A 72,089-nucleotide genomic window follows, 5' to 3' on the forward strand; every position below is an offset into this window, starting at 1 on the left:
CCCCGGGCCTCACAATAAGTGCGGAACATAAGATAATCAGTCTGATATAAATATCAGCAGTAAAGTACAAGTCTTGTACAAAGTACATTCATCTCAAACTAAGGTTCAACAACTACATCAAGTGCTTGTGAGTTGAATAAGATGAGACCTATTTTGTTATAGAACTTTGTATACTAGTTTATAAGGTATGCAAGATTTAAAAAAAAAATTTATGATCCAGTTTACTTAATTGTTAAATTTGATCCTAATAATGATTAAGAAGATAAATTAGCGTCCGGGTCCCCACACCGGGACTTGGGAATGGTCGAGGTGTCGTTCACCGAGCCAGGGTGTAGTGCCCTGGGCTTTTTAAGAACCAAGGTATAGAGCCTTGGGCTGGGGAACATGTCCCGGGACTTGGGAATGGTCGAGGTGTGGTTCCCCGAGCCAGGGTATAGTTCCCTGGGCTTTTTAAGAACTAAGGTGCGGAGCCTTGGGCCGGAGAACATGTCCCGAGACTTGAGAATGGTCGAGGTGTGGTTCCCCGAGCCAGGGTGTAGTGCCCTAAGCTTTTTAAGAACCAAGGTGCGGAGCCTTGGGCCGGGGAACATGTCCCGAGACTTGGGGATGGTCGAGATGTGGTTCCCCGAGCCAGGGTGTAGTGTCCTGGGCTTTTTAAGAACCAAGGTGCGGATCCATGGGCCGTGAAACATGTCCCGGGAGTTGGGAATGGTCGAGGTGTGGTTCCCCCAGCCAGGGTGTAGTGCCCTGGGATTTTTAAGAACCAAGTACGGAGCCTTGGGCCGGGGAACATGTCCCGGGACTAGGGAATCGTCGAGGTGTGGTTCCCCGAGCCAGGATGTAGTGCTTTGGGCTTTTTAAGAACCAAGATGCGGAGCCTTGGGCCAGGGAACATGTCCCGGGACTTGGGAATGGTCGAGGTGTGGTTCCTCGAGCCAGGGTGTAGTGCCCTGGCTTTTTAAGAACAAGGTGTGGAGCCTTGGGCCGGGGAACATGTCCCGAGACATACATATCTCCTTGAGAAAACAAATCTTTCATTATCTTTTCTATCAAATAATTACATCTGTCATGCCTAATATTTATTTAAATTAAATACATTCCAAGGCCCTTTGAGAAGACGGCCCTGGGCATCTTCTAGATAAAAAAATCCCGAACTGACCCTTCGGGTGATCTTATAGGGTCCTTCCCATCGAGCTTCCAACTTCCCAACATCTCCGGCAGGATTGAATTTCTTCATGACTAAATCTCCTACTTGGAAGTCTCGGATCCGGACCTTCCTGTTATATGATTTCATAACCCGGCTCCGATATGCTTCTATTCGAATGAATGCTCGGTCTATTTTTTCTTCTACCAAATCCAACTCCATGGCCCGACTTTGATATTGTCATCCGGGAAGGATTCTACTCAGGAAGAAGTTTTCCCGATCTCCACTGGAAAGACTACTTCAGAAACGCAAACCAAATTGACAGGAGTTTCTTGAGTAGGTGCCCGGGGAGTGGTTCTGTATGCCCAGAGAACATTGGGTAATTCTTCAACCCAGTCTTTTCCTTTAACTTGAAGCCTGGTTCTCAGTGCTTGCACAATAATTCTATTCACAACTTCTGTTTGGCCATTAGCTTGAGGGTAGGCAACAGAGGTGAAAGACTGAGTGATCTTCATTTTCCGGCACCAGGATGTAATTTCTTTTCCCTGAAACTGTCTTCCATTATTTGAGATCAGTCTTCTGGGTACTCCAAACCGGCATACTATGTTTTTCTACAGAAATTTCAAAACTTCCTGCTCAGTGATCTTGGCCAAGGGCTCAGCTTCCACTCACTTAGAAAAATAATCTACAGCCACCAGCAAGAATATAACAATTAAGAAAAGTGGGACTAAATTTTTTCTTTTTAAATTATACATGCGGAAACGTAACAGTCATCTATCTGATATACATGTCAAAGTCAAAGTACAATCATGTACTACATGTCTCTATCTCAACTAGGTTCAACGACTATATATCCAGTGCTGAATCCTATTCTGGTTCTGGGCCCGGATCTCCACGCGAACTAACATCTCTCATCCTCTTCCTGATCTTGATCTTGTCCCACCTGTTGTCATGCATACATACAAACAAGACAACAGCCGGATAACTCCGGTGAGAATTACATTCCCAGTATAAATCATGTATACATGCATTTCATATAAACAGATATAACATCATGAAACAAATATTCATAACATGTATCAAAATCAGAAACATGAATCAATACAAACTTTGAATCACACTCTGTGACTCTTAAACTCTGACTCAACTCATTCCTAATCTAGGGATCCCGATCTGAATAAGAACATACACCCACCTACACTCCCGATCGGGGTGGTGGCACGTTCTTATTTACGGACTTTGGCTCTTTCCATATCGAACATCATTAATAGAAGAAACTCGAATTCTATCCACTTTGATATAACCAAACGTCCGGTGTCTTGGCGAATCAGCCATAGACTAGGCACATCAGCCCTGGCATATCGGCCAAACATCTATGACAATGTGCAATGGTCCAGTGACAATTCCATCACTATCGGGTACCTCTGTCAAGAGATCAATCGTCTACGACTAGGCGTATCAGCCCATGACTCAATGCATAAATCGATATACCAAAAATGACAATCACATCAATTGCAAATAATCAATGCAATAAGATGAAGTATGTGATTTTGGGAAACTCAAGTCGAATCAAACCCGAGTTGTGCAATCCCACATCAACATCAATTTATACCTTTCGTTTCGTTCTGTCGATCTGACTCTGTCGAAGTCTCGAACTCCCTGCCTATCAAATCAATCTGTCAATAACAATATCGAATACACTATATCAATGTATAACTCAATTCAAGACCTGTTCTGATCAATACTCAAATTAAACATAATCTAATCCATATCAATGATATCATGATACAATCTCAATCAATACTGAATCTGATCAAAATCAATCTACTGATGTTTCGACGGCATAACAATACAGTCTCGGTAACCCTGTCAATCTCAACATCACAGATACAATATCACAACTTGTAATCGATATTAATACGAATCAAAATCTTCAATAATCATAGATAACAATCGCAAATCTATATAATCTTAATCATATTCAACTCTAAAAATCATAACAATTATATAATCAGTCCGTTCTTCGATCTGACTTCAATTATATACTGATCAGTATACCCAGAACACATATTATCAGTCAAATCACAATTCCCCCAATATCATAATCTCAAACGCTATCAGAATTCAATAAAACTTACGTCATGTTGTAGCTGTCGTCGCTAGGAACTCAGTACTGAAATCAGATTACAAATCAGACGGACGGATTTCTCGTAAATCACAATCAAAATTAGAACTTGAACTTCCTTCGTCCCTTCCTTCCTTTTGTTTCTGAGAAGGATAATGCTTGTTCTTTATATATATATATATATATACATGTGTTGCATACAAGAGACCAAGTGTCAAGTTCTTGTTTTGCATGCCCCGCGCATATGCGCGCCTCAGTCCCGCGCATATGCGCGAGACCTACTGCCTCCGTGCATTACAATTCGCGCATGTGTGCGCCTCCACGCCGCGCATGTGCGCCCAACTCTCTGGACTCGCCTTCCCGGAAATCACCCTCTCGCGCATATGCGCGCCCTCAAGCTGCGCATATGCGCGTTAGGTTCTGTCCGCGCATCTTGGTTTCTCTCACAACTCGCGCATGTGCGCGCCACTCTCCGGCGCACATGCGCCACCGGTTCTGGTCTCATACTCCACTTGCTCACAACATGACATCACATGCTACTCAATTCAAGACTCGGAGCGATCCTTCATAATCATATTAATTTATCCCCAAATCATTTCAGATTACGATAATCAAATTCTCGGGCTTTACAATAAGAATGGCCGGGCTATGTTGAAAATTTGAATGATGTTGACATCCTCACAAGCCTGGACCACTCACGCAGAATCTTGGCTAAGAGTTGGCCACAAGAACCCGGCAAACATTGTCTTCCGGGCCAAAGAGATTCCTCCTAGATGCTCAGCTCAGCACCTTTCATGGATCTCTCGGAGGACGTAATCCACTTCTCCCTCAGATAAGCATTTTAATAATGCTCCCTGGAATGATCTCCTGTACAAGACATTATTTAAGAGAACAAACCTGGGAGCTTGTCTCTTAATCTTTTGAGCTCGGGCTTTATCTTCGGGCAGTTCATTATTCATAATGAAATTGATCAGTGGTATAATCCAAGAGTCCTTGGGAAATGTTGGTATTTCTTCCTCGGTTGTAAGGACCAACCGAGCAACATGTAAGACTTCCTGGGTGCTAACTTCTGTCAAAGAAACAGCCATTTTCGCCAGAGTATCTGCCTCTCCGTTTTCCTCCTGGGGTATTTGTTCAACACTCCAATCCACAAAAATTTCCGCCTGGTCTTGGATGAGTTGTAAATATTTGAGCATCCTATCATCCTCAGCTTCATAAACGCCCTTTATCTGTTGAGTGATTAGCTGCGAATCAGAGTACAGAATATTCCGGGAGGCTCCATCCTCCCGAGCAGCTCGGATACCAGCAAAGACAGCTTCATACTCGGCCTTATTATTGGTTACCCGGGAATCAATCCTTAGTGCCAATTTAATCTTTTCTCTCGGGGGAGATTTGATTACAACCCCTACTCCACACCCAGCAAGGCTAGACGCCTCATCCACAAAAACTCTCCATACTTCCTCTTTGTCAGGCTGAACCATTTCAGATAGAAAATCTGACAGGGCTTGTGCTTGGATGGCAACCAGGGGCTTATATTCAATGTCATACTCGCACAATTCCACTGTCCACTTGATCATGCGTCCGGACATTTCTGAGTGAGTCATAATCCTCCCAAGAGGACTATTGGTGAGAACAATAATTTGATGCGACAGAAAGTAAGGTCGCAGCTTCCGGGCAGTCATGATCAAGGCCAAATCAATCTTCTCTACTTCACTGTATTTAAGCTCGCGGCCTCTTAGAGCATTGCTGACATAATAGACAGGCTTTTAATCAGAGCTTTCCTCTTTTATTAGAACTGAGCTGACAGCATACTCCGTAGTAGATAGATAAACGAATAGCTTCTCCCTTGGCTCCGGCTTCACCAATACAGGGAGCTCTGCAAGATGAATCTTCAAGTCTTGGAAGGCCTGTTCACATTTCTCATCCCACCCGAATTGTTGGACCTTCCTTAGGACCTGAAATAAAGGATAACTCCTGTGTGCTGACAGGGATATAAATCGAGAAAGGGAAGCAATACTCCCGGTCAGCTTCTATGCTTCTTTGACAGATCGGGGAGATGGCATGCATAACACAGATTTGACCTTCTCCTGATTCACCTCAATCCCCCGGTCTGTCACTATGAATCCAAAGAACTTGCCACTCTTGACGCCAAAAATACACTTGACAGGGTTAATCTTGATCTTGTAATGCATTAGAGTGGCAAAGTTTTCCTCCAAATCAGCAATGAAGTCCGCAACCTCTTTAGACTTGCCCAAAATATCGTCTACATACACCTCCACATTCCGGCTCAATTGCTTCTCAAAGAATTTATTCATGAGACGCTGGTAAGTTGCCCCTGCATTCTTCAACCCGAAAGGCATTACAACATAGAAAAATGTACCTCCCGAGGTGATGAAGTTGGCTTTATCTTGATCACTATTGGCCAGGGGGATTTGATGATACCCCTGGAAAGCATCCATACAACTCAGCAGTTCAAAGCTCGAGGTGGAATCAACCAGTTGGTCAATCTTGGGCAGGGGTTAATGGTCTTTGGGGAAAGCTTTGTTGAGGTCGCGGAAATCCACGCACATTCTGCATTTCCCGGTGGACTTAGGTACCAGCACCACATTTGAAAGTCACGTAGCAAATCGAATTTCCCGAATGTGGCCGGCCTTCAGCAGATCTTTCACCTGTTCATTAATAACTTTGTTCTTTTCAGGATCAAATTGCCTCTTCTTCTGCTTCACCGGGTGAGATCCATGGAGAATATTCAGTTGATGCTCCGATATAATGGGCGATATCCCTGTCAACTCCTATTGGGACCAGGCAAACACATGAATATTAGCTTTTAAACAATTAATCAAACTAACCCGGGTGGATGCACTGAGGTCCCGAGCCACCCGGATTTGCTGCCCTGGTCCGACTTCTATCATCTCCTGTTCTTCCTCTACCACAAAATGTACTTCCCCCTTCTCCACTACTCATTCTCCCATTTCATCAATCCTTGCTTTTTTTCCCTCCCTCCTTGTTTTGCTTTGATCTGTTTAGACTGCTTCCACATAGCATTTCCGAGAAGAAGGCTGGTCTCCCCAGACTTCTCCTACCCGGGCTCCCACAGAAAATTTGATCTTCTGGTGGTAGGTGGATGCCACGGCCTTTAATTCGTTCATAGCCGGCCTCCCCAAAATGATGTTGTATGATGATGGGGAGTCCACCATAGTGAAATAGGTCATCACCGTCTTTTTAAGATCTGTGAAGCCCAAGGTTAGTGACAGGACAATCTCCGCTTCAAGGTAAACCACATGACCAGCAAAGCCAAAAAAGGCAGTGTCTATAACTTCCATAACCCTTTCTGATTAGTAAATGGGTATCGAAGAGTTTATAGCTTTTTTTAAAAAAAATTATTTGTGAAGTTTTTTATTTGTGAAGTTTTTTTTGTCCGAAATTCGAAAATTTCTCGAAATTTAACGAATATATTATGATTTTTTTAACAAAAACAGCTGAAAAATATGTTTAAAACACAATAATTTGCTTATTATTGAATAGATTAGCATCTCTTTAAAATATAATAGATTACTATAATTGGAATAACAAATTGTAAAAATTATTTCTCGATTTTTCAAATGAGAATAAAAATTTGTTGTACTCTCGTATTTTTTGTCATGCACATGTACACACACATATATATATAAATTTTGATATGTTTTCTATCAACCGTACTCACGTCTATGTTAACAACTGATTTAATCAATGATGAACATAGAGATAAACAACATATCGAAATTATATATATAAATATATTCAGATACATACAAATATATGTATATAATCAGCACATGATAATATGATACACATAATGGATTTGAATATATCATATTGTCATTTGATGATTAATATATATTCAAATCCATTATGTGTATCATATTATCATGTGATGATTAACAAACAAATATGGAAATACATTTCGATTATGTATAATATCTACTTACATGAAAATGAAAATTTAATTACAGTATTTTCATATATCTTTGCATAACAAGAAATGATATAAAAAATTGAGCAGATGATTTGATTCCATACAAAATGTTAAACATCTTTGAGCTCGAGCTCATTTGAGTGAAAAAATTTTGTATGATAAAATATATAATCTGATAAGAATAAAAATTATTCTAAAATCATATCCAAGTTTTCATCTTAGGGATCACTTCATATGTCAGAATTATATATTAAAGGCTCTCCACTGCCTTTTTTTTAGTTCTAGCTCCCCAATGCACTTAAATCCATTTTTTTTTACGTATTATGTGTGTTATAAAACTGTGTGTCATAAAACATTAATTATGCTTCTCTAATTAAATCGAGAGCATACATTTTTCTTGAAAAATAATTCCAACGCCTAGAGTAGAAGAATACGTCAATCTTCTTTTTTTCAATTTCTTTTTCGACGGTAATGTAGTATTTTTTTTCTCTTTAATTAAGATCAATTATTTGCATATTTGAGCTTGTCTGTTCTTTTTTTTTTTTTTTTTTTTGCAGATTAGAGATTTTGTTTGAAGCTCCCGCTCCCGTCCGTCGCTTTTCTTCTTCTAACTGTCGCCCGTCTATTTTTTTATTCCGACCTTCTTTGTCGTCCAACGACATTCCTCCCTTGTCGACCTCTCTACGGTGCAGTCAGTATTCATCTTCCGGCTCCATTTTTTTTTTTTTGTTATTAAAGATGTGCATATTTGAGTTTTATTTTTCAAATTTGAGGTAATTTGAGGTCGATTCTTTCAATTATATATAGGTTTATTTTTGTGTATATTATATATCGTTGAGTATGCTTTGTTGTTTATTTGAGCTCCATTGTATGATTTTTCTTATTTATTTACATGATTTTGTATGTTTCATCGTCTGATTTTGCATTGTATTGAATTTAGGGGATGGATGAAGCATGATTAACAGAAACATGTTAATTAATCCAATGTATAATTTTATATTATCTATTAACACAAACATGTTCATGAATCCAATATCTTATTTTTTTTTTTATCATCTATTGTTATTTACACAAACATGTTTAGTGATCCAATGTGTAATTTTGTATCATTTATTGTGATTGACACAAGCATCTTTATGGAACAAATGTCTAATTTTGTATAATCTATTGTGATTAATAGAAATACGAGAATGGATCCACACATGCTTACCTTGATGATGTTGGTGTGCTCTATAACTTAGTACCAGTTATATTGAATTGTAATACATTCTGTCAAATATAGTATAATTAATGCTAAGTGTGGTATCATTTCATGTAAAATTTAGTATCAACTCCACATATGTTTACTCTGATGGTGTTATCGCATGGTTTATTACTTAATATCAGTTGTATTGAGTCGTAATACATTATCAGTCAGATGTAGTATAATTAATGATAAGTGCGATATCATTTCATGTCAAATTTTGTATCAACAAACCACAATTCAAAGTAATCATTTGGTCTCTACATTTTGGGAATCCAACGTCGCAATTTCTAAGGTAAACTTCCTTCACATTTCTCGAGTATCCTAACAAAAACATAACTTGTATACAAATGGAATGATTGTAACAGTAAAATAATTACTGCACACAAATGGAATGATTATAATTCAATACTTACAAACTGTCTGACACTCTTGTTGTCTTATGGATTGCGTATTGATTTCCTCACTACAAAATCATTTTTTTTTTCACTCCTTCAATCAAGAAAAAATCAATGGATCTTACTGTTGGATCTCGGTTTTCTACGTGCCCAAACGCAACGGAAGTTTTAAAAATTTTTAGCTCTTGACTTTCAAGATCCTTTTGGACACTCATATGGTTTTTTACAATTAAACATTCATAGGAAGTAAATCATTATACCTTTAGTGAATAGTTCACTAGGCTCCAACTATTCCCCGGTTAGCGGAGATAGCTCTTGATGAATTCTCTACGAACTTTCTTCAGATCTCCTTTGTGTATTCTCCTAATCAGGTCCACGACCAGATGATTTGTTCCTCTTCCAAATTGCACTAGAAAATTTGGAAGAAGTTGTAACGTTGGAGAGAAAAATAAGAGAGACGGCTCAAACCCTAAACTTGATTTAGGGTAGCTGAAAATTTGTGGAGAAGGGAGGCCAAGTTTTCGAAAATGGTGAGGTTGGAGACTTGGGTTATGGCTTGATTACTCCTATTTATAATTAAGTCATGACCTTGATACAAATAATTAACATTAATAGGCTTGATTAATTAATTGGGCTAGTCCAACTAGTTTAGTTAATTAATCAAAGTCCATAAAGAACTTTAATTATTTAGTATGTTGGACTTGTACTCCTACAAGCCCATTAAATATACTTCCCACTAATTTTAATTTAATATTTAATAAACTCAAATTTTGATTTTACTAAATTAAATCCATTTAATAAACTCAACTTTTGAGTTTACTAAATTAAATCCATTATAAATTCAACTCCTTGAATTTTATCACCTCCAAAATTTAATAAATTAAATTCTCAAATTTTATAAATTCAACTCCTTTGATGAGATCGATTAGGAGGTAATCGTTGAGCTACAATAGCTCGGTTCTTGAAATAATGAACTCCGACGAATTAAATCGAATTTGGTTTAAAACCAATCGGAAGACATTCGAAATAATCTTTCGTAGAAACCGATTACAAATTTTGTAAAGCATTTAAAATATATTCAAGTTGAATGAGTAAAAATATTTTTTGTTGAAGCATTTTATCAAACACTTGGTATTCAATAATTTTGTATTTGAAGAACACAAAAAATGCTTCAACAATACATATTTAAAAATATGAAAATGATAAGTAAATGCAATAAACAAATAGATACAAATTTGTTTATAGATGTTCGGAGACTTCAAATGCTCCTACGTCACCCATTCTTTCCCTTGGGAAGGATTCACTAGAAGACTTTGATTTATACAACTCTTTGTACAAACCCACTCAGCTAGGACTTACCCACTGCCTAAATTGAATTCCTAGCACTCAAGATTGTAGGCAGCACCTCAAAATCTGCATATTGTTTAATGTCTCATATGCAAAGACTACAAACAAATTGTTTTACGTCTTTGTGTGAAGACTTACTCAACTAAATTTTGAAGTTCAACTCTCTTGTATATGTGTGAGTGATTGTGTATGAGGAATTTATCCTGTACAGTGTAAATCTCAAATGTATCCTCACACAAGGGCTTGTGCTCTCAACTAGCTGATATCTTCATGCTAATTGCCCATGCTTTGAATCCACTTCAAAAGCTCTTGTTTGATCTTCTAGATGTTGTATTTATAGGCCCCAACAATGTTATATACGTTAGACACAAGAATATGACCGTTTGAGAAGTTTCTGTACTATTTCTGAGATTGCAACAATCAAATTCGCCTTGCTGGATATTTTTCCGACTGGTCAACTCTGGTCATGTAACGTCCCGAAAATTTTAAATTTCACGCGAACCACATGCATACAAGTTATTAAACTCTCTTGTATTTAATTAAAAGTTTTAATTGCATGAATTAATTATGTGGTGCATATTGACATGTTTAAAATATATTTTCTACATGGTTGCATTAAAATGTATTTTTAAAGGGTTATTCGAGTTGCGATCGAGGAACGCAGACCGAGGGATGAAAAATAAAAATTTTTTTATTAAATAATTGTTTTTAATTATTTTAATTAAGGGTGATGCTTTTTCTTATTTTTGAAAATATGGAGTTTTGAGGTGATTTTATACGCCGGGACGTAAATTTTATCGGTGTTAGTTTTTCAACAAAAATACGAACTTTTTAGTAACCCGGCTATTAAATTCACAAACTTATTTTATCAAAACCATTTTAATAATTTAATTAAATCCAAATTAAGACTAATGGGCCTAATTGTTGGCTTAATAGGCCTAAGCCTAGTTAGTAATTTAATTAGTATTTAATTTGTTAATCACCTAAAACCCTACACACATATTGCACGCCACTTTTCAAAATTGACACCCCAATATTTTGCAAACCTCACGGCACACACACATCACAATGGGTGGAGAGATTTCGAAGGGTCAAGGGTGTGTTCAAGCCAAGGTTTTGCTCCGTTCTTCGTCGTCAACGATTTTTCGTACGTTTAAAACGCAAAACCACGCCATATTCTTTCCTTCAAACATCTATGATACCATTGTATTAGTTTAAAAACGTTTTTGCATTAAAAAACAAGTGCACCATGTTATATTTTCGTTTGGACATCTTAGGTGATTATTAAAGCTTGTATTTTCCTTCAAAAATCATGTTTAATATGTTAAAATGGGGCTGCCATGATTTAGGCTATGATCACACATTTTTTTACATGGGTTTGAAGGCCTAGAACACACACACACAATCACAACAAGTAAGAAACATGAAAGTTGGAAACAATTTTCTGTCCTAGAGTTAAGGGGGCTCGGTTTTATGGGATGGAAGGCTAGGCTTGGGGTTGGTTGGGACCAGGGCCTGGCTAGGGACGTGGTTGGGTCAAGGGAAGAGTCCTAGTCATGCTAGGACTCGAGACCAGGGGCTGGGAGGAGTCCTTGCCAAGAAGAACTCCACCCGAGAGCATCAATGAGGCAGCGCAGGGGTGCTGTTGCGCAGGGAAGAACGGGATTTGCCTGGGGGTTCTGGGCTAGGCTAGGTCGACTCTTTAGGGTCCTAGGAGGGTGCTTAAGTGCTGGGTCAAGGGCTGTGCGGCTGGGTCGCTGCAGGCGTGAGAAAAAAAAAAGATGGAGCCGTGAGTGGGCAGGGAAGACGCGCAGGTTGTTCCTTGGTATCAGAAGCTTCGCTGCTGGGTTCCAGGCTTTGGGATGGTCTGGGCATGGTCTGGACGTGGTCCATGGGAGGTTAGGGTCATGGGTGGTCGGTGGTTAAGGGCTGGTAGAGTCCTAATGCAACTAGGAGTCCTAGATAAGCTAGAAAGCACTCACGCACATGCACATGCAATCTGGTCTGTAGTTCAGCAGGCTTTTTGAGCGGGTTAGGGTGATGTTTTTGGGCTGGGTTTGGTCAGTAGGGTCCCTAGTGGGTTGGATAGGTTTTGGCTCAAAGTGGCTCGGGCGTGGCTCGAGTAAATTAGGAGATGGTTCGGTGTGTTCGATAAGGTGTCAAAAACTAAAATTTAAGGAGAAAAAAATGAATCCATGGGTCCACGGGGGTGGCTCATGACTTGGAAGGGCAGAATAAATCTTAAAAATGTTAAGTTTAAAAATTGGGATCAAAATAACGAGTTTTGGATTTATTCGGGATTTAATCGCCGCACGAAACGCTAATTAACGAGTTAATTAAAACACCTAGTTTTAAACTTTATAAAATTATGAAAAATTATATTTAATCTTAAATAATTATTATAAGTCTAAGTTTTTGATTTGGGAATTTTAATTTAATGTTTGGTTTAATTCGGGATTAAAACGTATTAATACGTCACATTTAAATATTTATTTAAAAGTCATCGAATTATGCTAAATAAAAATATGAGAAAATTCATTTAAGCTTAAATAATTATTTGGGACATGTTAGAGTCAATGGAATTAAGAAAAAGTCAAAATCGTGAAATTTTACGTCTAGGGATAAAACGGTCATTTTAGACCTAGAAATTAATAAACGTCATGGCAGTACCCTATTTGCTGTTTTATATGCTAATATGTTTATGTAACATGTTTATGAATTTTTACATGTTGAAATATGATTTTTAAATGTCATGGATTATTAAGGGTTAAATTGGAAATTTAAAAGATATGTTGCATGCTTGGTTTCAAAATAAAAATGACATTATGCATATTTTTATTAATTGATGATAACATGTTGAAGGACGTGAAGGGATTGTGACCACTACATGTTGGAAATATCGTGAGGGTTGTGGTCACAGTGGGAGCCCGACGATCGTGTTTCTTTGGATACGGATACGAATACGAATACGAATATGTTAATACGTAGGCCAGGGCCCAGTTGACCGGTGAGAGTCTTGCTGGTGTCCCCCGCTGCCTAGTACTGTGGTTTTTTTTAGATGGATCCAACGCCCAATACGATCAAGAATGCGAGTCACAATCACGATCTGAATTCAACAAACACGAACATGAACATGAATATGAATATTAATATGGACACGAATATGGATATGAATATGAATATGTTTATATGAAAATGTGTATGAAAATGTTTATGCATAAGATTATGAAAACGTTTTTATTTAATGTTTTATGCATAATGAAAATATTTACGAAAATGTTATGTTTTAAGTTTATGCATCTTCATGTAAACGATATTTTAAGTACAAATATTTTTCACTGTTATATGTTAACTGTATTATGTATTACTTGTTATCAAAGATATGATGTGTTGAGTCTTTAGACTCACTAGGTGTGATTGATGCAGGTTATTATGATAATAATGTGATTGGAGGTCTTGATGGTTGACTTTGCTGGACTGAAGGTGCACATAACCCGATGACCGACGCTAGTTTTCCGCACTAGTATATGATTTAAGATTTTAAGTTATGTTAAAGATATTTTTACGACGATTTATTTATGAGTGGTTTTTGAGAGGTTATAATATGTGTTATACTTTTCAAATAATGTTTTTGGGTTGATAAAATAGTTGATTGTTTTACTCTTAAAATGGTTCCAAAATATTTTATAATTGGGCCGAATGCTATGTGAGGTTTGAAAAAAAAAATTCTAGTACTTTTTAAGAAAACGAATAAGCAGACGTTTTAGTTGGTATCAGAGCAAAGGTCCTGTAAAGGGTTGTGCCACCATCAGCGGCGGAAAGATCAGTCGTCAAGGCTCAACTTGTAAGTTTAAATGCTTTATATGATTTATGATGTTACCTGCATAATTATATAAATTATATTTCTACGTCACCTGTTTAATAGCTTTATGATAATATATGATTTATATGTTTTAGAATTTTTAAACATGATACGATATGAAATAAGAAATTATTTGATTTCAACGCATGTTGGTTTTGTGGTGGAATTGGACTATGTTGAATTTTGGGTTTTAGTATTGACATTCTACTTTTTGGGTCATAAGTTAATCGTAAATATTACGAATGCTTTTGGGACACGTAGATTTTCTAAGAAAATATCCATGATTCATGGTTACTAGTCGAATTAAATTTTGGGAATTTGACATAAGTAATAATTAATCGAAGACTACGATTATGTTTGGAAGTAAGAAAATATATAAATTAGGATTTTAAGTTTTGATGGAAGTGTAATATTTGTTAGAAAAATTGATTTTGGGTAAATAAGTGTAAATTTTTGAAATTATGTTATGGGAAACCAGTAGAAGAAAATTAAGAATGCCAAGAACTTATGGATTAATTATAGGATTTTCGAAATTAAGGACCGATTAAGATAATTTTTGAGGAAATTAAGAATTTATTTTGCAATTGCTAAGGAATTTGGGGACTAGTTTAGCAATAAGAATGAATTGAATGGGTTAAATAAAAAGAATTTTGAGGATTTAGACTTTTTAAGAATATTTGGAACTTTGGGATATCTTGAGTTATAACGTTATAAGAAATGTTAATCAAGGGTTTTTAAGGATGAATCGATATTAGGCTTGAAAATCTAAGCGCTAGCGGATGCGTTTGGGATTTTAAGATTGAAATATGATATGTTGATGAATATTTTGTGTATAAAAATAAGGAAAGTAATATACAATAAGTATGGTCATCCATTTTTAATATTGAGAATTGTAAGAAAAGTTGAAATTCGAGGTTTTAAAAGTAACAACACTAAGTCATTATGGGTCTTATTAAATTGCGAATCGCAAATAAGGAATTAGAAGGTAAGTTAATTGGGATCAAGGAGACGTAAGGACATTCTAGAATTTAAGTTTTATCAAAGAAGCGCAGCGGAAGCGTGGATTTTTGGGATACTAGGACTAAGTCTAAGCTTTGGGTTATCTAGGATAGCGAATTTCGAGGACGAAATTCAATTTAAGAGAGGAAGATTGTAACGCCCCGAAAATTTTAAAGTCCACGCGAACCACATGCATACAAGTTATTAAGTTCTCTTGTATTTAATTAAATGTTTTAATTGCATGAATTAATTATGTGGTGCATATTGACATGTTTAAAATATATTTTCTACATTGTTGCGTTAAAATGTATTTTTAAAGGTTATTCGAGTTGCGATCGAGGAATGGAGACCGAGGGATGAAAAATAGAAAAAAAAATTTATTAAATAATTGTTTTTAATTATTTTAATTAAGGGTGATACTTTTTCTTATTTTTGAGAATATGGAGTTTTGAGGTGATTTTATACGCCGGGACGTAAATTTTATCGGTGTTAGTTTTTCAACAAAAATACGAACTCTATAATAACCCGGCTAGTAAATTCACAAACTTATTTTATCAAAACCATTTTAATAATTTAATTAAACCCTAATTAAGACTAATGGGCCTAATTTGTTGGCTTAATAGGCCTAAGCCTAGTTAGCGATTTAATTAGTATTTAATTTGTTAATCACCTAAAACCCTACACACATATTGCACGCCACTTTTCAGAATTGACACCCCAATATTTTGTAAACCTCACGGCACACACACATCACAATTGGTGGAGAAATTTCGAAGGGTCAAGGGTGTGTTCAAGCCAAGGTTTTGCTCCGTTCTTCGTCGTCAACAATTTTTCGTGCGTTTAAAACGCAAAGGCACGCCATATTCTTTCCTTCAAACATCTATTACACCATAGTATTAGTTTAAAAACGTTTTTGCATGAAAAACAAGTGCACCATGTTATATTTTCGTTTGGACATCTTAGGTGATTATTGAAGCTTGTATTTTCCTTCAAAAATCATGTTTAATATGTTAAAATGGGGCTGCCATGATTTAGGCTATGATCACACATTTTTTTACATGGGTTTGAAGGCCTAGAACACACACACACAATCACAACAAGTAAGAAACATGCAAGTTGGAAACAATTTTCTGTCCTATAGTTAAGGGGGCTCGGTTTTATGGGATGGAAGGCTAGGCTTGGGGTTGGTTGGGACCAGGGCCTGGCTAGGGACGTGGTTGGGTCAGGGGAAGAGTCCTAGTCATGCTAGGACTCGAGACCAGGGGCTGCGAGGAGTCCTTGCCAAGAAGGACTCCACCCGAGAGCATCAATGAGGCAGCGCAGGGGTGCTGTTGCGCAGGGAAGAACGGGCTTTGCCTGGGGGTTCTGGGCTGGGCTAGGTCGACTCTTTAGGGTCCTAGGAGGGTGCTTAAGTGCTGGGTCAAGGGCTGTGCGGCTGGGTCGCTGCAGGCGTGTGAAAAAAAAAAGATGGAGCCGTGAGTGGGCAGGGAAGACGCGCAGGTTGTTCCTTGGTATCAGAAGCTTCGCTGCTGGGTTCCAGGCTTTGGGATGGCCTGGGCATGGTCTGGACGTGGTCCAAGGGAGGTTAGGGTCATGGGTGGTCGGTGGTTAAGGGCTGGTAGAGTCCTAATGCAACTAGGAGTCCTAGATAAGCTAGAAAGCACTCACGCACATGCACATGCAATCTGGTCTGTAGTTCAGCAGGCTTTTTGAGCGGGTTAGGGTGATGTTTTTGGGCTGGGCTTGATCAGTAGGGTCCCTAGATGGGTTGGTAGGTTTTGGCTCAAGGTGGCTCGGGCGTGGCTCGAGTAAATTAGGAGATGGCTTGGTGTGTTCGATAAGGTGTCAAAAACGAAAATTTAAGGAGAAAAAAATGAATCCATGGGTCCAAGGGGGTGGCTCATGACTTGGAAGGGTAGAATAAATTTTAAAAATATTATGTTTAAAAATTAGGATCAAAATAACGAGTTTTGGATTTATTCGGGATTTAATCGCCGCACGAAATGCTAATTAACGAGTTAATTAAAACGCATAGTTTTAGGCTTTATAAAATTATGAAAAATTATATTTAAGCTTAAATAATTATTATAAGTCTAAGTTTTTGATTTGGGAATTTTATATTATTGTTTGGTTTAATTCGATATTGAAAACTCATTAATACGTCACATTTAAATATTTGTTTAAAAGTCATCGAATTAGGCTAAATAAAAATATGAGAAAATTCGTGTAAGCTTAAATAATTATTTGGGACACGTTAGAGTCAATGGAATTAAGAAAAAGTCAAAAACATGAAATTTTACGTCTAGAGATAAAACGATCATTTTACACATAGAAATTAGTAAACGTAATGGCAGTACCCTATTTGCTGTTTTATATGCTAATATGTTTATGAAACATGTTTATGAATTTTTACATGTTGAAATATGATTTTTAAATGTCATGGATTATTAAGGGTTAAATTGGACATTTAAAAGATATGTTGCATGCTTGGTTTCAAAATAAAAACGATATTATGCATGTTTTTATTAATTGCTGATAACATGTTGAAGGACGTGAAGGGATTGTGAGTACTACATGTTGGAAATATCGTGAGGGTTATTGTGGGGACCCGGACGCTAATCATATTCTTAATCATAATAGGGACAACTTAATCAATTATAATAAACAAGGTCTAATTTTTTTTTTCTTTTTAGCGGAACGTAATAGATTACATTCTAATATACATGTCAGTATTAAAGTACAAGTCTTGTACTATAAACAATCATTCAAAGTAAGGTTTAACGACTACAAATCAAGTGTTTAAACCCTGTCTCTAATCAAAGTCCGTAGTCTCCACTCTAATCACGATCTCTCTTCATTTTCTCAACCCTGATCCTGTCCCACCTGTTTCCATGGACACATACAAACACGACAACAGCCGGATAACTCCGGTGATATATATATATCCTAGTATAAACAATGTAAACATGCAGTCATATAAAAGCATATATAAAAGCATGAAACACATATCAATAACAAGTATCAAATCTGAACAATATATATCAATACAAACTCTGAATCACACTCTGTGACTCCTAAACTCTGACTCGACTATTCCTAATCTAGGGATTCCGATCTAAATAAGAACGCAACGTTCTCCCATCTACATTACCCCAGCTAGATGGTGGTACGTTTTAGTCCCAGACTTTGGCTGTCTATATTGAAGATCTGCAATAGGAGTCGGTCTTCTCCTCAGTCTATCGATATATATCCATAAGTCCAGTGACTTGGCGGTTCTGCCATGGCGGTTCTACCAAAGACTAGGTGGATCTGCCCAATTCTAAGTCATGCTTTGCTATAATCAATAGAATAAGCATATCTATATCAAGAATTGCAAATATCAAATGCAATAATAATTCAGTATGTGATTTTGGGAAACTCAAGTCGAATCTAACTCGAGTTGTGCAATCCCGAATCAACATTTATTTATACCTTTCTTTATATCAATCTGACTCTGTCGAAGTCTCGGATTCAATGTCTGTCAATACTCAATCAGGCAATGACAATAACGAGGAATACAATATCAATACCTTCCTCAATCAATACTGGATATAATCAGAACTGAATCAATTTCGGTTTCAACAGCATAACTGCACAATCTCAATATACACAGCCATACAAATCAACAGATATCAATTCCAACATCTCATAATCGATACAATACAAATCTGATATCAAATCTCAATCAAATCAACTCTGAAAATCATAACAATTCTAAACGATATCCGTTCTTCAATCCGGTTTCGATTATACGATGTGTAACATGTTAGAACCACCATATATGAATCATATCCGATTCCTTCAACATCATAATTTCAAAACATATCAAAACGTAACAAACTTACGTCAAGTTGTAGCCTGTGTCGATAGGAACACAATACCGAAGTCAGATTCAAAATCAGACGGACGGATCGCAAGCCATGTGGCTAAGTCTTTGTGCTGCACGTCTCGCGCATATACGCGACCCTCCTCAGCGCATATGCGCGAGACAATATGTCTCGGCGCGTCTGTCTCACGGTAGCTCGCGCATATGCGCGTCCCTCTTCCGCGCATGTGCGCGAGGTCCTCTGGAATTTTACTTGGCTTCTCGGATAACTCGCGCATATGCGCGCACCACTTCCGCGCATATGCGCGAGGTCCTCTCCCTTCCTCGCGCTTGTGCGCGCATCATGTCGCGCATGTGCGCAAGAGGCACTGTCCTCGCACATTCGACTTCACATGCTGAATCAAATCGTGTCCCGATTAATCCTCTCCTAATCATATCAATTCACAATAAATCAATTCGCAGATTAACAGATAAAAATTCCGGGCATTACATTTCTCCCCCCTTAAGATATGATTTCGTCCTCGAAATCACAGGCAATCAATCATCTCAATAAGAAGGCATGTAATAGAAGCTGAAATAAAAACTCACATCAGTGAAATAATGCTGGGAACTCCTGTCTCATATCTGGTTCAGTTTCCCAAGTAGCTTCTTCAGTGCCATGACGAGTCCATTGAACTTTCACAAGAGGAACAGTCTTCGTTCTAAGTTGTTTTTCCTTACGATCGATAATCTGGATCGGTTTTTCGACATAACTTAGACTTTCATCAAGTTCCGCCTCGTCTGGCTGAATAACGTGAGAATCATCAGGGAGATACTTCCGCAGCATAGATACATGAAAGACGTCATGTATTCCTAATAATGAAGGCGGTAATGCGAGTCGATAGGCACGGTCTCCTATCTTTTCGAGAATCTCATATGGACCAACGTATCGTGAAGACAACTTTCCTCTCTTGCCAAATCTGACAACTCCTCTGAACGGTGAAATCTTCAAAAATACTCTGTCTCCTGCCTCAAATACCAACGGTCTGCGTCGAGTGTTGGCATATTTGGCTTGCCTGTCCTGTGCTGCCTTCATTCTTTTCTGAATCAGTTTCACTTTTTCAGTCATATCCCTGATCATATCAGGTCCAACCTCAGGAATCTCAGAGATATCATCCCAATACAAAGGGGATCGACACTTCTTTCCGTACAACGCTTCAAATGGTGCCATCTCAATACTCGTCTGATAGCTGTTGTTGTACGAAAACTCACAAAGTGGCAATTCATCTTGCCAATTAGTGCTAAAATCAAGCACTACGGCTCTCAGCATATCCTCCAGTATCTGGATAGTCCGCTTTGACTGTTCCTCGGTCTGTGGATGATATGCGGTACTCAGATGTAACTTCGTACCTAGAGCCTGCTGCAAACTCTGCTAGAAGTGCGAAGTAAATCGAGGATCACGTCTGAAACAATCAACTTTGGCACTCTGTGCAATCTGACCACCTCTCTGACATAACTATCGGCCATCTGGTCATATCTATATGTCATTTTGTATGGAATAAAGCATGCAGATTTGGTAAATCGATCAATCACGACCCAAATCGCATCACAACCTCTGGAGGAACGTGGTAACTACGTCACAAAATCCATGGAAATGTGATCCCATTTCCATTCAGGAATGGACAAACTCTGTAACAATCCTCCTTTTTTCTTTCTTTCTGCTTTCACATGTTGGCAATTCAGACACTGGGCTACAAAGTCATTAACATCAGATTTCATCTGTTTCCACCAATATTGTGTCTTCAAATCATTATAAATTTTCCTGCCAACAGGATGAATGCTAAAACGACTGTTGTGCGCTTATGCTAATATTCGCTGTCTCAAATCTGAAACATTTGGCACAACAATATGGTTATTCACATACAAAACACCGTCACGAACCTGATATTCCGATTGATGTCCAGCTCTGACCATAGCAATCGAATATTAGTTAATCCAGACAAGCAGCAATCTTCTCTCAAATTCGAAACACCAATCGTCGATAAGGATAAAGAACATACCTTTCGACTTACTGCATCTGCTGCTGCATTGGATTTCCCTGGATAATACTTGATTTCACAATCAAAATCTTTCAATAAATCGAGCCATCTTCGTTGTCTCATATTCAGCTCGGATTGTGAAAACAGATACTTCAGGCTTTTGTGATCAGAATAGATCTCAAACTTTTCACCGTACAGATAATGTCGCCATATCTTCAACGCAAAGACGATGGCTGCCAATTCAAGATCATGAATTGGGTAGCGAGTCTCGTGTGGTTTCAGCTGTCTCGAGGCATACGCAATAACATGCCCTCGCTGCATCAGAATACAACCCAATCCTCGGTGAGATGCATCACAATAAACCACAAAGTCACCAGTACCAGATGGAATCGTCAAGATCAGAGAACTGGTCAATTTTTTCTTCAATTCAAGAAAACTGGTCTCACATTCTTCCGACCAAACAAATGGAGCATTCTTCTGAGTCAATTGAGTAATAGGCTAGGCAATACTCGAGAAATCTTTAATAAATCGATGATAATATCCTGCCAGACCCATAAAACTGCGAATCTCGGGCACTGATGTCGGTCTCGGCATAGAAATCACTGCCTCAACTTTACTGGGATCAACTGATATACCATCTCCGGATATAATATGCCCCAGAAATACAACCTGTCTCAACCAGAACTCACATTTCGACAGTTTGGCATACAATTTCTCAGCCCTCAAAATTTTCAACACAATTCTCAGATGATCAGCATGCTCAATCATATTCTTCGAATATATCAAAATGTCATCAATGAATATAATAACAAAATCGTCAAGATACCTCTGAAAAACACGGTTCATTAATCCCATAAATACAGCCGGTGCATTCGTCAACCCAAACGGCATGACAATAAACTCATAATGTCCATACCTGGTTCTAAATGCAGTTTTCGAGATATCAGCATCCCTGACTCTCAGCTGATGGTATCCAGATGTCAGATCGATCTTGGAATATACAGATGAACCCTGCAACCGATCAAATAAATCATCAATACGAGGCAAAGGATATTTGTTCTTTACCGTAGCCTTGTTCAGTTGCCGGTAGTCGATACAAAGTCTCATCGAACCGTCTTTCTTTCTCACAAACAGTACTGGAGCACCCCAAGGCGACACACTCGGTCTGATATATCCCTTGGCCAATAGATCCTCCAACTGTTCTTTCAACTCTTTCAATTCAATCGGTGCCATTCTGTACGGAGCCCTCGAAATCGGAACTGTATCTGGCATCAACTCAATACTGAAGTCTATCTCTCAAATCGGAGTCAATCCAGGAATCTCGTCTGGAAAGACGTCAGCAAACTCACACACCACTGGCAGGTCTGCCAATGATGGACTCGATTTCAGTAAATCGACTGAATAGACAAGGAATCCCTCTGCTCTTTTCTGTAACAATCGAGTCATAGACAATACGGATATCAAAGGAATTCTAGATCTAGAACCCTTACCGTAGAATTTCCACTCCTCAGCCATATCTGGTCTGAATCTCACAATCTTGTGGAAACAATCAACAGTCGCTCTGTACTTGGTTAGCATATCAATCCCGATAATACAGTCAAAATCAGACAACCCAAGTACGATGCAATCTAACTCAATCTCATGCCCGTCATGCTGTAGTATGCAATGTTTTACAGAATTCACTGATATTAAACCCGTCCCCAACGGAGAAGAGACAGACACTACAGAAGATAATGACTCAATAGGCAAAGCACGACTCAATGCATATTTCTCAAAAATAAATGTATGAGAAGCACCAGTATCAATCAATATATAAGTAGGGTAACCCGAAATAAAACAGTTACCTGCAACAACATCATCTGGTGCCTCCTGAGCCTGCTCCTCTGTCAAAGCGAATACTCTGGCCTGCTATCTAGGAGGCTGGCTCACTGTCTGGCTACCTCCGGGCCTCTGCTATGACTGAGCTTGGGCTGGCTAAAAAGAATGAACAGCAGCGGATCCTCTATCAGTCTGCATCGCTGATCCAGATGATTCGGATCCTTGGGATCTTTGGGAACCTCTCTTTGGACACTCCCTAGCAAAGTGTCCCTGTTGTTTGCAGATGTTGCAACTACCAGTCACTCCCTGGCATTGCTCGGTCGGATGTCTCCCTCCGCAAGTTCTGCAGTACACTCCAGTATAGCTCTGGCTCTGTCGAGAACCACCAGAGCTAGATGAACTGCTCCCTGCCTTCTTGAATTGCTTTCCTCTAGCTTTCAAGAAGTCCTTCTTTCCACTACTGCTGCTGCCACCCTCAAATCTGGGAGGTGGTTGTTGTGGTCTCGGTGCTGGAGGAACATAGGAAGCTCCTTTCTGTCTCATCAGACCGGCTTCTGCTCCTTTGGCTCTGTTCAAGGCGTCAGTAAAGTTATTCGGTCGCCTTGTGTTCACTAATGTAAAATCTCGGGGTTCAAGCCATTGATGAATTGATCAGCAATAGCTTCTTCATTCTCGGCCACATGTGGAGCAAATCGCAACAAGGTAGAAAACTTGGTCACATATTCCTCAATATTCAGTTGACCCTGCCTCAGATTTGCAAATCCGCTCCCTTATCCTTCCTATACGGCACTGAGAAGAATCTCTGATAAAACTCAGTTCTAAATACGTTCCAGGTAATAATTGTACCTCGATGCTCCAAGGCCCGCTTGGTTGTAATCCACCAGTTCTTTGCAACATCATGCAACTGGTGCCCTATCAGTTTCACTCTCCGCTCATCAGTGTAGTCCAAGGATTCGAACAGCATCTCAATGTCATCTAACCAGCTCTCACAGTCAACAGAAGTCTCTGTCCCTTTCAGGGTTGGCGGTTTAAATGACTGAAACCTCTTTAACAATGTTTCCATCGGTGTTGCTGTAACATCCATTGGAGGATTCGAAGTACTACCATGTTCTGGTATTCTTCGGGGAAGCATATCTGATTACCACAAGGGTTAGTAACCAAATACAACATATCTGTTTCAGTCCACCTCTGATCATCTTACTGCTGATCAAGAATCGGTTCTGATTCATTCTTAATAATACACGTTACAATCAAATCAGATAGTCAAGTAAACATGTATTATATAAAGCAGAAACACATGCTAGCAATCATAAGCAAGGAAAGAAAACTCTATCTACCTCGCTCACTAGCTCCTATCTCAGTCTAAACGATCTATCGCTCTGATACCACCTGTTGTGGGGACCCGGACGCTAATCATATTCTTAATCGTCATTGGGACAACTTAATCAATTATAATAAATAGGGTCTAAGTTTTTTTTTTAAAAATACAGTATTAAATGCGGAACGTAATAGAATACATTCTAATATACATGTCAGTATTAAAGTACAAGTCTTGTACTATATACAATCATTCAAACTAAGGTTTAACGACTACAAATCAAGTGTTTAGACCCTATCTCTAATCAAAGTCCATAGTCTCCATTCTAATCACGATCTCTCTTCATTTCCTCGACCCTGATCCTGTCCCACCTGTTGCCATGCACACATACAAACACGACAACAGCTGGATAACTCCGGTGAGATATATATATCCCAGTATAAACAATGTAAACATGCAGTCATATAAAAGCATAAATAAAAGCATGAAACACATATCAATAACAAGTATCAAATCTGAAAAATATGTATCAATACAAACTCTGAATCACACTCTGTGATTCCTAAACTCTGACTCGACTCATCCTAATCTAGGGATCCCGATCTGAATAAGAACGCAACGTTCTCCCATCTAATTTACCCTAGCTAGATGGTGGTACGTTCTTAGTCCCAGACTTTGGCTGTCTATATTGAAGATCTGCAATAGCAGTCGGTCTTCTCCTCAGTCTATCGATATATATCCAAAAGTCCAGTGACTTGGCGGTTCTGCCATGGTGGTTCTACCAAAGACTAGGCGGATCTGCCCAATTCTAAGTCATGCTTTGCTATAATCAATAGAATAAGCATATTTATATCAAGCATTGCAAATATCAAATGCAATAATAATTCAGTATGTGATTTTGGGAAACTCAAGTCGAATCTAACTCGAGTTGTGCAATCCCGAATCAATATTTATTTATACCATTTTTTATATCAATCTGACTTTGTCGAAGTCTCGGATTCAATGCCTGTCAATACTCAATCTGGCAATGACAATAATGAGGAATACAATATCAATACCTTCCTCAATCAATACTGGATATAATCAGAACTGAATCAAATTCGGTTTCAACAGCATAACTGCACAATCTCAATATACACAGCCATACAAATCAACAGATATCAATTCCAACATCTCATAATCGATACAATACAAATCTGATATCAAATCTCAATCAAATCAACTCTGAAAATCATAACAATTCTATACGATATCCGTTCTTCAATCCGGTTTCGATTATACGATGTCTAACATGTTAGAACCACCATATATGAATCATATCCGATTCCTTCAACATCATAATTTCAAACCATAACAAACTTACGTCCAGTTGTAGCCTGTGTCGATAGGAACACAATACCGAAGTCGGATTCAAAATCAGACGGACGGATCGCAATATAAAGGCATAAGGATTTTTCACAACTTTTCAAAAGCCTTTTCTCGTTTCTTTTGTTTCTGATTTCTGATGGAAGATATGTATATATATATATATCTCGTGCACGTCCAAGCCATGTGGCTAAGTCTTTGTGCTGCACGTCTCACGCATATGCGCGACCCTCCTCGGCGCATATGCGCGAGACAATATGTCTCGGCGCGTCTATCTCACGGTAGCTCGCGCATATGCGCATCCCTCTTCCGCGCATATGCGCGAGGTCCTCTGGAATTTTACTTGGCTTCTCGGATAACTCGCGCATATGTGCGCACCACTTCCGCGCATATGCGCGAGGTTCTCTGGACATCGTGTTTGCCAATACACCTCCTCGCTCATATGCGCGCCCTATTTCGCGCAAATGCGCGAGGTCCTCTGCCTTCCTCGCGCCTGTGCGCGCATCATGCCGCGCATGTATGCGAGAGGCACTGTCCTCGCGCATTCGACCTCACATGCTGAATCAAATTGTGTCCCGATTAATCCTCTCCTAATCATATCAATTCACAATAAATCAATTCGCAGATTAACAGATAAAAATTCCGGGCATTATAGTTATGGTCCCAGTGGGAGCCCGACGATCGTGTTTCCTTGGATACGGATACAAATACGAATATGTTAATACGTAGGTCAGGGCCCAGTTGACCGGTGAGAGTGTTGCTGGTGTCCCCCGCTGCCCAGTACTGTGGTTTTTTTTAGATGGATCCATCGCCCAATACGATCAAGAATACGAGTCACAATCACGATATGAATTCAACAAACACGAACATGAACATGAATATGAATATTAATATGGACACGAATATGGATATGAATATGAATATGTTTATATGAAAATGTGTATGAAAATGTTTATGCATAAGATTATGAAAACGTTTTTATGTAATGTTTTATGCATCATGAAAATGTTTACGAAAATGTTATGTTTTAAGTTTATGCATCTTAATGAAAACGATATTTTAAGTACAAGTATTTTTTACTGTTATATGTTAACTGTATTATGTATTACTTGTTATGAAAGATATGATGTATTGAGTCTTTCGACTCACTAGGTGTGATTGATTCAGGTTATTATAATAATAATGTGATTGGAGGTCTTGATGGTTGGCTTTGCTGGACTGAAGGTGCATATAACCCGAGGATCGACGCTAGTTTTCCGCACTAGTATATGATTTAGGATTTTAAGTTATGTTAAAGATATTTTTACGACGATTTATTTATGAATGGTTTTTGAGAGGTTATAGTATGGGCTATACTTTTCAGATAATGTTTTTTGGTTGATAAAATAGTTGATTGTTTTACTTTTAAAATGGTTCCAAAATATTTTTTGATTGGGCCGAATGCTATGTGAGCTTTGAAAAAAAAATAAAAATTTCTAGTACTTTTTAAGAAAATGAATAAGCAGACGCTTCATGTCAACTCAACTGGTCGTTCAGTTCAATTGGTCAGCAGCTGGTTCAGTTCAGTTGGTCTGGTTCAACTGGTCTTCAGCTGGTTTAGTTGGTTCAGTTTCAGCTGGTGTGCTGAAATCAGCCTAGCTGATTTCAGTTTGTTCAGAACCAGTAGCTTCATCGTCATTTATCAGCATCTTGAACTTCGATTCAGACTTTGACTTCTGAATATTATTTGTAGATCATTGTCTTATCTTTCCAACGCAAACTGAATCGCTTCATTTCAATAACCGAGCTGAGAGATATGACCAAAATACCGCAGCTGCTCAAGCTCAACTGATTGCTGTTTTCGTGCAATCAGTTCGGAGATTTATTGATCATTTAGACCTTGATATTTTCTGATTTTGCCCAATTAACGTGAAATACGACTTGTTCCAAATTGAGTTTTCTGATCATTCAAGTTGGCGGATTGTAATTTTGATAATCCAGTTGAGAGATATCATCAAAACACCGAAACTTGTCAGAAATTCAGTTTGTGCAGAACTCGGTTTCAGCTTGCTTCTTGTGTTTGTAACTTCACACATGAGTAAATACGTTAGAAATACAATAACAAGTTTTGGTAACATCAAAATCAAGATTACGAACATGAAATGTTCCAACATCCTTGAATTTATTCTCCCAAAATTTAATTATCATAAATTCAATTTCTTGAATTTATTCTCTCAACGGGAACAAACGATCCAGCGCTTGTGTGACCTTCAATGATTCAGGGATACAGCTAGTCGTGGGTTTACAACTCTTGATGATTCACGACATAATCTTTTATATGGACTTACCCTTATTTGCCCCATTCTATGTATCAACAATTGATCATCAGAATGTCAGAAATCATATTTCTGATTAAACCCATCGAATCATGGTAAGAGCGTCTAGTATCAACCCATGATTCCCTAGGTATCACTGATAGTGCCTGCAAGAACCAGTCGATTATGATTAGCGTACAGTACGGTCCCTTCATCTCATATATCCCGATCAAATCTGCAACCATTGGTTCATCGAGTTTTGCATAATAATTCGATAACTATGTGATATATATATAAATAGTGGCATCGCATGTACTATTGAAGAACTCCTTCTCTAACGTACATCTCATACTCTGGTCAGAGATTCCACGCGCTATTATTTCATCAGATCACATAGGATATCCACACCCATAGGTGAGCGGTGAATCTCCGACTACAATGCAGTGGCATCTATATGTGTCGCAACTGTACCCAACCTCACTACTTGATGAATCTCCTGGAGCCGTTAAACGAGTCAAAGCACAGCCCTAGCATATAGAGCCTCAGTGTTGTCTCGGGTCGTAAGGACTAATGTTGTACAATCATAACCACGGACTTATCCTCTCAATGAATGATAAACACTTGGAAAGTACGAGGGAGGGTTGTTCGGCATAATCATCATATGACTACCCATCTGCATGTTTGGACATCTCTATGCTCTTATCAAGAAACACAGTACACAACGTCACAGATGCTAGTCTCGAGCTCAAGCGACCTTTTCCATGTTTTAGGCGGCTGAATCGACTAGGAACGAATTTAGATCATACAATGTTAACAAATGAGTTTCAACATCGAATTACGATTCATTTGTATTGAATTATAATCAATATCTTTATCTATGTTTGATAACATGGGTATACAAATAAAGAAATAATAAACCATGAAATAATGGATTATATTAAAATAAAGATTATTTATTACACTTGAGTCAATAAATTCCCAGTCAACTGTTGGCTTGCAGGACATATACTCTAACACATGCACCTACGGGGAATAACACTTATTTGCAAGTAGCATCACCATGGTACTGTTCAGGCACTTGGAGAGGAAGTCCACATATTCATCATCCTTAAGTGTTTTATAATTGTATTCATCATCAAGTACACATAGAAAATCACGCAAATACAAAATGTATTGCAAAAATTGTAGAAAAATACATGAATAACAATGAATGAAAAAAAAATGTAGAACATACACAACTGGATCCAAGGATGAACGCAATAAATGGGTGAACCAATGTTAAATGGGAGCGACACAGAATTTTCCGGTAGCATTCTATTATATTTCCTCCGACTTCGTTGCCAAACAAGATATTGCATAATTAGGTCGCTCCCACACAACACATGTTTTCAGGTAACATTCTATTACCTTTTGAGTGATAGGTACGCATCATTGCACACACACATGTGACGTTTGTTCGTACTTTCAACTTATTCATATGTCTTAGTGGTCATAAAGATATCATAGAAAGGAGTTTAGTTTCATGATTGGCATATGAACACGAGGATAGAATAGAAGAATTTTGCACTTAAAATAAACTCGTTTATTGGTCATGAAAATTTCGGCAGCAATTCTTTGTATTTTTAAACTATCCGAAACCCAAGCAACAATTAGAAATATATTTTAGTACCAACTATAATTTAAAAGACTAATAAACCCTAAATAAGGATATATTCAACTCCTAACACTTTTCTTTCCATGTAATTGTAATATACAGACTAACAATAAATAAATGTAGGATACACATTGCACTTAAACACGTGAACTTTAAACCGATAGTTTTAACGTTAAATAAATACTTCGAACCATAAGATAAAGCATATTCATAATTAAGACAAGTTTTTGATCCTAAGACTCAAAATCATGGTTACTTCATTCAACATAACATACATATTCAGCTCATGATAAACAAAAGCCATTTTTTAGCCATTTCCAAGTTCTTGTAAGGCCAAACACATTGCAAGTATCCACTGGAAGTTTGATGCCCTATTCATTCTTAGTACATGGACCTGTTAGAGTAGATGTCCTGCAAGTCAATGGGTGGCTAGGGAATTTATTGACTCAAGTGAAATAAACAATCTTTATTTAAATATAATTTAACTTTTTATGGTCTTGTTATACTTTATCTATATACCCATGTAAACAGCATAGATAAAGTCCTTGATTATGCTTTAATACAAATCACTACAAGAAAAGTGGGTTTCCGCAGCGTGCAATGTGCGCCGTGGAAAGGTATCCGCAGCGTGCATTGCACGCAGCAAAATTGAAAGTCGTCTTAAGTTTGAAACTATTGGCAGCGTGCGGTTTACGCCGCGGTTTATTATAATAACGGCATGCAGATTGTGCTATTGATAGTTATCTTTCGGCGGCGTGCACCGCGCGCTATGGATAAAAGTATTAACGACGTGCAAAACATGTTGTTGATATGTTCAACAATTGGCAGCGTGCAATGCACGCTGCGGTTTACTCTAATCATGGCGTGCAGAGTGTGGTATTGATAGTTATCTTTCGGTAGCGGGCACCGCGCGCTATGGTTAAGAGTATAAACGGCCTGTAAAGCATGTTATTGTTATGTTGAACAATTGGAAGCGTGCATTGCACGCGGCAGTTAAAGGTATCCAAGGCGTGCATAATATGCCGTTGATAAGTAATTTGCACGCTGCGATTAAAAGTAGTGATCTATTTCCAGGTTGCAATGCAAGCTGTAGTTGACATATTCAACATTGTACAAAGTGTGCTATCGATTTGGTTTATTAGCAACGTGCAACACATTAACGTTATTTTATTATTATGAACCAAAATTGAAACAATAATATCGAAACTCAAAAGATTTATCACACCACATCCAACCAATTACAAGAATAAAAGCATGTAATAAGATAACATAAAAACTAAGTAAATAATGTCAATTCTCCTTTATCCAATAAAACAAAAAACTTGATAAAGTAAACAAAAGACTCAGTAATATGATGATGGTTTGATGCAATATTGTCTCTAATTCTAGAACCAATAGGAACTGTATCAGTCATACAAAACGATAAATTTAGAAAACCATGCTACTGTGCTTCCAACAGCATCATCCAGAAATATCATTTCAGAATTCGGTCGAATCAAGTCTACCTGCTCCACAAGAACTCTATCAACCCAAACTTTCCAACAAGATCCAACAAGAGGAACATGATGCACTTTTACCGTTGAATCTGTGGATGCAATTCGACCTTCAGCAACAACTCCATCACCACACCAATGAAGCAACTTACATTTAGTATTTTCAGGGATATCTCCATGACTCACATTCTTTAAATTTGACTGCATATAAACAATACAAAGTATTAATTATGCCACATCTATTTTATAACAAATGTGGTTTAGATATCACAAACTTTTAAGATAGTTACCCGAGATGCAGCTTGATGTTGGTTCACATTATCAGCATTACCACTTTTATTGGGACGATTGATATCACAACCGCTACCAATATCATTCCCAATCCCAATACTGCCACCACTACCAACTTACATATTGAGATAAAGCAAAAAATATCTCAAACAACAAATCTCCAGTGTATGAAGCTTCATTAAATTACTTCTATTGTGAGGTCACTATAAAATCTACTGTGCAGAAGAAGCACATTGCATGTCAACAATTTCAATCTAAAATATAATTTAATTTGTAATACCCGAAAAATCAATATGCGTATATATGTGTATAATTTCTATTATTTAATTTTAAATGATTATTTTTTTTAAGAAATGACTGATTTAATTCCATTTAAATCATTTACGTTATTTTTAAGGATTTTAAATCGCGTATTTCAAATTTTAGCTTTTTAGATATTTAAGCGAGACCGGACCGGAGATAGAAAATCGGATATGAATTTTATGATCCAAAAATATTCCTAAATTTATTCCGAGCTAATAAATAAATTATTTTGTTGAAATCAAGTGGATTTAAGTCTACTTTAATTAATTAATCACCAATTTAATTATAGGCTTCTTAATTCATCTAGATAGTGCTTAATTAACTTTTAATCAAGCTTATCTAACATAGGATTCTACTTAGCAAAACTTAAATAAAATCTTACACTAATTGAGAAGCCAACTCTCGATCATTCCCACTCCACACAATCCCAAACCATTTAACTCCCCCAACAATACAAATGTCAACCATGCAACATGCATGCCCCCCCCCCCCCCCCCCCCAACTTGACATCATTTACTCACCCATGCACCACCTTATTAACCACCAACCTTCACCACCTTCTCCACTCTCCCTAGCATGAAAATTCAGAAGAAAAATCATCAAATAATCGTGAGCCATCAAGAGAGAAAAGAGAGAAAACAAGCAAGAAAAGAGAACTCCATCTCCGCCGCATCGCGTTCGTCGTAATCGATTTGTTTTCGTTTCAAACAAATACAAGGCATGTATATGTTATTTTTTTGCTCTTCAATCAAGTCATAATATGATTTTTAAAAATCACATGTCCATGATTTTCATGAGAAAACCGAAATATTAAAGCAACTACACAAGAAAATTCTGCACAGCTTTTTCTCCATTTTTATGCTTCACGGGTTGCATTATTTTGATGATTTCAGGGTGTGGTTCGATTCCAGGCTCCCAAGGCTGCTTATGGTCATGTTCTAGGGTGTGTTAGGGTCAAGTTTGATCAAGGGTTCAAGCCCCAAAACCGTGAGTTAGATGTTCCAAACAACAAGCAAGAAACAAGTGTCATAGTTGTGTTTCATTTATTGTCATTGGCATGTTTGGGGTAGAGTTCGAGACATGGCTGGCCTAGGGCCAGTAGCCATGGCTAGGACCCTTCCCTATCAAGCATAGGACGTGGTCAAGTTGGCCCTAAGTGGCTGGAGCCATATCCCAACTCGTTTGGACTGAAACAACACAAGTGTCCCTCGGTTTCATTTTTCTGTTCTCCTTCGTGTGAGTTGGTTTCGGTTTTTATGAGGTTGGGTGGATCTTGGTTGGATCTTATCCCTTAGCCATGATTCATACAAGACCTCATCATGTCTAGATCAAGCCATGGTCGATCACATGGCCACTGGAATGAAATAAGGCAGCAATTTCAGTCATACTCCCCACGCGCGCAGCATGGTTCCTCGGGTGGGAGTTTCGGGTTGTCCTACGGTTTTGCTGGGGTTGTGGCTGGCTTTTGCCCTTATCCATGGTCTGAGCCACTCCTTAGAATGTTGGGAAGAGGCTATGGTCGGTGGTTCAAGCCCCAATGGCCAAAAGTCTCGCAAACGAAGCCCCGGAAGCGCAGCAGCCGCTGCTGTAATTTTCTGGACAACAACTTTAGCTTCGGTTCAGAGGTGTGTTTAGAGTTCTTGGTTGGCTTTTAGCCTATGGACTTGGACTGGACAGTACCTCATCAAGTTAGGAAGGCCATGTTTTTGACCGTTTGTGATTCGGTTAAGTTTAGAGGTCGTACGATAATTTACGGTGCAATGTGCCAAAGTGACTCTCGAAAGAGCGTTTCATGATTTTGGCCTCCATGCACAATTTTCGTGTATTACAGCCCTTGGTAATTATTTTCCAGTATTTTAGGTGTATTTTAATCATGACTAAATGATGGTTCGATGTTGGTTCGGGTTGGTACGGAGTCATGGTTAAATATTAAGTTTGTTAGGCGTAATAGTCTCGTTTTTAGTTCGATTTTGAAGCGTTGGTCAAGATAAGTTATTTGCATGGTCAAGTCAAGTTATTTGCATGTTTGTCATGTTAGAATTTGGTCGCAGCGAGCCTGGAAACGATCCAACCCAATTGGTAAAATAACTCAGGAATTTAATTATAATACGTGCATAAATATAAAAGTTTATTTTTGAGATTTATGCGATATGTCTTGTGGCCACTTCAAACTCATGGGATTGCAGCTTATGGGATTATTACTTCACCCGGTGACTTACGACCGGTTCATGTTCATGTATGGGTACGGATACAGTCCAAGGGCTGTGGTGATCTCTACCGCCCAGTATACTGTGGTTTAGTCTGATCAGACATGCATGTTATGTTACGTTACGTTATGGGCCACTTGCGTAGAACATTATCTCAACAGAAAATTATGATATGCTATTTTACAACAGGGCTCTATCGAGCAAACATTTTACGTACGATTTTCAGTTATGCACGTATTTATAATTATTCATGGCACGATTTTCACGTTACGCTTTACGATACGATATTTTTACATTACGCCAAATTTTATGATATATTTACTTGTTATTCACGATATATGCATGCTGGGTCTTTAGACTCACTAGACTTGATTGATGTAGGTACTGACGATGCAGAGGCTGAGTGCGGGGACCAGTGAGTTAGCTCGGATCAGCGGTAGTACGAACCCGAGGACCTCACGTTTAATTATTCAGTTTTATGTTCAAACTCTTGTTATAACTTTTATATATTTTAAGTTATTGTTTAAAACATTATTCAGTTTCCGCTGCTATGTTTATGTAAACCGTTGGGTTATTTTACGAAACTTTTTATACGTTGCAAGTTTATTTATTTAAAGAGAAAATTTTTAATAATTCCGCAAAATTATGAATACGAAATACGGGTCATCACAGTTGGTATCAGAGCCATGTTTCTTGTAAAGGGTTGTACTTACTACTGATATCGAGAAGCTCACGAAGTCACGTCTTCAATCTGTAAGTCCTACTTTCACGTATTACAATTTTTTTTTACCATGAAATAGTTTACCAGCATGTTCTCCTGAAATATTTTATCAGTATATTCTCATAAAAAAAATATTTTATGTCAAGATTATGTTTTAGTAAATATATATTTAAATTTCAAGAAAAATAGTAGAATTATGCATGATTGGTTACGTAAGGATTTTACATGGTACAGTATGCCTCCTAGACGAGCTATTGACCGCCTGAGGGGTGCTGAGAGCGAGGCTGATGAGACTCAGAACCGTTATGAGGATAGAGGTCCACCGCCACCTCCTCCACCACCTGATATGCATACCCAGATGATGGCGGGTATGACTCAGTTCTTCGCACAGTTTGCGGGGAACAATGCTGCAGCGGTAGAAAGGCCGCCTAGACCCGAGGCTATATGTGAGGGGTTCATGAGGATGAACCCGAAGGAGTTCACTGGGACGTCTGATCCCATGGTTGCTGAGGGATGGATTAAGTCCCTAGAGGTTACTTTCAGATTTATGGAGCTGGAGGATGTTGACAAGGTCCGCTGTGCGACCTATGTTTTTGGAGGAGACGCCCGTCTATGGTGGGAGCATCTGTAGCTCTGGATCTAGCTACTCTCAGTTGGACGCGCTTTAGAGAGGTATTCTTCTCTAAGTATTTTACTGATGACGTGCGTTCGAGGTTGACCAGGGAGTTTATGACCTTGAGACAGGGTGACATGACTGTTACGGAGTTTATCTGTAAGTTCGAGAGGGGTTGTCACTTTGTATCCCTGATCGCGAACGACGAGGGTGCCAGACTTAGGCATTTCATGGATGGATTGCGGTCGATCTTGCGCCGTGATGTTAGGGTTGCTGGCCCTATGACATATGAGGTCGCTGTCTCTAGAGCTCTTGCTGCAGAGCAGGATCAGAGAGATATCGAGAATGACCGCCAGGGTAAGCGGCCATTTCAGGCGCCCCACCGCCCTTCTCAGCAGCAGCAGCAGCAGCATAAGAGGCCTTTCCATGGCCCATCAAGGAGCAGAGATCAGCAGCAGTAGCAGGGACGTGTGGTCCCGAGGAGGCAGGAGTACCCGGTCTGTGCCACGTGCACACGCCGCCATACCGGAACTTGCATGTATGGCTCTGGGAAGTGTTTCAAGTGTGGCGGTACTGGCCATTTGCTAAAGGATTGTCCTCAGGGGACATTGCCTACTCAGGGCAGAGTGTTTGCACTCCATGCAGCGGAGGCGAACCCAGGGACTATGCTCTTGACAAGTATCTTAAATCTTTAAGTTTATATTTGGAAAAATTTTAGCATATTTTATTCAGCGTTTTGGGATTAATTGCTTTGAATTATGGGGTTATAAGATTTGAACTTGGAAATTGTGATAAGATTGCATGTTCTATTCGGGTCGTTTTGGGAATCTAAGTTAGAAGAACTTTTACCTTTGCATGTTTATAGGATTAATTCTGGTAAATTATTGGATTTAGATAGATGTTCTAACCTTTCAGGAAGAATATTTATAGGCGGAGCTTCTACGAACGCCTTGATTGATTCAGGGGCCACTCATTCATTCATATCTGAGACCTTTGCAAATTCCATCGAGGTCAAGACGATTGGATTGGATGTGGCGTATTATGTGGTTGTTCCATCTGGCGAGGAGATGGCAACGACTAGCGTAGTACGAGACATAGTCCTCGAGCTTCATAGAAATCTTGTCTATGCGGATTTGATCGTGCTGCCAATGCCAGAGTTCGATATTATCCTTGGGATGGATTGGCTGCACAAAAACAGAGTACTTATTGATTTTCAGCGGAGATCTGTTCTAGTCCGACCGCTTGGAAGGGAGCAGTTCCTATTTGAGCCTGACAGGTACTTTAATTTGCCTATCATGATATCTTGTATTCGGGCTAGGAAGCTCATGCATAGGGGTTGTCGAGCATTCATTGCGACCATTATATCTGTTCCCGAGGTTCCCAGCCAGCCAGTTGCAGAAGTCCCAGTTGTCAGGGACTTTTTAGACGTTTTTCCCGATGACGTCTCTGGTAGACCACCGGTACGAGAGGTTGAGTTTTCGATCGATCTTATGCCGGTACCACGCCTATCTCTAAGGCGCCATACAGATTAGCACCGTCAGAGATGGTTGAGCTCAAGAAACAGATTTAGGAGCTTCTTGACAAGGAGTTTATTCGCCCGAGTTTCTCTCCATGGGGCGCGCCTGTCTTATTCGTGAAGAAGAAAGACGGATCTATGAGGCTTTGCATTGACTACCGGGAGTTGAACAGGGTTACAGTGAAGAATAAATACCCACTTCCGAGATCGAGGATTTGTTTGATCAGTTGCATGGAGCCTTAGTTTTCTCCAAGAAAGATCTGCGTTCCGGATATCACCAGTTGAGGGTGAAAGACGCCGATACTTTTAAGACGGCTTTTAGGACTCGTTATGGGCACTTCGAGTTCCTTGTGATGCCGTTCGGTCTGACGAATGCGCCGGCGATCTTCATGGATCTCATGAATTGTGTATTTCAGCCGTATCTTGATCAGTTCGTTATTGTATTCATAGACGACATTCTCGTCTACTCAAAAGAGTCAAGAGGATCACAACAGGCATTCGACCGCAGTATTGCAGACGTTGCAGAGGCACAAGCTGTTCGCTAAGTTCAGCAAGTGCGAGTTCTGGTTGGAGAAAGTGGCGTTCCTAGGCCACATCATATCTAGCAGTGGCATTGAGGTAGACCCAGCGAAGGTTGCGATAGTCAAAGATTGGGAGGTGCCACAGAGTGCATCAGAGATCCGTAGTTTCCTTGGTCTAGAAGGATACTATCGGAAGTTTATTCATGGTTTCTCCTCTATCGCAGTTCCACTCACGTCATTGACTAAGAAGAATTCTTAGTACGTGTGGAGCGATGAGTGCCAGAAGAGCTTCGATTCTTTGAAGCAAGCTCTTATTTCAGCGCCGATCTTGGCCATGCCTTCAGGGCCTGGAGATTTTGTATTGTATACCGATGCTTCGAAGCTCGGTCTAGGCACAGTGTTGATGCAGCATGGGAAAGTAATAGTGTATGCTTCTCGTCAGTTGAAGATCCACGAGAAGAACTACTCTACTCATGATCTTGAGTTAGCTGCTGTAGTATTTGCCTTGAAGATTTGGAGGCATTATCTATACGGAGAGAAGTGTCAGATCTTTACCGACCACAAGAGCCTCAAGTACTTCTTTACGCAGAAAGAGTTGAATATGCGTCAGAGGCGTTGGTTGGAGTTAGTCAAGGATTATGACTATGACATTAACTACCATCCTTGTAAAGCTAATGTAGTAGCGGATGCTTTGAGCCGGAAAGTCGCAGTGATGGCTCATTTGACAGTTCAGAGGCCTCTTCAGAGTGAGATTCAGAGATTTGATATAGAGATTTATACTCGAGGTAGAGTTCCCCATCTATCTACCTTGACGATTAAGTCTTCTTTATTAGACCGTATTCGCAGCGGTCAGTCATCTGATGAGCAGTTGGGGAAGTGGAGGCAGAGAGATGAGGCGAAGGGCAGTATTTTGTATACAGTGAGTGATGGCATTGTTCGTTATCGAGATAGGATATGGGTTCCTAGCAGAAATTTTATTCGAACAGACATATTAATTGAGGCCCATATGTCCCCGTACTCTATTCGTCCTGGGAGTACGAAGATGTACAAGGATCTGCAGATGTTATATTGGTGGCCTGGTATGAACAGAGAGATCCGGAGATTTGTATCCGAGTGTTTTACTTGTCATCTTGGGAAAGCTGAACATCAGAGACCAGCCGGCTTACTCAAGCCACTTCCCATTCCCGAGTGGAAGTGGGAGAACATTAACATGGATTTCGTGGTTGGTTTACCGAAGTCGGCTAGAGGTTTGAATGCTATATGGGTGATTGTTGATAGACTTACCAAGTCAGCGCATTTCTTGCCTATTAAGACGACTTTCTCCATGATTCAGTATGCCGAGTTATATATTCGTGAGATAGTCCGATTACACGGTATCCCAGTCTCTATTGTTTCTGACAGAGATCCGAGATTCACTTCCTCATTTTGGAAGAGTCTGCATTCAGCGTTGGGTACGAAGTTGTTGTTTAGCACAGCTTTTCACCCTCAGACAGATGGTCAATCAGAGAGAGTTATTCAGATTTTGGAAGATCTTCTCCGTGCTTGTGTTATCGATTTCTCAGGGAGCTGGGAATCGAAGTTGTCATTAGTGGAGTTTACCTATAACAACAGCTTTCAGTCGTCTATAGGTATGGCTCCTTATGAAGCACTGTACAGAAGGAAGTGTAGATCGCCTATTCATTGGGATGAAGTAGGCGAGAGATCAGAGTAAGGACCAGAGATCGTTCAGCAGACTGTTGATCTAGTAGTCGTAATCCGTGATAGGATGAGGACTGCTCAGAGTCGACAGAAGAGTTGTAACGTCCAAAAAATCAGTCCACGTAAACCACATGCATGCAAAAATATTTTAATTGCTTAATTGTTTTATTTAATTGCTTTTAAATTCTAGCATGATGTACTATATGATTAAATGTAAAATTGCATGATTAAATGATTATATGACATGATTTCATGAAATTAAGGATTTTTACTCGAATATTCGATAATAGGCAGGGAAAATGGAGACTGGGGATGACCAAGACAAGAATATGTAATTTTATTTAAATAATGACAAGGCCCCATAGGGAACCTATTTACGGGAAAAGGCCCCAGAGGGAACCTATGTTTGGGAAAAGGCCCACGAGGGAACCCGTCTATGGGAAAAGGCCCCCGAGGGAACCCCAACGATCGTATTTCCGCGGTGGAGCCTAGTGCACACCCCCATGGACCATGTGGAGCTAAGACTGCAGTTGATCAAAGCATAAAAGCTAGTCACTTTCAAGGATCAAACTTCACCCAAAATGATATATGATTGAAAGCTTATGATAAAAATGATTTTTATGATATATGATTTATGATGATGATTAAAGCTATTTTTAAATGATTTTTAAAATGATTTATTTATGCTTAAAGTTATTTTAAAATGATATTTACTATTTATGATTTAATTATACTTAAATGATTTTTAATGGTTTATTTATGTTCAAAAGATTATTTTAAATTAAAATATGATTTTTAAATACATGTGGATGTATATGTATTATTTGTTATCTATGTTTAGAACGTGTTGAGTCTTTAGACTCACTAGGTTTGTATGATGCAGGATTTAATGATTTTTGGAGGCAGTGACGATTGAGTCGATCGAGTGCAGCAGTACACACCCGAGGGCCTTTATGTTTCCGCACTAGCTAGATAGATTTATGATTTATAGATTTATGTTATTGATTTTTAGTAGTGATATTTTTATGCTTTATTTTTATTGTTAGTGGATCTTTTTAAAGGTCAATTTAGGAAGTTTTGGTTAGGTGATGATTTAGGATTTTGTTTTATGCACTTGAGATTTAAATTGTTAAATTATTTTATTTAGTAATTTAGAATTTATGGTTAAAAAAAAAATCGAGGCCGTTTCAGTTGGTATCAGAGCCGAGGTTTTTCACAAAGGGTTTTGTACTGTCACTTCGAGAAGCTCAAGAAGTCACGCCTCAAATATGTGAGTTTTTATTGCTTTAAATTTTATATGCTTAAAATTCTTTTAAATGTTTATATGATGCATGATATAAATGTTAGTTGCATGCTGCATGAAAAATTTTAAAATGCATGTTGGTTACGTGGTTTGGACGACGTATACAGAGATGCCTCCTAGAAGGAATGTGCTTAGGACTGATGAGGTTAGACAGGAGGAGAATATTCCACAGCCTCCACCTGTTCAGGATGCTAGTGCTCGTGTGCTAGCCGGTATGGCCTGTTTCTTTGAGCAGCACGTAGGGAATGGAGCAATGGGTAGGCCAGAGCCAATATATGAGCGTTTCAGAAGGATGCACCCCGATGAGTTCCATGGCACTACTGATCCATTCGTGGCTGAGGGATGGATTAGATCATTAGAGGTAATCTTTCGTTATATGTACATGGCGGACGCCGATCGCGTTCGATGTACTATCTATCTGTTGAAAGGCGACGCTTCCTTATGGTGGGAGGGAGCGGAGCGAGGAGTGAATATGGCGACTTTGACTTGGGAAGGATTCAAGAGAGTGTTCTATGACAAGTACTTCACATCCGATGTTCGTTCTAGGCTTAAGAGAGAGTTTATGAGTCTCCGTCAGGGGGATTGGACTGTTACCGAGTTTGTGCAGAAGTTTGATAGGGGCTGTCACTTTGTGCCCTTGATTGCCAATGATGCTGCTAAAAAATTACGACATTTTCTAGATGGTTTGAGGCCGACTATCCGACGCAATGTGGTGCTTGTCGATCCTGCTGATTATACTACCGCCGTTGCCAGAGCTTTTAGAGCCGAGCAGTCATTGAAGGATATCGATTGGGAGATGTAGCGAAAGAGGAACCGTGCTCAGCAAGCTAATCAGAGTAATAAGAAGCCTTATACGGGACCTTCTAAGCAACCAGAACCACCAAAACCACAAGGGCAACCACCTAAAGGAAATGTTCCGAAGACTGATAACAAACCACTGTGCAAGGAGTGCAATCGTCCACATAGTGGGAAGTGCATGTGGGGCACCTACAAGTGCTTCAATTGCGGAGAGTTGGGACACAAGATGGTGGAATGCACAAAGCCTAGGCAACCCATGACCGGAAGAGTCTATGTGATGCAAGCTGCAGAGGATGAGACAGAGCCGGCACTACACTGATTTCGAGGTAACCTAGCTGTTTAACATTTTTCGATGCTCTTCTTGCATAAAATGTTAAATTGGGTGATGGGATTTGATTGGGGTATTGAAGAACTTAGAGGAAAATAGGATGCATGCACTACTTGAGCTGGATTTAGGAGTCGACTTCGGAAATATTTTTGAGTTAGAATTGTAATTTTCAAGATTTTGAGGACCGAATTGTAGAGTTAGAGGTTAAGTTTGAGATGAATAAGGGAATCTAAGCTTTGCAATCATCAGGTCAAGGAAAATTTCGAGGACGAAATTCTATATAAGGGGGGGAGAATTGTAACGTCCGAAAAATCAGCCCACGTAAACCACATGCATGCAAAAATATTTTAATTGCTTAATTGTTTTATTTAATTGCTTTGAAATTCTAGCATGATGTTTACTATATGATTAAATGTAAAATTGCATGATTAAATGATTATATGACATGATTTCATGAAATTAAGGATTTTTACTCGAATATTCGATAATAGGCAGGGAAAAGGAGACTGGGGACGACCAAGACAAGAATATGTAATTTTATTTAAATAATGACAAGGCTCCAGAGGGAACCTATTTACGGGAAAAGGCCCCAGAGGGAACCCATGTTTGGGAAAAGACCCCCGAGGGAACCCGTCTATGGGAAAAGGCCCCCGAGGGAACCCCAACGATCGTGTTTCCGCGGTGGAGCCTAGTGCACACCCCCATGGACCATGTGGAGCTAAGACTGCAGTCGACCAAAGGATAAAAGCTAGTCACTTTCAAGGATCAAACTTCATCCAAAATGATATATGATTGAAAGCTTATGATAAAAATGATTTTTATGATATATGATTTATGATGATGATTAAAGCTATTTTTAAATGATTTTTAAAATGATTTATTTATGCTTAAAGTTATTTTAAAATGATTTTACTATTTATGATTTAATTATACTTAAATAATTTTTAATGGTTTATTTATATTCAAAAGATTATTTTAAATTAAAATATGATTTTTAAATACATGTGGATGTATGTGTATTATTTGTTATCTATGTTTAGAACGTGTTGAGTTTTTAGACTCACTAGGTTTGTATGATGCAGGATTTAATGATTTTTGGAGGCAGTGACGATTGAGTCGATCGAGTGCAGCAGTACACATCCGAGGGCCTTTATGTTTCCGCACTAGCTAGATAGATTTATGATTTATAGATTTATGTTATTGATTTTTAGTAGTGATATTTTTATGCTTTATTTTTATTGTTAGTTGATCTTTTTAAAGGTCAATTTAGGAAGTTTTGGTTAGGTGATGATTTAGGATTTTGTTTTATGCACTTGAGATTTAAATTGTTAAATTATTTTATTTAGTAATTTAGAATTTATGGTTAAAAAAAATCGAGGTTGTTTCAAGAGTTATGCCGACCGGAGGAGGAGAGATATAGAGTTTGTCGTTGGTGACCATGTTATCGTGAAGATAGCACCGATGAAGGGTGTCATGAGATTCGGAAAGAAGGGGAAGCTTAGTCCGAGGTTCATCGGACCATTTGAGATCCTTGACAGAGTTGGTACATTAGCATATCGTGTTGCTCTTCCGCCGAATCTGGCCGGAGTACACAGTGTGTTCCATGTGTCGATGTTGAGGAAGTATTTAGCGAACCCTTCTCATGTGTTGAACTTTGAGCCGTTGCAGTTTTCTCCGAACTTGTCTTATGAAGAGAGACCAGTGCAGATCTTAGACCGTAAGAAGAAGAAGCTTCGGAACAAGGTGATCAAATCAGTGAAGGTCAAGTGGCTTAATCATTCCGATGAGGAAGCTACTTGGGAGTCAGAGTCAGAGATGCGGAGTCGCTTTCCAGATTTATTCGATGAGTTCTAATTTCGAGGACGATATTTTTTTTAAGGGGGGAGTGTTGTAATACCCGAAAAACCAATATGCGTATATATGTGTATAATTTCTATTATTTAATTTTAAATGGTTATTTTTTTTAAGAAATGACTGAATAAATTCCATTCAAATCATTTACATTATTTTTTAGGATTTTAAATCGCGTATTTCAAATTTTAACTTTTTAGATATTTAAGCGAGACCGGACCAGAGATAGAAAATTGGAGATGAATTTTATGATCCAAAAATATTCCTAAATTTATTCCAAGCTAAGAAATAATTTATTTTGTTGAAATCAAGTGGATTTAAGTCTACTTTAATTAATTAATCACCAATTTAATTATAGGCTTCTTAATTCATCTAGATTGTTCTTAATTAACTTTTAATCAAGCTTATCTAACATAGGATTTTACTTAGCAAAACTTAAATAAAATCTTACACTAATTGAGAAGCCAACTCTCGGCCATTCCCACTCCACACAATCCCAAACCATTTAACTCCCCCAACAATCCAAATGTCAACCATTCATCATGCATGTCCCCCCCCCCCCCCCCCCCAACTTGACATCATTTACTCACCCATGCACCACCTTATTAACCACCAACCTTCACCACCTTCTCCACTCTCTCTAGCATAAAAATTCAGAAGAAAAATCATCAAATAATCGTGAGCCATCAAGAGAGAAAAGAGAGAAAACAAGCAAGAAAAGAGAACTCCGTCTCCGCCGCGCCGCGTTCGTCGTAATCGATTTGTTTTCGTTTCAAACAAATCCAAGGCATGTATATGTTATTTCTTTGCTCTTCAATCAAGTCATAATATGATTTTTAAACATCACATGTCCATGATTTTCATGAGAAAACCGAAATATTAAAGCAACTACACAAGAAAATTCTGCACAGCTTTTTCTCCATTTTTATGCTTCACGGGTTGCATGATTTTGATGATTTCAATGTGTGGTTCGATTACAGGCTCCCAAGGCTGCTTATGGTCATGTTCTAGGGTGTGTTAGGGTCAAGTTTGATCAAGGGTTCAAGCCCCAAAACCGTGAGTTAGATGCTCCAAACAACAAGCAAGAAACAAGTGTCATAGTTGGGTTTCATTTACTGTCATTAGCTTGTTTGGGTTATAGTTCGAGACATGGCTGGCCTAGGGCCAGTAGCCATGGCTAGGACCCTTCCCTAGCAAGCATAGGACGTGGTGAAGTTGGCCCTAAGTGGCTGGAGCCATGTCCCAAGTCGTTTGGATAGAAACAACACAAGTGTCCCTCGGTTTCATTTTTCTGTTCTCCTTCGTGTGAGTTGGTTTCGGTTTTTATGAGGTTGGGTGGATCTTGGTTGGCTCTTATCCCTTAGCCATGATTCATACAAGACCTCATCATGTCTAGATCAAGCCATGGTCGATCACATGGCCACTGGAATTAAATAAGGCAGCAAGTTCAGTCATACAACCCACGCGCGCAGCATGGTTCCTCGGGTGGGAGTTTCGGGTTGTCCTACGGTTTTGCTGGGGTTGTGGCTTGCTTTTGCCCTTAGCCATGGTCTGAGCCACTCCTTAGAATGTTGGGAAGAGGCTCTGGTCTGTGGTTCAAGCTCCAATGGCCAAAAGTCTCGCAAACGAAGCCCCGGAAACGCAGCAGCCGCTGCTGTAATTTTCTGGACAGCAACTTTAGCTTCGGTTCAGAGGTGTTTTGAGTACTTGGTTGGCTTTTAGCCTATGGTATTTGACTGGGAAATACCTCATTGAGTTAGGAAGGCCATGTTTTTGACCGTTTGTGATTTGGTCAAGTTTAGAGGTCGTACGATAATTTACGGTGCAATGTGCCAAAGTGACTCTCGAAAGAGCGTTTCATGATTTTGGCCTCCATGCACAATTTTCGTGTATTACAGCCCTTGGTAATTATTTTACAGTATTTTAGGTGTATTTTAATCATGACTAAATGATGGTTCGATGTTGGTTCGGGTTGGTATGGAGTCATGGTTAAATATTAAGTTTGTTGGGCGTAATAGTCTCGTTTTTAGTTCGATTTTGAAGCGTTGGTCAAGATAAGTTATTTGCATGGTCAAGCCAAGTTATTTGCATGTTTTTCATGTTAGAATTTGGTCGCAGCGAGCCTGGGAACGATCCAACCCAATTGGTAAAATAACTCAGGAATTTAATTATAATACGTGCATAAATATAAAAGTTTATTTTTGAGATTTATGCGATATGTCTTGTGGCCACTTCACACTCATGGGATTGCAGCTTATGGGATTATTACTTCATCCGGTGACTTACGACCGGTTCATGTTCATGTATGGGTACGGATACAGTCCAAGGGTTGTGGTGATTTCTACCGCCCAGTATACTGTGGTTTAGTCTGATCAGACGTGCATGTTATGTTACGTTACGTTATGGGCCACTTGCGTAGAACATTATCTCAACAGAAAATTATGATATGCTATTTTACGACAGGGCTCTATCGAGCAAACATTTTACGTACGATTTTCAGTTATGCACATATTTATATTTATTCATGGCACGATTTTCACGTTACGTTTTACGATACGACATTTTTACATTACGCCAAATTTTATGATATATTTACTTGTTATTCACGATATATGCATGCTGGGTCTTTAGACTCACTAGACTTGATTGATGTAGGTACTGACGATGCAGAGGCTGAGGGCGGGGACCAGTGATTTAGCTCGGATCAGCGGTAGTACGAACCCGAGGACCTCACGTTTAATTATTCAGTTTTATGTTCAAACTCTTGTTATAACTTTTATATATTTTAAGTTATTTTTTAAAACATTATTCAGTTTCCGCTGCTATGTTTATGTTAAACCGTTGGGTTATTTTACGAAAGTTTTTATACCTTGCAAGTTTATTTATTTAAAGAGAAAATTTTTAATAATTCCGCAAAATTATGAATACGAAATACGGGTCATCACATAATTATTCAGTAAGGAAGACAATATGCAGATTATTATGACCACATGAACCAAATTAAACATAAAAATTCAAGTGCAAAATAAAAATGCATTAAAGCTAGAAAGTAAACTAAATAAGACTAGTGACGCTTATACCATTTTTCTACTCAACAATAAACGAAAAAGTGATCAAGACAAAATCATAGGTCACTAAACAAGAATTCTCAACAGCATCAATACAAATTATTTTATCTAATTTCGTTTAATTACTAACCTGTTCTTGCTCATTTTGTTGCCTCATATTTTGGAAAACAATGGACCTCATTTGTTGCACTTCTTGTTGTAGGCTGTGCATCATACTTTGAAGTTGTTTAATAGTTCTATTTTGTTGCAAAGATGCTCCAACTTTTGAAGGTGTAACTCCAAAGCCCATTCCTCGCACTCTACCTCGAATTTCCTTCCCAAATACAAGACTAATTGCATCCTTAGCAATGTTAGTAGTGTTTTGAGATTCAGGTGCACATTCTTCTATTTATTTCTGCAAATTACAAACAAATAATTTTTGAGAAAATAATGAATTTAAGTTGACCAGTTTTTTTCTGATAGAAATAATTTTACTACCATTTTTCTCCAACAGCTTCACCACTAGGTTGTCCATTTCCCTTCTTATGGCCTTCCACCCATACTTTTGTTCTTGTAATTGGTATATCAACAGAACTTGTTTGATCCTTGACTGTAATGCCCGGGATTTTATTGACTGTAATCTGAGATTAATCTGAAATGATTTATGGATTAATTAAGGTAAATATAGACGGAATGGATTAGACCGGGAAAGACGCGAAGTACGTGCGAGGGAGGTGCCATTCGCGCACATGCGCGACCTAGTGCGCACAAATGCGCGGAACGGGCAGAAGACCCCGCGCATATACGCGGCGTGAGGGCGCGCATATGCGCGAGGTGTCCAGTAGCCAAGGAACTATAATAGAACATTGCGCGCACATGCGCGACGTGAGCCGCGCACATGCACGAGGTAGGCAGAGAGTTGGGCGCACATGCGCGGGGTGAAGTCGCGCATATGCGCGAGTGGTAGAATGCCGAGACAGTAGGTCTCGCGCATATGCGCGAATGGAGGACGCGCATATGCGCGAGCTGATAAATATTCAGACAGAACTCTCGGCGCATATGCGCGTGGCTTGGGCGCGCATATGCGCGAGTCATGCAGAATGAAAAAGTGCCACTTGCCCCTTACATGCAACGTGTGTATATATATATACAAGAGTCTTCAAATTCTTCAGAACAAGGAAATGAAGGGAAACGAGCTGCCGAGGAAAGCTCATGTTCTAATGTACGATCTGGTCATCTGATTTGAAATCTGACTTCAGTACCGAGTTCCTATCGATGCAGGCTACAACTGGACGTAAGTTTTGTTACGTTTAGATACAATTTGAAATTATGATATTGTCAGAATTGAATATGAATCATATATGGTGTTTCTGATATCGTAGTCATCGTATAATTGAAGTCAGATTGAAGAATAGACTGTGTATGTATTTGTTATGATTTTCGGAGTTGCTTTTATTGAGATTCGATATCAGAAATGTATTGTTATTGATTATAAGTTGTACCGATATTGATTATGAATTCGGGTATTATATCTGTGATGTTAAGATTGACGGGGTTATCAAGACTGTATTGTTATACCGTCGAAACATCAGTAAATTGATATTGATCAGATTCAGTAGTGATTTCGATTATATCATGATATCGTCGTTATGGATTAGATTGTATCTTGATTCGATATTGATCATATTATGTTTGATTTGAGTATTGATAAGAATAGATTTTGAATTGAGTTGCATATTGAGATTGTGCCTATGCGATATTGTATTTCAGATTGATATGGACAGATTTAACTTCGAGATTTCGACTTCGTCAGACCGGGAAGACAAAGATATAAATTTATGTTGATGTGGGATTGCACAACTCGAGTCCGATTGACTTGAGTTTCCCAAAATCACATACTTTACTTTATTGCATCGATATTTGCAATTGTATGAGATTGATACCTTTGAATTATTGATTTATGTATTGAGTCATTAAGCAGATACGCCTAATTGTGAATAAGTAATCTTGTGACATTAGTGCCGGATAGTGATGGAATCGTCACTAGCACATTGCACATTGTCACAGGATAGGATATTGGTGAAAATGCCAAAGTCTGTGACGGTTAGGTCAAGACACCGGACGTTTGGCTATATCGGAGTGGATAGAATTGGAGTTTCTTCTATTACTGGTGTTCGATATGGAAAGAGCCAAAGTCCGTGAATAAGAACATACCACCACCCCGATCGGGAGTGTAGATGGGTGTATGTTCTTATTCCGATCGGGATCCCTAGATTAGGACTGAGTTGAGTCTGAGTCTGAGAATCACGGAGAGTGATTCATTGCTTGATATGGAATTATGTTCCTGATGATGATATATGTTTAGAATATAATTTATTCTTGATATTAATTCATGTTTAGGATTATAATACATGTGATGAATATTTGATTAATGTTCTGATTTTGATACATGTTATGAATGTTTATTTCATGCTTTTATATTGTTTATATGAAAGGCATGTCTACATGATTTATACTGGGAATATAATTCTCACCGGAGTTATCCGGCTGTTGTCTTGTTTGTATGTGTGCATGACAACAGGTGGAACAGGATCAGGGTCAAGACAAGAAGAGAGAGAGATCATGATTAGAGTGGAGACTACGGACTTGGATTAAAGATAGGGTTTGAACACTTGATAATTAGTTGTTAAACCTTAGTTTTTATTGAATGTAGATTGTACAGGACTTGTATTTTAATTATACAAATCTGTATATTAGTTAGATTCTATTACGTTCCGCAATTAAAGAAAATTTTTTTTATGACCCAAATTACTTGAATTAATAAATTGATCCTAATGATGATTAAGAATTGAATTAGCGTCCGGGTCCCCACAACAGGTGGTATCAGAGCAATAGGTCCAGAACTCTAGGTTACCTTAGATTAAGATAGAGGCTAGTGAGCGGGGTAGAATGAATTTTCTTTCTTTGCATGTGATTGCTAGCATGTGATTTATTATAATGTTGAGTTACATTGTGTGTGCTAGCATGATATTATGTGTTATTGTTTTTAAATACATGTTACCTGAATATCTTAGTTGATTTGGTAATATGTCTGATTTGAAAATGAATCAGAACCAATTCTTGATCAGAAGGTAAGCTGATCAGAAAGGGACTGAGATTGATTTATCTCATGTGATACTAACTCTTGTGGTAATCAGATATACCTTCTCGAAGAATTCCGGAAAGGGGTAGTACTTCGACTGATCAGAGGGATGAGATAGAAACTCGGATGGAAACACAGTTGAAGATATTTCAGTCGTCTCAACCGCCGATTCTGAAGGGTACTGAGACACCAGTGGATTGTGAGAATTGGCTAGAGGACATAGAAATGCTTTTTGAATTTTTTGGTTTTACAGATGATTGTAGAGTTAGATTAGTTGGGCATCAGTTACGGGAAGTTGCAAGGAGTTGGTGGCTGGTAACCAAAGAAGCCTTAGAACAGCGTAGTTCAGTGATTCCGTGGAAAATTTTTAAAGTTGAATTATATCAAAGATTCTTTCCCTTGTCATACTGACAGGATAAAAGTGCAGAGTTTACAGATCTGAGACAGAGTCAGTTAAATATTGATGAGTATTTGGCCCAGTTCTTCACTTTGCTACGTTTTGCCCCTCACGTGGCTAGAAATGATGCAGCTATGTCTGATCAGTTCATCCAGGGGTTAAATCCGGAGATCCGTACGTTGGTAAATGTGAAACAATCGAATAATTTTGCTGATACTCTGAACAGAGCCAAAAGAGCAGAAACAGTTCTGATGAGACAAAAGGAAGCTCCGTATGTTCTTCTAACACCGAGACCACAGCAACTACCTCCCAGAATCGAGACTGGTAGTAGTAGTGGTGAAAAGAAAGACTATTTGAAAGCCCGAAAGGAACGGTTTAAGAAATTAGGGAGCGGACCGAGCGGTTCATCTAGCTCCAGTGGTTCTGGCCCGAGTTATACGGAGCGTATTGTAGAGCCTGTGGAGGAAGACATCCCACGGAGCAATGCCAGGGAGTGACTGATAGATGCAATGTCTCTAAATAGCATGGACATTTTGCTAGAGTATGTCCACAGAGAGGTTCCCGAAGATTCCAGGGAGCAGAGGCGTCTGGTGGTAGTGACCGAGGAACAGTTCCAGGATGCACTTGATGATGTAGTGACAGGTATCTGTTCTGTTATGATTTTGTCCCATATGTATTGGGAGATTCTCGTACATCTTATATATGATTTCCGAGTGAATTGCATTGACATATGCTTTATTCTATTGGGTCTGTATATAATGTAGTATTTATTTCTTATCTTTTAGGGGAAAGATTGATACCAGTAAATTCTGTAAATATCGTATACTGCAGTGAAGTGAGAATGAGATTGAGTTAGATTATGTTGTACTTGTATTGTCTGATTCTGGCAGCATTATTGATATGAATATATTGAACAAGTACAGAGCTATTGTAGATTCTTACCAGGAGATGGTAAGATTCGGACTTGAAATGGCCGAAGAATGAATAATGTACGTTAAGGATTTTCGATTTTGAATTCCTTTGATTTCCGTATTAATCAGGATTCGATGATTATCGAAAGGAATGGAGTTATTCCTTATGCATTCAGTTGATTACTGAAAATGAATATACCATGAGCTGATTTGTCAGTAGCAGGAGAAATGCTAAAGTCTTTCTAGATGAAATTCCGGATTTGCCTTATATCAGGGAGAGTGATTCCCGCCTTGATTTGATACCAGGTACTGGTTTTATTTTAGAAGTCCGTACAGAATGATACTGATTGATTTGAAAGAATTGAAATATCAGTTAGAGGATTTACTGACCGAAAGTTACATCTGATTGTGTGTTTCTTTGTAAAATACTTCCTCTCTGATTATGGGTTGATGAATCCGGTATTCAGAGGTATTCTGATGATTTTGTGCCGTTTATCTATGATATTTTGTGATATACTCGTGGCATATGACTGACTAAATCGAATATCTTGTATTGAAGGATCTGAGAATTGAAATTGTTGTATACAGAAATTTTTCATATATAAATCCTAATTGAAACAGATTGTATTCCAAGTATGTGATATCCGAATATGGTATACCGATTGATATTAGCACAGCTGAGGCAGTGATCAGTGGCTGAGAATGATACCGATGTTAGAAACTTCTTTATTTTCTTGCCTGAGTTTAACAGATTATTGTATATGTGACTGTTGTTATGAAATTGCTTGAGAATTGTATTGTTCTAAAACAGTATTTGAGACAGAGTATATTAGTTGGGGGACATTACATCCGAAGATGATATAGCAGTTGATCTAAACAACGTCGAGGATGTGATACAGATTATTGGGAACCGTTGAGAGTATATATAGTTCAAGCCGAATCAGAGCTAAACTCGCGAATTAAAGCAGTCCAGAAGTTTAATCAGAATGTTCAGAACGCGGTTTCGATAATCAGAACAGGGTGTCGATCAGAATATCAGGTAGGTAATACTGTATTATATGTAAATAATCGATTTGTTTGTGCCGGATATTTCGAATCTGAAATGACAGATATAGTCAGAAGCGCACGGTAGTCGATTCAATATTTATTCTGGTGACAGAAAATGTATGATTATTCAAAAAGATAGTTTTGATATAAACAGAGGAGATCTGTTGTAGCAGAGTTTGTATTGAAATGTATGCATCGTCGACAGATAAAGACAGAAAAATAGAAACCAGGAGGTTGGTTATATAGATTATCGATTCTTGAATAGAAATGAGAGTACATTTCTATGGATTGTGTGACGACACTACTGAAATCTGGATAAAATTGTGTTATGATATAATTATGATTAACAGATTGCTTGAATCTGCTTATATGATGTTGTACAGGATGACGTACAGATACGACCAGACGACTGAGATTTATGTCAGAAAAAGGGGTCAGATGGTAATGAATGCCAAAGTTGATTATATCAGAATGTGATTTTCGTTTGATTTTGTACTTTTGGCAGAATATACAATAAACTCTTTCACTTATCGTCTATAGATCGACAAATAATTGGAGCAACTATCCTGATACTGGAGGATATCCAGGAACTGTAGTGTTGGATTTTAGCACTAATTGACATGATTTATTGTCACTTGTAAATTATCGTATAACGATAGCTATCAGATGAGTATCGAGATAGCATCATTCAAGGCATTGTACAGTGAGAACTGCAGATTTTATTCGTATGAGAATTATATCTCCGAGATACCTGAGATTGGTGTTAGCGTAGGTGCCCGTCGAGTCAAGTGTTGGCCGAGTGTTAACAATGAAACTCTATATATAAACAATCTTTATTTTAATAATATTTGAAATTATTATTGGCACATCTTTATCTGAATACCCATGCTAGTTGCATAGATAAAGCCCTTGAATATACAAATAGTAGAAAGAATATGAGATGCTCATATGATGAGTATCATGAAATTCATATTTGGAATACTGTATATTCTAAACAGTTCTTAGTCGATTCAGCCGCCACTAAGAAGGATATAGGCCGCTCGAGTTCGAGACTAGTATCTGCGATGTGAGTACCATGTTTCATTGGTATGGGACATTGTGATGTCCGAGCATGCAGATAGGTGCTCCTGGTAGAGTGCACTGAACAACCCTCCATAAAGGACTTTCCAAGTGGTTCTCACTTATCGAGTGGAAGAGTCCTAGTTTATGGTTGTACACCATTAGTCCTTATGACCCGGGACAACATTGAGACTCTATGTGCTAGAATTACACTTTGACTTGTTTACCGACTCTCATAGGGTCATCAGGTGGCAAGGTTGGGTGTTCTGTCGAAACATATAGGAGTCGATGCATTGTAGTCGGGGATTCACCGCTTACCTTCGGGTATGGATATCCTATGTGTTCTCATGTGTATGTAGGTTGAAATCTCTGATCAGAGTATGGTGGTAATTATGAAAGGGGTTTCATAGATTACACCATCGATGCAACTACAACATGACACATAGCATCGATTCATTGACAACTCTCGATATACCAATGGTTGTCGAATCGGTCGGGATATATGAGTTGAAGGGACCGTACTGTACGCTAACCATAATTGAATGGTTCTTGCAGGCACTATCATTTGATACCTAGGGAATCATGTAAGCGATGCTGCTAGGCGTTTAACATGATTGGTTGGGTACTATCAGACTTGAGTTCTGACGTTCTTATTATCAAGGAGTTGATAAGTAAGAATGGAGCAATTGAGGTATGCTCGTATAAGGACATGTTTAGTCCGAAACACATGAAGATGTGAACTCACGGCTAGTTGTACCAATGAACCATTGAGGGCCACACAAGTGCTAGCTTTCTAGATCCCGTTGAGAAGTTAAAATAGTTCAATGTGTTGAACGGCTTATAAAGGAGTTTATAAGCGTTAATAAAAATAGAAGTATGACTTCTATAAGGAGAATATAACTTTTAATTTGAGGAAGTGTTTCTAAATTAAAAGTTGGCCAAACGAGTAATGTATTTGAAAATTGTGATTTTCATGAACATTATTATGGACTAAATTAAATTAATTCAAGTGTTGAATTAATTAAACACTAGTGGGCCTAATAGAGTCCAAATAATTAAATTAATTCAAGTGTTGAATTAATTAAACATCATTAGACCTTGTAGATCCCAATTAGAAATAATTATTAAACTAGTGGCCTTGAGTAAAATCAAGTAAACTTTAAATGGTCTCAAATGTGTTTGAGATATTTAAATAAAAGTCCATGGGCCTTGTAATTGTTACAAGTCCAAATAGAATGTGCATGGGGAGGTGAAGAGTTGGGAGACAACGTTTTGTATAACCAAGGCATGGCATGCACATGCTTAACTCAACTTTTTACAACACCAAGAAAACTCATTCTTCTTCCTCCCTTGAGCATTTTGGCCGAAATTTCTCTTGTTTTTCTCCATTATTCTTGTTCTTCAATTGTTAAGGAAACAATACACTTCTCAAAGAAAAATGCTCTAATTTTTCTAGTGCAAAATTAGAGTGGTTCTAGCTAGTTGGTGGTGGGCTTAATATTTGAGCAAGGTGGGCTCAAAGGGAAGCTTGAAGATTGTCTTGCCATTGAAGAGCTTGGTTGCTTGACAACTAAGTTGGAACCATCATCAATCCTTTGTGATTGATACGTACATTTCTAAACACACTATGAATGTCATTTTTGTGTTTTATATTTGCTACACACTAGTACAAGGTGGCCGAAATTTTTCCTCTTGAAAATCAATATTTTGAACTTCCGTTGCGCTTTCGGTCACCTAAAATCGATCCCTTTCAATTGGATAGGATGGAATCAGAGATATGAAAAAGAAATTGAAATTGATTTAGAAGAAAATTAAGACAGCTCAGAATAAATAGATTGAATATATCAACGTCGGATGATGACTGTTGATATTTGAAGCTGGAAGATTGAATATAACCTCGATTGGAATTATCAGAGTTGATAGAAGATGTTAATGTTGATTTATTATGAGCTGTTGATGGGTATATACGGATGTTGTATAGCCAGTATTGTGAGATTAATTCTGTGGGAGTTATTTCGAGTGGTATTATGAGATTATACTTCTTGAATGATTATTCCAGAGTGAAATCAGAGATTCGTGAAAGAAAGATATTTCAGGATGAAGACTATTCCGTTTGTGAAAGTTCAATGGAGTCGTTATGATACTGAATAAATTATTTGGGAAACAAAATCTGAAGTGAGACTGTGATTTCAGAATTGTTTCATTGTAATGAGTTTTCTGATTAACCTCTATTATATATTTCTTTCTTTATCTGATTGAATTGTCTGTGATTTCGAGGACGAAATCGTATCTTAGAGGGGGAGAAATGTAATTCCCGAGATTTTATTGACTGTAATATGAGATTAATCTGAAATGATTTATGGATTAATTAAGGTAAATATAGACGGAATGGATTAGACCGGGAAAGACGCGAAGTATGTGCGAGGGAGGTTCCATTCGCGCGCATGCGCGACCTAGCGCGCACACATGCGCGGAACGGGCAGAAGACCCCGCGCATATACGCGGCTTGAGGGAGCGCATATGCGCGAGGTGTCCAGTAGCCAAGGAGCTATAACAGAACATTGCGCGCACATGCGCGAAATGAGCAGCGCACATGCGCGAGGTAGGCAGAGAGTTGGGCGCACATGCGCGGGGTGATGTCACGCATATGCGTGAGTGGTAGAATGCCGAGACAGTAGGTCTCGCGCATATGCGCGAATGGAGGACGCGCATATGTGCGAGCTGATAAATATTCGGACAGAACTCTCGGCGCATATGCGCGGGGCTTGGGCGCGCATATGCGCGAGTCATGCAGAATGAAAAAGTGCCACTTGCCCCTTACATGCAACGTGTATACATATATATATACAAGAGTCTTCAAATTTTTCAGAACAGGGAAAGGAAGAGAAACGAGCTGCCAGGAAAGCTCAAGTTCTAATGTACGATCTGGTCATCTGATTTGAAATCTGACTTCAGTACCGAGTTCCTATCGACGCAGGCTACAACTGGACGTTTGTTTTGTTACGTTTAGATACAATTTGAAATTATGATATTGTCAGAATTGAATATGAATCATATATGGTGTTTTTGATATCGTAGACATCGTATAATTGAAGTCAGATTGAAGAACAGACTGTGTATGTATTTGTTATGATTTTCGCAGTTGATTTGATTGAGATTCGATATTAGAACTGTATTGTTATTGATTATAAGTTGTACCGATATTGATTATGAATTCGGGTATTATATCTGTGATGTTGAGATTGACGGGGTTATCGAGACTGTATTGTTATACCGTCGAAACATCAGTAAATTGATATTGATCAGATTCAGTAGTGATTTAGATTATATCATGATATCGTCGATATGGATTAGATTGTATCTTGATTTGATATTGATCAGATTATGTTTGATTTGAGTATTGATCAGAATAGATTTTGAATTGAGTTGCATATTGAGATTGTGCCTATGCGATATTGTATTTCAGATTGATATGGACAGATTTAACTTCGAGACTTCGACTTCGTCAGACCGCGAAGACAAAGATATAAATTTATGTTGATGTGGATTGCACAACTCAAGTCCGATTGACTTGAGTTTCCCAAAATCACATACTTTACTTTATTGCATCGATATTTGCAATTGTATGAGATTGATACCTTTGAATTATTGATTTATGTATTGAGTCATTAAGCAGATACGCCTAATTGTGAATAAGTAATCTTGTGACAGTAGTGCCGGATAGTGATGAAATCGTCACTGGCACATTGCACATTGCCACAGGATAGGATATTGGTGAAAATGCTAAAGTCTGTGACGGTTAGGTCAAGACACCGGACGTTTGGCTATATCGGAGTGGATAGAATTGGAGTTTCTTCTATTACTGGTGTTCGATATGGAAAGAGCCAAAGTCCGTGAATAAGAACATACCACCACCCCTATCGGAAGTGTAGATGGGTGTATGTTCTTATTCCGATCGGGATCCCTAGATTAGGACTGAGTTGAGTCTGATTCTGAGAATCACGGAGAGTGATTTATTGCTTGATATGGAATTATGTTTCTGATGATGATATATGTTTAGAATATAATTTATCCTTGATATTAATTCATGTTTAAGATTATAATACATGTGATGAATATTTGATTCATGTTCTGATTTTGATATATGTTATGAATGTTTATTTCATGCTTTTATATTGTTTATATGAAAGCCATGTATACATGATTTATATTGGGAATATAATTCTCATCGGAGTTATCCGGCTGTTGTCTTGTTTTTATGTGTGCATGACAACAGGTTGGACAGGATCAGGGTCAAGACAAGAAGAGAAAGAGATCATGATTAGAGTGGAGACTACGGACTTGGATTAAAGATAGGGTTTGAACACTTGATAATTAGTTGTTAAACCTTAGTTTTTATTGAATGTAGATTGTACAAGACTTGTATTTTAATTATACAATTCTGTATTTTAGTTAGATTCCATTACGTTCCGCAATTAAAGAAATTTTTTTATGACCCAAATTACTTGAATTAATAAATTGATCCTAATGATGATTAAGAATTGAATTAGCGTCCGGGTCCCCACATTGAGTATGAGGCATATAGAAATATATGAAAAATTCATTAGGAACATAATTAAAAAAATGTATCATTACAATTAAAAATAAGAAAACTTTGAAAAGAACTTTTCATAAGTTTTTTCAAATAATAATAATTATCATAATGTGAGCTAAACGGGCATAACCTCTCCTGCTCATTGTGTGGTTGTGTCTTTGCTTTTCCCTCGTTGCCTTAAATTTTTCACTCTTTTCCTGAAATTAAAAAACATATAACATATTCATATATAATTGATTAGTCACATGATTGCTAAATATTAAAGCGCTAGAATACTTGGCACACGGGCTCTGTAGATAAGGTTCAGTTTAAGCCTATTGGTATCTAGGTTGCATTTTTTTGTTTATTTTGATATATTGAATTGGTATGCTGGAATGTTTTTTGCTGATCACATCTTTATGCATGAACCAGTATGCTGGAATATTTTTTGCAAGTATGTTATTTTAGTATGCTGGAATGTTTTTTGCAAGTATGTTGTTTTAGTATTTTCCTGATCACATCTTTATGCATAATCACTTTTTCCCTCTACTCTTTCTAACAGTCGAAGTCCCTCACTGTGAAGGGTCAATTACTGACAGCCACACAAAAGCTAAAAATCATCCAAAATCCTTTCCTCTAGTAAATTGTTCATACACCAACCATGTAGTAACCACACAGTAACCACAAATCGCACTTTGCTTACAAAACTCAAATGCATGCAGCATCCAAAGTGTTTATAAAATCATCAATTTATAAATACATATAAATCACCATATATAACTTCATACAACAAATCATATTAAGTGAATTACTTGATCAACCAATTGTATATATTACTAAATTTAAGCCCAAAAATAATAACAATTATATGCATGTATCCAAAAGTGAAGAAATCCATAACAATGAATTGATACTTACTTGAAATGCTGGTGATAGTGTCTTCTTTACAAACAAGTCCCATTGGTTTTGATCCATAAATTTGGGCTTCAAAAGACAAAGATCTCGTGAAGCCACTCGACCATCATGAAATTCTCGTATAAGTATTTGGAGTTTGGATTTTCTATCACGCCACAATTTACCTAACTTTTGAAAGATTGAATGTTTCTCCCACTCCTCAACTTTATAGTTCAACTACACATTAAGAAGCATAAAAATATTTCTACATTTTGTTATAAAATAGGAATACAAAAACAGTGATAAACATTACCTGAAGACAACGCCACATCTTATTCTTCATTTCCTCGTTCAAGTCATTCCATCGATCTAATGTATATGGCACAAATTCTTTTACCATGCAACCTAGAAAAGAGGCATATTTGACCGAATTATCTCCAATTGCCTGTCCAAACTCATTACGTTCCAGATCTTTGGGCTGTTGTTGGCCACTAACCAAATTAAACTTTGATGAACCTCGTCCTTTTTTCTTATTAGTTTTGGCGTCATCAATTAGCTCTTTATCACGCAAATATTTTGATGAATTAGGTAGAGTGTTGGAGTCCCCTCTCGATAGCTTATTAGCTATATTTTCCTACAAAATATCACAAAGACATATTATCATGTAAACTTGAGACTTTATTAAAATTAAAATAATAATAAATTAACAAAAAAATAAAATATCACCTGAACTTCATCTACAGATACCTTGTTGCGTTTTTGACCCAATCTGCTCATTTTTTAATGCTATATACGAAGAAATAATCAAACACGTAATATAAGAAGATAATTCGCTGAAAATAAAAAAAACAGACAAATATATTGCAACAGTAAATAAAGTGTAATGGAACCTTTTAAATTAACTATAAAATCTAGAACCGAAAATTTCAATCACGGATCAGTCACATCAATTCCCTCACACTCATTTCTCGCATATGGTTCTTTCTCAGTAATGTTAATCTCAAGTGTGGACACATCAAGAGGTATTGATGATGTATAGACTTCCTCTTCAAGCAAATTCATGTTATGCATACCCCGAGGCGGCGCTTTCAGCAACACATACCAGTTTGATTCGTCATTGTCTCTAGAATAGAATACTTGTTTTGCTTGTGATGCTAAAATGAAAGGATCGCCTTCAAAAGTTCTTAGACCTTGGTGTAAGTTGACCAGTGTAAAACCATCTTTCATTTTGATTTCAGTTTCATGATTTGCCCAATCACACCTAGAAACGGGAACTTTGAAAGAATAGTAGTCTAGTAAAACAATATCTCGTATAACTCCATAGTATTATGTGAATAATCATTCGCACTAGACTGACAAACAGTATCTGCTTCAATTGAAACACCACTATCTTGTGTCGACCTTTCAACATCAATTGTGTGGAATCGATATCCATTTATAATATAACCCGTATAAGATATAACATGTTTTCTTGGACCATGTGCTAGCCATTGAATTCTGTCTGATGAGTTATCACAAACATTTTTTGATAACCATTGAGCAAATGTTTCCACATGTCGCTTCTGTAAAAATGTTTCATTAATTAAGAAATGACGATCTGTTTGTTTAAGCTCTTCAATGTGCATCCTATTTAAAATCATTAAAGGGTGATTATAATAATATATGAATTATGTAATAGACAAAGGCTAATATGATATGTAATTAACTATACTCATTGTAAGTAAGGCTCAACTTCAGCAGTATTGAACAACACATATCGATGTGCAGCTTCCAACACATGGTCTTCTAAAACTTTTTCTTTTCCTTGAGAAATTGGGCGACCTTCCACTAATCCATTCTCCATATCCTGATTCCGATTAGAACGGATACCAATACTCGCCGCTTTTTCTATATAAGCACTACAAAATCGCATTCGTTCTTCTGCAAGGTAACACTCAGCTATGCAACCCTATTGCCTTGCACGGTTCTTCACATACTCTTTAAGTTTTTTCATAAATCTAAATAACAAAACAAATTTCATATGAAACTAGTGTTTGTAGCAAATATAAATTCTTTGTATAACATAATATTGGTCTAAAAATAAATTAATATCTATTACCTTTCAAATGGATACATCCAACGGAATTGGACAGGCCCACACAAGCGAGCCTCTCTTGCTAAATGAATTGTCAAATGAACCGAGATAGTGAAGAAAGCGGGTGGAAAATACCTTTCCAACATGCATAGAGTTTCAGCAATATTCTCCTCGAGTTGTTCTAAACGGTTCCTGTCTAACACTCTTTGACATAATTCATTGTAAAATGCACACAATAAAAATAGAGCACTACGTGGACCTTTAGGTAAAAGACTTCTCAATGCTACTGATAGCAATTGTTGCATTAGAACAAGGCAATCATGAGATTTCAGCTAATAAGCTTATGTTCTTCTAAAAAAACACAGTTACCAATATTTGAGCTATAGCCATCGAGTAACTTTATTTTCTTCAATCTAGAGCAAAATACATTCATTTCTTTTTTAGACAATGTATAATGTGCAGCAGGCAAGTGAAACATATTTTCCCCTTTCTCTTGAGGGTGTAATTCTTTTCTAATGTTTAAGTGCATCAAATCTTTGCGAGCATTCACACCATCTTTGGATTTTTTCTTCACGTTTAACAATGTACCTATGATATTTTTGCAGACATTCTTTTCAACATGCATCACATCTAAGTTATGACGTAGCAGCAATCCCTGTACGTAACCATTAACAGATTTCATAGTATTAGTTCAGGATTCATAAAAGTTTATGAACAAAAAAACAAATTTATAAAACTTGATGAATAGAGAGCAAAATAACTCACACTCCAGTATGGCAAACTGAAAAAAAATTGACTTATTCTTCCACATTTGATCTGATTTTTGTACATTTTTGAAATATCATGCGTTTTTCTCTTTCTCTTTGCATTATTGATATTCTGACTCCTTTTCTTTTTTCCCTAGTCATTTTCAATGACTTTTACCGCATTCAGAATTTCTAAGCCAGTCAAAGTCCTCGGTTTTCCTTTTCTCTCTTTTTTCCCATTAAACCACTTCTTTTTCTCACGAAACGGATGATCAGGAGCAAGAAATCTTCGGTGGCCTAAGTATGAAAACTTTTTACTATACTTAAGCCACATAGAACATACGTCTTCACCACATATTGGGCAACCAAATTTCCCTTTTGTGGCACATCCAGCTAGGTTTCCATAAGCTGGAAAATCATTGATTGTCCATATCAAGATAGCCTTCAGATTGAACATTGACTTGCTAAATGCATCAAATGCCTCCACACCTATGTCCCACAACTCCTTCAAATCCTCCACAAGAGGTTCCAAATACACATCTATATCATTTCTCGGTTGCTTTGGACCTAGTATTAGTAATGTTAACATAAGATTTTCCTTCGACATGCACTTCAATGGTGGAAGATTGTAATTGACCAAGATAACCGGCCAACAACTTTATCTGGAACTAAGGTCACCAAAAGGGTTGAATCCATCTGTTGCAAGACCAAGACGAAGATTTCTAGGATCTGATGCAAAAGTAGGCCACTTGTGATTTATTGTATCCCAAGCTACTGAATCAACTGGATGACGCATAATATGATCTTGACTTTTGTGATTGGAGTGCCAAATCAAATCTTCAGCCATTTCTTCTGATTTAAACATCCTTTTAAATCTTGGTATCACAGGAAAATACCTTAGCACCTTTTCAGGAACTCCTCTACGAACTTTGAAGGTAACTTTGTCCACCTTCCATCTTGAGGAACAACATTTGGGACATGAGTCTAATTCTTTGAGCTCCTTTCTAAATAGACAACAATCATTTGGGCAAGCATGAATCTTCTCATATCCTAAATCAAATGGTTTCAACAAATTTTTCATTGAGTAAACATTTTGTGGAAGTGTGGTTTTTTCTGGAAGCATGTTACCTAAGATCTTAAGGAGCTCATTGAAACTACTGTCAGTGTGACCATTGGTAGACTTGTAATTGTATAATGTGACAGATGCTGACAACTTTGTATAAGTCGTACATCCAGGGAAGAGAGGAGTTTCTGCATCTTCTAATAAATCAGCAAACTCATAATCTCTTGCGTCAGACGTAGTGTGTCCAACCTCTTCATCTGAGACAAATACATCCCTATATAAGTGAAATGCCTCTCTACTTTCATCCTCCGCTTCTTGAACTCCTCCTAAACTACCTTCACCTTCAAATTGTGGGGTAACAGTTTCACCATGGAAGAACCAAATCTTGTATGAAGGATCGAACCCCTTGATAATTAAGTGCTCATATGATAAGTGCAAAAATTGCACTTAATTTATATGTTAATCCATTTGATCTATGCTGGTTTCGAACATATTTATGCTTGGTTTTGTTGTTTTTGTGTAGTGCAGGGGATGTACAACTATGGGATGAGTTAGAGCAATTAGAGACGTTTTTTAGCGTAAAACAGCGAAAGACTCAGAGCCGCAGTGCCACAAAAAGCCATGCAGCGCCACAATGTGCGAAACAGAAGCGCCGCAGCGCTACAAGATGAGCGCCGCCGCGCCAGCAAACCGGGAGACAAGCGCCTAGGCGCCGCACTAGGTGCTGCACAAGCAGCGCCGCGGAGCCTCAATGCCGAAAGCTAAGCGCTTAGGCGCTAAGGTACAAGCACCGCGGCGCTAATGCTCACGAACGACGAGCGCCTAGGCGCCAATTACTCTGCGCCGCGGCGCTAATGGCGGCGAAACAAGACTAAATGAGCTTCGACTTACGGCCCGGACGGGGGAATAAAAGAAAGACAAATGTTCAAAAATGGGGGCCGGAAAAAGAATTTACAGGCAGCCGACATCAGAGAGTGAAAGGGAAAAGCGAGAGCCAACGACGGAGCGCGAAGAACAGAGATAGAAGACGCTGGATCCGGACACGGAGACGCACTTTCATCCCTCGCCAACACGTTCTTAATTCGGTTTCTTACTTTTACGTTTGTAATGATTACGAACTGGTTTTGTATTGATTTAAATTCGAGTATGAACTAATTCTATTTTTTAGAGATTGATTTAGTCTTCGTTTACCCTATGTTATTGATTTTTTGACTTTTGATCAAATTAATTCATCGTGTTTATTTGTGATTTCTTGTCATTAATGCTTTTGAATTACTGGCCATAATTCGACTGATCTAATAAATGAGATCTAACACTCGAGAGAGGTGATCAAAATTAGGACAGGGGAAATCGCATCGTCAGATGTTTATAACGTGCATAAGACGTATAACTTTGGCGAATCCATAAGAGAACATTGGTTGCATTTATTACGTGTTACTTGATTTTGAATTGACATATTAAAATCGGTAATAGGTAATACAATTCTATTTAACACTTGAAAAAGAAAATAGAAAACTTGCGAGTTCTTGGTTAGTAAACTTGATGCAATTAAATGACATGTTAGTTATTTTTAATTTAACATAGGGGAAAACAGACGAAATCAGATCTCTAGATTTATTTACTCAGTGAATTTCTACTGCGTGCTAGAATTACAGGATTTGTTATTTTATTTGAATTGATTATAAACCAACTATTTGATTTGTCTAAATAAAGTTGAGCTATGTCAATTATGGTAATTAATATACAATTTTAAATAATTACTCTTCGTGGGATCGATATCTGTACTCAAACCAGTACTAAAACTTGACACCGTACACTTGCGGTAGTGAAAATACGCAACAAGTTTTTGGCGTCATTGCCGGGGAGTAAACTTTTTAATTGCATATTAATATCGTTAATAAGTAGTCTTGACTTTAATTTAGATTTTATTTTATTTATTTATGTTGTTACGTTAGAATCTTTTCTGTTTTGCAGTGCATGCTAAGATCGTACAGCCCTGATTTGCTTATCTTTGATCCGGAGATCGAAAGAACTGCGAGGAGACTAAGAAAAGCGAGAAGGGAAGAAATCCAAACAATGGCTGAAAACAGAGAGGACGCGAGATATAACCCGCCAGACGCCATACCTATCAGAGACCACTTCAGCCCAGTGATCAACAATCATTACTCTGGTATTGCAAGGGGAACCATAAACGCAAAAAATTTCGAGTTGAAGCCTGTACTGATAAATATGGTTCAACAGAACCAATTTGCTGGAACTGCCACTTCTGACCCTCATGTTCATTTAAGGACATTCCTGGAGATCACGGATACGGTAAAAATTAATAATGTTTCTGATGATATTATTAGATTGCGCTTGTTTCCATTTTCTCTCAGGGACCAGGCGAGAGGATGGCTCCAATCACTTCCTTTGAGAAGTATCACTACATGGCAAGAGCTGGCGACGAAATTTCTTTCTAAATATTTTCCCCCAGCTAAGTCTGCGCAATTGAAGATTGAGATCAGTACTTTCAGGCAAACTGACTTTGAGCAACTTTATGAGGCGTGGGAAAGGTACAAAGAGTTATTGCGGAGGTGCCCTAATCATGGTTTTGAGGACTGGGTCCAGATTGAGCTTTTCTATAACGGGTTGAATGGTCAGACACGGACAACAGTGGATGCAGCAGCAGGTGGCACGATATTTGTCAAATCTCCTGCTCAAGCCTACGACTTGCTTGAGCAGATGACTATTAACAGCTACCAATGGCCGTCTGGGAGGTCAGGAGTACAGAGGACTGCTGGAGTGTATGTTGTGGACCCTATCACATCACTCACTGCGCAAGTATCAGCATTGACTACACAAATAGCGAATATGAATAAAGTGGGTACATCAAACACTGAGGGACCACCGGTTGTTGTTGAAGAATCACATTTTCCTGAAGAAGTCCAATACATCAACAACAAGAACTTTGGAGGCTATGAAGGATATCGAGGTAACCCTCCCCCTAATACTTATCATCCTTGATTGAGAAACCATGAAAATTTTTCTTATGCAAACAATAAGAATGTGTTGAATCCTCCACTGGGGTTCAATACATCAAATGGGGAAGGGAAGCCATCATTTGAAGATTTAGTTGGAACATTTGTTGTTGAATCTGGTAAAAGATGTCTAGAACTGAGTCTAGACTGGAAAACCTTGAGACACACATGGCGAGTATTGGTGCGACCTTGAAAATCCTTGAATCGCAAGTGGGGCAGATAACGAAGCAACTAACGTCTCAACCGTCAGGCGCAGTTCAAAAGACTCCCGACCCAAATCTGAGAGAGGTGAATGCCAATTTTATATATCATGAAGAGATTTGTGTGGTCGGCAGAGAAGAGAAGGAGATTGAACTCACACCTGTTCGGGATGAAAAGCTAAGTCCAACCAAAAGAGCCCGAGGTAAGAAATCTGAGAGGTATGATTTAAATCAATGCATTGATATTTCTTTACTTCCCTACCCCCAGCGATTTTTACAATTACAAGCTGAATTTCAAAAAAAAAAGAAGGTCTTGAAAATCTCAAAAACCTACACACTAATAATGAGTTTGTAGATCAGGTGGAAGGTGAAGTTACCGAAGGAACACGAAGAAATCTTCCTCAGAAGTTGCTAGATCCCGGGGAATTTATTGTACCATGTGAAATAGGGAGTAAATTGGTGGAAAAACCTATATGTGACTCAGGAGCGAGCGTGAATATAATGCCAAATTCTCTCTACGAGAAACTGAGATTAAGCATGATAAAGCCCACAGGACTAAGCTTACAGATGGCAGATAAATCAATCAAGACACCGTTGGGTATTGTGGAAGATGTTGAACTTCGGATCGACAAATTGAAGGTTCTAGCAGAGTTCGTGGTACTTGACATAGAGAATAGTCAGAACGTTCACGTCATTCTAGGACGACCATTATTGGCTACTGTTGGAGCCATCATTGACGTGAAACGAGGAAAGATGACCATGGAAGTTTAAGGTCACGAGCCATCCACCTGAAACACCAAAAACAAGCGAACCGTGAAGCATGAAAGGAGGGGCCGAAAATCTGCACTTCATTTTTTGAAAAAGTGGTCTTGTATTTCGGTTTTGCTTAAATAAAATCATGAGTATGTTGTTTTAAAATACTAATATGGCTTGATTGAAGAGCAAATAAAAACATATACATGCCTTGGTTTCATTTTGAAAAGAAAACGAACGAATATGACGACGCGGCGCGGAGGAGGCGGAGTGATCTTCTTTTCTTGCTTCTATTCGATTTCCTCTCTTATTTCTTGCTATGAGGCTCACGATTTTTACTATGAATGTGCTCTGAATTTCGGTGCTAGGGAGAGGGGGAAATGGTTAGGAGAATGAAGGGGAGCTGCAATATAAAAGGGATTCAAATGGCATGACCAAGTCTTGATCCCTTTGAAATTGAAATGGTTTGATATCCAAGAGATTGTTGGAGGGATAATGGGGTGCACAAAGGACCGATTCTTCCTATCAAACAAGGCTAGGATAATGATGGATTAATAATTAAATGGTGATTAGAAAAATGAAGGGTTATCATACTAAGAAATAACAAGGAAAGGGTCAAAAGTGGTGAGTTGTCAAAGAATTGTTATGACATCTAGGGGGTGGCCGAAATTAAGCTAATAAATGGAGGGGAAATATTGCTTAGTTAGTGTATTTTAAATCTTTAGAATTTCATCTATCCTTTAAATAATTTAGTGAATTAACACATTAATTATGGAACCTAAATGAACTTATTTCCTACTTACCTCAAGTTACTTAAATAATTCCTTAAACCTCCTTTTAACTTAAATTAACTTATTAGTTAGCTAAAATAAATTCTGGGAATGTTTTCTTAATATTAAATTTTATCTCAAAACTCCAACTCCAGTCCGGCCTCACTTAATTAACTGAAAAGATAGCAACTAAACTACTGCATGAAATAAATAAATTTAAAGAAAAGAATTTAAATCCTCATGCAATAATAATAACAATCATTTTACTTTAAATGCTATAAATTATGCATGACTTATACGTAGTCTGGTTTACAGGTTCTACATCAACTGGTGGCAATAAGGGCATCCAAGAACTCATACGACCCACCTTGAGCAGTCTAGTGACAGTCGGGCTGACGACGTTAAACCAAGCGCTTGTTGGGAGGCAACCCAACCAGTATCTTTTATAGCTTTTGTTTTCTTTATTCGATTTTATTTTTTTTTCATTAGTATAATTGCTTTTACATTTTCTTTTTATCTAATTTGGCATGTGAAGATTAGATACTGATTTATGCGTTTTTATGTAGGTACAAGTTGAAACAAGGCAAGGAACGAACTCGTTTTAACAAGAGTTTCACCTGAATAGCGCCTAGGCTCCATACAAGAAGCGCCGCAGCGCTAGATAATCAGCGCCTAGGCGCTGAAAGCCGAAGGTTAAGCGCCGCAACACCACTTACTCAGCGCCACGGCGCTAGGTCGTTTTATATGAAAAAAAGGGGGACCGAGACTTCATTTTTCAAAAACCTAAGAAGCAAGCGTCGCGGCTCCTCCACTTCCACTGCGACATCTCATTGGTTGCTAGACTGCCGCGGGATCAGAGACAGAGACAGATTATGAGTGCTACGGGAGAGGCTTCAGGGAATGATGCGCAGCCACCTCCCGTCCCACAGGCACGTGCAGGGAGGGGACAGACAGCGCACGAGCGTCTCGATGACATCGAGCGTGTTATGAGGCGACAGTGGCGGATGACACAAGAGCACATGGATTACGTGTACGATTTTCATCAGGTGCTCGCACAGCAACACCATGCAGCCGTATTTCCCTAGCCACCGGCATTTTCACACAGACCTATCGAGGATGACGAGGAGTACTATGATGACGAGGATACTTAGATGTCAGGTGAGGACAGCGATTCCTGAAAAGCGCTGTATGAGGTACGTGTGCGGGGACCCGGGCTCTAACTCAATTCTTTTCGGGATTAATTGGATCTTTATTCAAAATGTGGGTCAAATTTTCGCTCTTTAACATTAATTCAAATGTAAATACTAAGCATAATATCTTTCTTTATTTAATTACAACACATATAATATACATGTCATGTTTTACTACAAACACATCACTAGTGTTTAATACAAACCATAAACTACGAGTAGTACAAATCTAGTACAACATCACTAGTGATCTTCTGCGCCCGTAGTCAACACGCTATCTTGATCTCATCTCTGACGTGACCCAGATCCTGCCCCACCTGTTGTTATGCACACATACAGACATAACAACAGCCGGAAACTCCGGTGAGAACAAATCCCAGTATAAAACATGTATACATGCTGATACGAAATCATAAATCATGCATGAAAGCAATAACAATGGCTCCATAGTTTATGAAACCGATCTATCTAAACATGCAATTCAAATCAAATCATGTCTTGACTCGAATCGACTCTACTCTAGGGATCCCGGTGTGAATAAGACGTCAATGGCTGTCACCTACCCTCTCAATCGGGGTGACTGTACGTTTTATTCCTAGACTTCGGTCATATCTGTATCGAATGTCTACAATCGGATTGAGTCTGGTCCGAAGCGTCGATACCACCGAACATCTAGTTTGGCAAGTCTGCCAATGACTCTCCTATCTCAAAGGCTTGAATATAAATCTCTAAACAAGACATCATCATATCAAGAGATTTGAATATAAATCTATAAACAAATCAAATTCATATCACAAGATAAACAACAATTCTAGTATGTGATTTGGTTGGGAAACTCAAATTGAATCTCATTTGAGTTGTGTCTTCCCCGAACAAACATGAATTATACCTTCTTGTCGTTCGTAGCAGTCGAAGTCTCGTATTCTCGATATCGAATCTGTCAAACCAAATCTGAAATGACATATATACAATGCACCATATCAACTTCTAACTCAAAAGGATACACATATGGAGCAATATTCAATCTCGGTACGTTTTGGCGGCATAACGGCGTAGTTTCTTGGTACCTGTCAACTCAAACTTCAATAATCAGTAACCATAACTCATAATCCTCATCATAAACACATGATAGTACTCAAAATCTGCATATCTTAACACTAAGCATGCTGGAAATAGTAACAATAGCATACAATGTCCGTTCTTCGATCCGGTTACGAATATACGTTGCTTAAAATCTCAAGAACATATTATGGAGCTCAATTCATCATTCTCCCAACACATATATATCAAAACATGTTGAAAGTGAACAATACTTACATCCTTTTGTAGCTTTTGATGCCAGGAGCATAAATCTATGTTTGAATTGAAATTTGGTTGGTTGGATGTTGCACAATCTAATTTCTAAGACATGATGAATACTTGAGCTTTCATGGAGTTCCTCTCGATTCTCATTCTGTTGAGGAAGAGTGAAGGAAAGACAACACACCTTATATGCATGTCCAAGGACACATGCTTTATTCTTCAATCAACACGTATGACCGCGGGTGCAGTAGTTCATGAACCGCGGCTGCGCTCAAGCTTCGGAAGTCCATCCAACTTTGCATAAACATCGACCGCGGGTGCGCTACATATAAGACTGCGGGTGCGGTGAAATCAACGCGGGTGCGGTTACATTTGAACCGCGGGTGCGGTGTCATTTCTGTAAATAATTTCCAACTCTCTTTCCATCAACCGCGGGTGCACTCTTTCTTGGACCGCGGGTGCGGTGACCCTACTGTAAAAATGGCCATATTTCTGTCCATGCACCGCGGGTGCGGTATCAAAAGGGGCGCGGGTGCGGTCTTCTTCTTCAAGCAACACTTCATCTTTTCATTTAGCGCCTCTCATTACATGTCATGCATACTCATATCTTCCGAATATCACATCAATGAAGACTAATAAATCTCAAGCCTTACATTTCTCCCCCTCTAAAAATGATTTCGTCCTCGAAATCGCAGGTCATCAATCATAACATAAATGAAAACAATATAATCAAAAGCTGAATAAATACTCACATCATGAGAATAACTCGGGATATCTCTGTCTCATATCTGCTTCTGTCTCCCAAGTAGCTTCCTCGGTGCCATGACGACTCCACTGGACTTTCACTAGTGGAATAGTCTTCGTTCTGAGCTGTTTCTCTTTCCGATCAAGAATCTGTATCGGTTGTTCAATATAACTCAACGTTTGATCCAGCTCAGCTTCGTCAGGCTGAATGACATGAGAATCATCAGGCATATATCTACGCAGCATTGATACATGAAATACGTCATGTATTCCAGATAGAGAAGGAGGAAGAGCCAATCGATATGCTCGATCGCCAATCTTTTCAAGAATCTCGTATGGACCGACGTATCTAGGAGACAATTTCCCACGCTTGCCAAATCTGACAATGCCTCTGAAGGGAGAAATCTTCAAGAATACTATGTCCCCTTTTTCAAATACAAGCGGTCTACGTCTGATATTGGCATATTTGGCTTGCCTATCCTGTGATGTCTTCATTCGCTTCTGAATGATCTTCACCTTCTCAGTCATTTCCCGAATCATATCAGGCCCAAGTTCTGGTACTTCAGATATATCATCCCAGTACAACGGAGATCTGCACTTCTTGCCATACAATGCTTCAAACGGTGCCATCTCTATGATCGTTTGATAGCTGTTGTTGTACAAGAATTCACACAACGGTAGTGAATCTTGCCAACTAGTGCCAAAGTCTAGCAGTACAGCTCTCAACATGTCCTCTAAAGTATGGATAGTCCGCTCTGACTGTCCATCTGTCTGTGGATGATAAGCAGTACTTAGGTGCAATGTTGTACCTAAAGCCTGCTGCAGACTGTGCCAAAAGTGAGAAGTGAATCGTGGATCACGATCTGATACGATAGACTTCGGCACACCATGTAATCTGACCACCTCTCGGACATATATCTCAGCCATCTGATCATGTCTGTACGTCATTCTGTACGGAATAAAACACGCTGATTTGGTTAATCTGTCTATCACAACCCAAATCGCATCACAACCCCAAGATGATCGAGGTAACTTCGTCACGAAATCCATGGAAATGTGATCCCATTTCCATTCAGGAATAGACAAACTCTGAAGTAAACCTCCGGGCTTCTTTCTTTTGGCCTTCACCTATTGGCAATTTAAGCACTTAGACACATATTTGGCAACATCTGATTTCATCTGTTTCCACCAGAACTGTGTCTTCAAGTCGTTGTACATCTTTCTGCCACCAGGGTGAATGCTGAACCGACTACAGTGCGCTGCTGACAATATCTGTTGTTTCAACTCTGAAACATATGGCACTACAATACGGTTATTCACATACAGGACAAAATCACGTACCTGATATTCAGACTGATGTCCTGATCTGACATTCTGAATTGACTTCTGAATATTCTGATCAGTTCTCTGCGCTTCTTTGATTCGCGTAATCAAATCTGGTTCAATTTGAATCGAAGCAAGTAGCAATGGTCTACTACTTGTATCAAATGCTAATCTAGACAAACAACAGTATTCAATCATATTAGTCACTCCTATGGTCGATAAGGATAGGGCACAAACCTTTCGACTCAAGGCATCTGCTGCTGCATTTGACTTCCCTGGATAGTACTTGATCTCGCAATCAAAATCTTTCAGTAGATCAAGCCATCTACGCTGCCTCATGTTCAATTCTGACTGAGAAAACAAATATTTTAGGCTCTTATGGTCAGAGTAAATCTCAAATTTCTCACCATAAAGATAGTGACGCTAGCTCTTCAAGGCAAAAACAATAGCCGCCAATTCAAGATCATGAATGGGGTATCGAATCTCGTGTGGCTTCAGCTGTCTAGAGGCATATGCGATCACATGACCTCGCTGCATAAGAACACATCCCAGCCCTCTGTGAGATGCATCACAATATACCACGAAATCGCCAATACCTGAAGGAATCATCAAGACAGGTGCAATGGTCAGCCTCTTCTTCAACTCTAGGAAGCTAGACTCGCAATCCTCCGACCACACAAAGGGTGTATTCTTTTGCGTCAACTGGGTAATCGGCTTCGCAATGCTGGAGAAATATTTGATGAATCGTCGATAATATCCTGCTAGACCCATGAAACTGCGTATTTCTGG

The 72,089-nt window shown here is 38.5% G+C and overlaps 3 protein-coding genes across 4 annotated transcripts; all 3 read right to left on the bottom strand.

Annotated features, from left to right (window-relative positions):
* Positions 1 to 4,051: 4,051 nt before the first annotated feature.
* Positions 4,052 to 6,592, bottom strand: LOC142550156 (uncharacterized). The gene is made up of 5 exons (XM_075659393.1): positions 6,353 to 6,592; positions 5,939 to 6,061; positions 5,351 to 5,713; positions 5,082 to 5,224; positions 4,052 to 5,015 (listed from the first exon to the last, which is right to left on the bottom strand). Exons 1-5 carry the CDS (start codon positions 6,590 to 6,592, stop codon positions 4,052 to 4,054), a joined length of 1,833 nt encoding a protein of 610 aa, XP_075515508.1.
* Positions 6,593 to 30,741: 24,149 nt separating this feature from the next.
* On the bottom strand, positions 30,742 to 46,684 carry LOC142548126 (uncharacterized). Of its 2 annotated transcripts, none has more exons than XM_075656462.1 (3): positions 46,594 to 46,684; positions 46,247 to 46,456; positions 30,742 to 31,099 (listed from the first exon to the last, which is right to left on the bottom strand). In XM_075656462.1, exons 1-3 carry the CDS (start codon positions 46,594 to 46,596, stop codon positions 30,812 to 30,814), a joined length of 501 nt encoding a protein of 166 aa, XP_075512577.1. In that variant the 5' UTR covers positions 46,597 to 46,684; the 3' UTR covers positions 30,742 to 30,811. The 2 variants fall into 2 exon arrangements, with proteins under 2 accessions (XP_075512577.1, XP_075512578.1); XM_075656463.1 differs by lacking the exon at positions 46,247 to 46,456 and adding an exon at positions 31,189 to 31,304 and having other exon boundaries at positions 30,746 to 31,099; positions 46,591 to 46,668.
* Positions 46,685 to 57,314: 10,630 nt separating this feature from the next.
* LOC142548125 (uncharacterized) lies at positions 57,315 to 58,943 on the bottom strand. The gene is made up of 4 exons (XM_075656461.1): positions 58,845 to 58,943; positions 58,432 to 58,752; positions 58,143 to 58,355; positions 57,315 to 57,442 (listed from the first exon to the last, which is right to left on the bottom strand). Exons 1-4 carry the CDS (start codon positions 58,893 to 58,895, stop codon positions 57,332 to 57,334), a joined length of 696 nt encoding a protein of 231 aa, XP_075512576.1. The 5' UTR covers positions 58,896 to 58,943; the 3' UTR covers positions 57,315 to 57,331.
* Between the last annotated feature and the right edge of the window lie 13,146 nt (positions 58,944 to 72,089).

Source organism: Primulina tabacum, chromosome 6 (genome assembly GCF_025594145.1).
Source record: "Primulina tabacum isolate GXHZ01 chromosome 6, ASM2559414v2, whole genome shotgun sequence".
NCBI lineage: Eukaryota > Viridiplantae > Streptophyta > Magnoliopsida > Lamiales > Gesneriaceae > Primulina > Primulina tabacum.

Bases quoted from the DNA above. Each gene is read 5' to 3' on its own strand.
- LOC142548126 (XM_075656462.1), bottom strand. The intron at 31,100-46,246 runs GTTAGTAATTAA...GTTTATATGCAG, and splicing joins AACAAAATGAGCAAGAACAG to TCAAATTTAAAGAATGTGAG.
- LOC142548125 (XM_075656461.1), bottom strand. From the start codon at position 58,895: ATGAGCAGATTGGGTCAAAAACGCAACAAGGTATCTGTAGATGAAGTT. The intron at 58,753-58,844 runs GTGATATTTTAT...GATATTTTGTAG, and splicing joins TATCTGTAGATGAAGTTCAG to GAAAATATAGCTAATAAGCT. The intron at 58,356-58,431 runs GTAATGTTTATC...CTTAATGTGTAG, and splicing joins AGATGTGGCGTTGTCTTCAG to TTGAACTATAAAGTTGAGGA.
- LOC142550156 (XM_075659393.1), bottom strand. From the start codon at position 6,592: ATGGAAGTTATAGACACTGCCTTTTTTGGCTTTGCTGGTCATGTGGTT. The intron at 5,714-5,938 runs GTGAAAGATCTG...GATGCTTTCCAG, and splicing joins ACAAAGTTATTAATGAACAG to GGGTATCATCAAATCCCCCT. The intron at 5,225-5,350 runs GTCAAATCTGTG...CCTTTATTTCAG, and splicing joins TTGAGGTGAATCAGGAGAAG to GTCCTAAGGAAGGTCCAACA.